This window comes from Ostrinia furnacalis, unplaced genomic scaffold (genome assembly GCF_004193835.3).
Source record: "Ostrinia furnacalis isolate ACB-3 unplaced genomic scaffold, ASM419383v2 OfSCF2804, whole genome shotgun sequence".
In the NCBI taxonomy this organism is placed as follows: Eukaryota; Metazoa; Arthropoda; class Insecta; order Lepidoptera; family Crambidae; genus Ostrinia; species Ostrinia furnacalis.
Window position 1 is genome coordinate 595,233 of NW_021133043.1, and position 71,036 is coordinate 666,268.

The 71,036-nt window shown below is 35.2% G+C and overlaps 7 protein-coding genes and 2 long non-coding RNA genes across 10 annotated transcripts in view; 3 read left to right on the forward strand and 6 right to left on the reverse strand.

Annotated features, from left to right (window-relative positions):
- Positions 1–8,601: 8,601 nt before the first annotated feature.
- LOC114356438 (uncharacterized) lies at positions 8,602–10,235 on the reverse strand. Its single transcript, XM_028309612.1, has 3 exons — positions 9,582–10,235; positions 9,262–9,354; positions 8,602–8,888 (listed from the first exon to the last, which is right to left on the reverse strand). Exons 1-3 carry the CDS (start codon positions 9,774–9,776, stop codon positions 8,667–8,669), a joined length of 510 nt encoding a protein of 169 aa, XP_028165413.1. The 5' UTR covers positions 9,777–10,235; the 3' UTR covers positions 8,602–8,666.
- A 322-nt stretch (positions 10,236–10,557) lies between these two features.
- On the reverse strand, positions 10,558–18,551 carry LOC114356437 (uncharacterized). Of its 2 annotated transcripts, none has more exons than XM_028309611.1 (3): positions 18,297–18,551; positions 17,659–17,751; positions 10,558–10,836 (listed from the first exon to the last, which is right to left on the reverse strand). In XM_028309611.1, exons 1-3 carry the CDS (start codon positions 18,492–18,494, stop codon positions 10,618–10,620), a joined length of 510 nt encoding a protein of 169 aa, XP_028165412.1. In that variant the 5' UTR covers positions 18,495–18,551; the 3' UTR covers positions 10,558–10,617. The 2 variants fall into 2 exon arrangements, with proteins under 2 accessions (XP_028165412.1, XP_028165410.1); XM_028309609.1 differs by lacking the exons at positions 17,659–17,751; positions 18,297–18,551 and adding exons at positions 12,714–12,806; positions 13,327–13,605.
- Positions 18,552–23,953: 5,402 nt separating this feature from the next.
- On the forward strand, positions 23,954–24,845 carry LOC114356429 (uncharacterized). Its single transcript, XM_028309594.1, has 2 exons — positions 23,954–24,256; positions 24,629–24,845. Exons 1-2 carry the CDS (start codon positions 24,038–24,040, stop codon positions 24,821–24,823), a joined length of 414 nt encoding a protein of 137 aa, XP_028165395.1. The 5' UTR covers positions 23,954–24,037; the 3' UTR covers positions 24,824–24,845.
- Positions 24,846–30,651: 5,806 nt separating this feature from the next.
- On the forward strand, positions 30,652–31,586 carry LOC114356423 (uncharacterized). Its single transcript, XM_028309588.1, has 2 exons — positions 30,652–30,870; positions 31,227–31,586. The coding sequence occupies exons 1-2, from the start codon at positions 30,652–30,654 to the stop codon at positions 31,419–31,421; spliced, it is 414 nt and encodes a 137-aa protein (XP_028165389.1). The 3' UTR covers positions 31,422–31,586.
- Positions 31,587–38,791: 7,205 nt separating this feature from the next.
- On the forward strand, positions 38,792–42,481 carry ppk9 (pickpocket 9). The gene is made up of 9 exons (XM_028309608.1): positions 38,792–39,268; positions 39,453–39,650; positions 39,956–40,222; positions 40,581–40,695; positions 40,829–40,953; positions 41,093–41,244; positions 41,337–41,390; positions 41,463–41,663; positions 42,185–42,481. The coding sequence occupies exons 1-9, from the start codon at positions 39,060–39,062 to the stop codon at positions 42,301–42,303; spliced, it is 1,440 nt and encodes a 479-aa protein (XP_028165409.1). The 5' UTR covers positions 38,792–39,059; the 3' UTR covers positions 42,304–42,481.
- A 6,097-nt stretch (positions 42,482–48,578) lies between these two features.
- Positions 48,579–49,760, reverse strand: LOC114356412 (uncharacterized). The gene is made up of 3 exons (XR_003656213.1): positions 49,725–49,760; positions 49,385–49,402; positions 48,579–48,645 (listed from the first exon to the last, which is right to left on the reverse strand). It is a non-coding gene; the product is annotated as an uncharacterized LOC114356412 (long non-coding RNA).
- A 488-nt stretch (positions 49,761–50,248) lies between these two features.
- LOC114356424 (homeobox protein ESX1-like) lies at positions 50,249–52,358 on the reverse strand. Its single transcript, XM_028309589.1, has 9 exons — positions 52,285–52,358; positions 52,001–52,030; positions 51,532–51,576; positions 51,089–51,142; positions 50,838–50,888; positions 50,689–50,739; positions 50,553–50,603; positions 50,422–50,472; positions 50,249–50,325 (listed from the first exon to the last, which is right to left on the reverse strand). The coding sequence occupies exons 1-9, from the start codon at positions 52,352–52,354 to the stop codon at positions 50,249–50,251; spliced, it is 480 nt and encodes a 159-aa protein (XP_028165390.1). The 5' UTR covers positions 52,355–52,358.
- A 14,354-nt stretch (positions 52,359–66,712) lies between these two features.
- Positions 66,713–67,334, reverse strand: LOC114356417 (uncharacterized). Its single transcript, XR_003656214.1, has 4 exons — positions 67,293–67,334; positions 67,192–67,209; positions 66,982–67,044; positions 66,713–66,748 (listed from the first exon to the last, which is right to left on the reverse strand). It is a non-coding gene; the product is annotated as an uncharacterized LOC114356417 (long non-coding RNA).
- Positions 67,335–67,861: 527 nt separating this feature from the next.
- The window catches only part of LOC114356425 (uncharacterized), a 4,407-nt gene continuing 1,232 nt past the window's right edge, over positions 67,862–71,036 (reverse strand). The window contains exons 6-16 of the mRNA XM_028309590.1: positions 70,754–70,780; positions 70,440–70,478; positions 70,329–70,340; positions 70,153–70,185; positions 69,930–69,956; positions 69,772–69,816; positions 69,626–69,670; positions 68,754–68,783; positions 68,445–68,507; positions 68,311–68,337; positions 67,862–67,930 (exon numbers count right to left, since the gene is read on the reverse strand). Of these exons, the coding sequence (XP_028165391.1) occupies positions 67,916–67,930; positions 68,311–68,337; positions 68,445–68,507; positions 68,754–68,783; positions 69,626–69,670; positions 69,772–69,816; positions 69,930–69,956; positions 70,153–70,185; positions 70,329–70,340; positions 70,440–70,478; positions 70,754–70,780 (363 nt within the window). The 3' untranslated portion in view covers positions 67,862–67,915. The remainder of the gene's footprint in view (positions 67,931–68,310; positions 68,338–68,444; positions 68,508–68,753; positions 68,784–69,625; positions 69,671–69,771; positions 69,817–69,929; positions 69,957–70,152; positions 70,186–70,328; positions 70,341–70,439; positions 70,479–70,753; positions 70,781–71,036) is intronic.

The window sequence follows — 71,036 nt, forward strand, 5'->3', positions numbered from 1 at the left end:
ATAATTTCATATTTCGCCCCATTGTCCACTCCGACGGCGCTTGACCCCACTTGCGCCAATTTGATTTGCTCCCTCCGTGGCTACGGAAAACGTTGGCGGAGCATGTTGGTCAAATATAAAAAGGTTGGCCGTATCAATTATCTAAATTAATTTATACAAATACCACCTTGTTGTGATGATCTATTTTATAGGTATTCAATTTTGTTAATTACTTAGGAAAAGAAACAACTTTCAAGCTAGATATGGCAAGTAGAATATAATGCATTTGAGTAAGGCCCAGAACAGACGGTGAAACGCAACTGCAACGAAACTGCCAGTTTCTGATGATTCTTATGAATGAAACTGAAACTGAAAGTTTCAAACTGGTCGCGTCATGTGTGGTCCCTCAACGGACGCTATGGCAGAAACCTAGATGCAACTCAAAAGTAACTAGCAGTTGCAGTTTCGTTTCACCGTCTGTTCTGGGCCTAAGCCTGAAAATACCTATGTGCTTAATTTTGTTGTAATTCGTATTCGTGGCTGCATAGCATTATTTTTGTCTTTTATAATTGAACACACACTAAAAGATGAGAGATTTTTTCCTGTTTTATCAATACACAAACTATGTCTAGCAAACATTGGAGCCAACATTGGCGTCCTACTGACGCTCTGTCCCTATCGTAACGCACTCTGACACAAGACGCAGGTAACCGTCGGGAATGTAATTTGGTAAATTGAATCACCGTCCAACGTCGGATATGTTTCTTGGCGCGTGTTTTTATGAAAACTCGAATTATTGTGATGGATCTCGAACAAGCTCGCCGTTGATATGGGGCAAAGTTTTGTTAGGACTCGAAATGGGGACGGAGTTTGCTTTTGTTATCAATTTTTGTAAGGTAAGAAAGATATTGGAACGAACGGAATTGGATAATTTTTTTGTTAAGTGCATTTCCGCATTGAATATAACTGAACCCGTAAGATCGTTCTTTATATCTGCCATAAAATATGTTACTAAAACTAATAACTAAAAATTTACGATAAACCGTCAATAACAACATTTTCATTTAATTTTAATGTCACAAACAATTTTAGAAAATGTGTGAAATTAAGGCTGAGTTGCACCACCTAACTTTAACGGTAACTATTATAACCATAGGAGTTTGACAGATTTTGACGTTAAGTACATGGTGCAACTCAGCGTAAGCATTTAGCCCCCCTAGACAAAACGCACTTTTTGATCGAATCGAAAATCGAATCCGTCAAATTCCATACAAAAAAGGGGCTTTTCGACCACTTTTCGACTGGTTTGCGATTATAATGGCACTTTGTCTAGACCCATAGGTAGGCCAACATTGAATTTTTTTTTTTTTTATCCACAACGAGGAAGCTCTTGGCCTGTATCTCACCTGATACATTATACTCCAGCAAGTACCTATTCAATCTACTCGTATAATAATTTCAAGCAATTGGTCAAAATTTTCAAATTCCAGCAATCACAGGCGTGAATTTAGTTGAGTTTACATGTAGTTTAAAAGATCAGTTCAGAATATATCCCAAAACATGGCGATACTCATAACAAAGAACATTTAACAGCGTGTCTACATCAGCGAGCCATCGGGGTGCGGTTACAGCAGTTAAAAGTAAGAGATGCCACGTGAGTTAGCTACAATTTATATGTAAATCAGGCCGGGGGACTGGCTAGGAACGGGGATAGGGTACATTTGACTATGTTTATGAAGGCTTGAATTCTATAATAATATTTAACACGTGTTAACTGTAATTAATACTTATCATGTCGTTAAAATTCTTGTTATTTATGACGGAATTCCTTTGAGCATTAATTAGTGTAATAAAATAAAATTCTTAGTATAAGTAGTTTGACACCACGCCATAATAGTTCCAAAGTAAGCAATGCTTGTACAATGATTAGGTACAAGCAAACGGAGTACCAGAATACTACACATAGTACATACTAATGCACACAAATGTTTGTATGAACTAGCCTAATAATGTAAGCAAACAAAAAGAAGACTCCTAGTTATTTAAATTTTAGTATTTAAAAAGTATTTTTTCTCACAGTTATCTGATGAGGTTTTTGATATTACATTTCAATTTAGTCCCCAGTCCCCTGGCCTAGGATGCTGCCCCGTCAGTCTCCCGAGACGTATCTAATTGCATTTTCGCTGAGGTGAGCTGCACACTTCACTTACTTTTTACTGCCGAAGATAATCAGGCGATCTGTATTGTTTCACAACGTTTTTATTTAAATTTCAACTGACTGCCACAGCCAATTGGGTGTATTTATTTTTGAACTAGCTTTCCGCCCGCGGCTTCGCCCGCGTGGAATTTTGTCTGTCACAGAAAAACTTTATCGCGCGCGTCCCTGTTTCAAAAACCGGGATAAAAACTATCCTATGTTCTTTCTCGGGACTCAAACTATCTCTATGCCAAATTTCATCAAAATCGGTTGCGAGGTTTAAGCGGGAAAGCGTAACAGACAGACAGACAGACAGACAGACAGACAGACAGACAGACAGACAGACAGAGTTACTTTCGCATTTATAATATTATATAGTTGGGATGGTAATGGCAAAGTTTTGAAAAATACCTATTACGTATACTCGTAGATTTGAAGAATTTTATTTTTTTATATTGTTTACACATTAAATCGAAATAATTTTGAGTTGGTGTCAGTGTCGAACTGGCCGTTTAGAGGGTCAGTAGTTCGTTCTTCGCTGGTCTTTGTGGTCCCACTGCTTTTCCCACAGATAGGTATATCTATATCTGTGGCTTTTCCGTTAAAAACGTTTTGAACTGTCATCTTTTGAATATTTCGTTAGTGGTTTCAAGAGTAAAACAAGATGATATATTATCCCATACCTGGCCTTATACAAAAGAAGAAGAGATATTGAAATCCCTCTGGACATAATGTTTTTATTTTTTCAGTGAATTTGCATATAAAATGTTGACGATTATCCGACTGCTATAAATACTTAATACTTGCAATTTCTCGACAAAGTTACATCACCACCATTCAGTATTAATTCAGCTGTCTATCTTGATTTAAACATAATGCAAGTTTACAATGTAACGTCCGTATCTCTGCGCTGTGAGCCGCCATTTTCAATTGCAGCGAATTGACCGATGAATACCCGCAATCTGCATTTCCGTTGGCTGTTATTGGAGCTTGATGTCACGACTTAGGACCCTTCCTAATGCGTAGTACACTCTGTACTTACAATGTTTTTCCGTTTGAGACTCCTTAAGTGTTCTTAACATACCTAAAGAAATCTAAGATATAGCAAACTCGTAAATCTGAAAAATACTGAAGACTTTACAATAATTACTTATTTAAATTACTTAGCAAAGGTATTGTGTAGGTACCGTATAACTGATATAAACATACTTGAGTAATACTTTTTTCTATTTACGAGTATTTGAGGGACCAAAACATTGACCTCTGGGGTGGGTTTAAATCGTTTGTTGGGACATTTATTTTTAGGATGATTTGATTTCTAATACTTATTAATTTGTATTCATGACTTTCTCACTAAAACTGAATACTGTTGAATTTATTGGATATTTTTTTATTCTTAACCTCATTTATTCATTATTCATTTATTTCACGACAATACTACCACAAATATACCCCACGTGCTTACACCACAGTATATAAATTCCTCTTACTGTCGCAGTCCTTGCAGATCTGCACCATCAGCGGCTGCGACAGGGCTCCGTCCCCGGCCCTGCTGAAGGCCTGCACCCGGACCTCGTACGGGGTCTCGGTCTCTATGCCCTCGCACATGGCGGTGGACTTGTCAGCTTCGTTAATATCAAGTCAGAAGGACTTGATATTTTCTTCTATTGTGTTTATTGAGTTAGTAGGAGATTTTTTAATTTCTTATGTTCTCATTAATATAGGTACTCGTATTTCTTTGTAAAAGAAAATACACATTTTTTGAACTTGCNCGGACTTGTCAGCTTCGTTTATATCAAATCAGAAGGACTTGATATTTTCTTCTATTGTTTTTATTGAATTAGTAGATCTTTTAATTTCCAATGTTCTCATTAATATAGGTATAGTCTGGTCCGGAAGCACGTAGAATTTTGTCCAATGACCCCAAGCTACCCATCCTTATCGCTCGCGCGTAATTATATTGCTGTTGCGACTGTGCGACGGGCGCCCGCAGTGAGTGTGCGAGCGCGCTATCAACATAATTACGCGCGAGCGATAAGGATGGGAAGCTTGGGGTCATTGGACAAAATTCTACGTGCTCCCGGACCAGACTATACTCGTATTTCTTTGTAAAAAAAATACGTATTTTCTGAAAACTCATTTATTTCACGATACACTTGAAACCATCAAAATACTACACCAAAACAACCACGCGCTTACACTACCGCATACAAGTTTCTCTTACTGNGCATCATCATTTTAGCCAATGGACGACCACTGCTGAACATAAACCTCCCCCAATGATTACTAGATTGGTGGATTAGAAGGAACCTGCATCTAGTGCCTTCTTTCAACCCTTATTAAGGTCATCTGTCCACCTTGTGGGTGGAATTCTTTTTAATTGCTAAGGGATCCTTAGGATTAAGGGCGCGTTTGTTCGATTTCTATGGTTACAGGGCAATTAATGACATTAAATGGCATTTACTTACGAGTACACTTAGTGACGGATTATTTTGTAGTAACCACTTTCCTAATCGTAAGTAATATTTTTTTTGTTTCTTAAAACAATTTGGAAAATAAGTATTCTAGTAAAAAATTAGAAAACTCTTAACATGCTTGATAACGTAATGTTTTAACATCTTATATTGTCTGATTACGTCACATTTTATCAACAAATATAAACCACCTGACAACTGAACCAATTTTGATAAGTTTCTACCTTCTCGTCTAACTATAAACGAGCATCCCACAAAGCGTATCCGTGTATTTTTGGTAAGCAAGCCAAAAATAATTTCATATTTCGCCCCATTGTCCACTCCGACGGCGCTTGACCCCACTTGCGCCAATTTGATTTGCTCCCTCCGTGGCTACGGCAAACGTTGGCAGAGCATGTTGGTCAAATATACAAACGTTGGCCGTATCAATTATCTATATTAATTTTTACAAATACCATCTCAAAATAAATAAAATAAATAAATCTTCTGATGTTCTGTTTTATGAAAAAGGTATTAAAAATTGATGTCGCATTATTTTTGTAGGCTCCTACGTAACTTACTCGTACTATTCTTTTTAACTACCTAGATATTTCTGTATTAGTTACTATTCGAGGGTGAATAGGCACTTACACGGTAGGTATGTACCATCCTAAACTGCATCTCACTTTTAACATCAGGTGCGATCGTTGCTGGCTTACTTATTGTGCATAAAAAAACCGTGTTTTTTTTTCAATTGGAGGGAATACAAAACAAATTGTTTAATCATACGTCATATCTCATTCATCGATCGAATCTAGCAAATCTGATAGTTAATTTAGTGATTTATTTATTTTATGAAACTTGTGCTTGAATAAACACATTACGCGACACGAAATATGAAGTAGCTAGGTACTTCTACGTAGTGTCTAATCAATACACAAACTATGGCTAGCAAACATTGGAGCCAACATTGGCGTCCTACTGACGCTGCTCTGTCCCCATCGTAACGCACTTTGACACAAGACGCAGCGCAGGTAACCGTCGGGAATGTAATTTGGCAAATTGAATCACCGTCCAACGTCGGATATGTTTCTTGGCGCGTGTTTTTATGAAAACTCGAATTATTGTGATGGATCTCGAACAAGCTCGCCGTTGATATGGGGCAAAGTTTTGTTAGGACTCGAAATGGGGACGGAGTTTGCTTTTGTTATCAATTTTTGTAAGGTAAGAAAGATATTGGAACGAACGGAATTGGATACATTTTTTGTTAAGTGCATTTCCGCATTGAATATAAACTGAACTCTTAAAAGATCGATCTTGTATCTGACAAAAAATATGAACCGTCAACTTTTCATTTAAAACAAAATGTTTGGAAAATGTGTGAGACTAAGGCTGGGTTGCACCATTTTACTTGAACTTTAGTAAACGTCAGGAATCTGTCCAACTCCATACAAAAACACCGGATAAAGTTATAGTTACGGTAAAAGTTAAGTCGATGGTGCCATTGAAACGATACTCGAGCAAGTACTTATTCAATCTACTCGTTAATAATTTCAAACAATTGGTCAAAATATTCAAATTCCAGCAATCACAGGCGTGAATTTAGTTGAGTTTACATGTAGTTTAAAAGATCAGTTCAGAATATATCCCAAAACATGACGATACTCGCAACAAAGAACATTTTAACAGCGTGTCTACATCAGCGAGCCATCGGGGTGCGGTTACAGCAGTTAAAAGTAAGAGATGCCACGTGAGTTAGCTACAATTTATATGTAAATCAGGCCGGGGGACCGGCTAGAAACGGGGATAGGGTACATTTGACTATGCTTATGAAGGCTTGAACTCTATACATATTATAATATTTAACACGTGTTAACTGTGATTAATACTTATCGTGTCGTTAAAATTTCTGTTATTTATGACGGAATTTCTTTGAGCATTTATTATTGTAATAACATAAAAGGCATACCTACTTACTCAGACGTAAATATACAATCCTTGGACATTTAACACTACGCCATAATAGCTACAAACTAAGCAATGCTTGAACTAACTTAGTTACTAAGTATGAGTATCAGAAAACGGTGTACACATACTTAGGTATATACTGGTAAATACAAACAGCCATGTTTGTATGGACTAGTGTAATAATCTAATAAAACAAATTATTATTAATTTTCGGTAAGTATTTTTTTTTCTCACAGTTATTTGATGAGGTTGTTGATATTACGTTACTATTTAGTCCCCGGTCCCCTGGCCTAGGATGCTGCCCCGTCAGTCTCCCGAGACGTATCTAATTGCATTTTCGCTGAGGTGAGCTGCACACTTCACTTACTTTTTACTGCCGAAGATAATCAGGCGATCTGTATTGTTTCACAACGTTTTTATTTAAATTTCAACTGACTACCACAGCCATTTGGGTGTATTTATTTTTGAATGGCAATGGCAAAGTTCTGAAAAATACCTATTACGTATACTCGTAGATTTGAAGAATTATTTTAGAATACACATTTAATTGAAATCATTTTGAGTTGGTGTCAGTGTCGGACTGGCCGTTTCGAGGGTCAGTAGTTCGTTCTTCGCTGGTCTTTGTGATCCCACTGCTTTTCCGTTAAAAACGTTTTGAACTGTCATCTTTTGACTATTTCGTTAGTGGTTTCAAGAGTAAAACAAGATGAGATATTATCCCATACCTGGCCTTATACAAAAGAAGAAGAGATATTGAAATCCCTCTGGACATAATGTTTTTATTTTTTTAGTGAATTTGCATATAAAAATCATAAATGTTGACGATTATCCGACTGCTATAAATACTTAATACTTGCAATTTCTCGACAAAGTTACATCACCACCATTCAGTATTAATTCAGCTGTCTATCTTGATTTAAACATAATGCAAGTGTTTACAATGTAACGTCCGTATCTCTGCCATATGAGCCGCCATTTTCAATTGCAGCGAATTGACCGATGAATGCCCGCAATCTGCATTTCCGTTGGCTGTTATTGGAGCTAGATGTCACGACTTAGGACCCTTCCTAATGCGTAGTACACTCTGTACTTACAATGTTTTTCCGTTTGAGACTCCTTAAGTGTTCTTAACATACCTAAAGAAATCTAAGATATAGCAAACTCGTAAATCTGAAAAATACTGAAGACTTTACAATAATTACTTATTTCAATTACTTAGCAAAGGTATTGTGTAGGTACCGTATAACTGATATAAACATACTTGAGTAATACTTTTTTCTATTAATTTGAGGGACCAAAACATTGACCTCTGGGGTGGGTTTAAATCGTTCGTTGGGACATTTATTTTTAGGATGATTTGATTTCTAATACTTATTAATTTGTATTCATGACTTTCTCACTAAAATTGAATACTGTTGAATTTATTGGATATTTTTTTATTCTTAACCTTCTCATACTCATTCTTACAAGTACCTACATTAGTACTTATATATTTTCTGAAAAATCATTTATTTCACGACAATCGACGACCTCGTACGGGGTCTCGGTCTCTATGCCCTCACACATGGCGGTGGACTTGTCAGCTTCGTTTATATCAAGTCAGAAGGACTTGATGTTTTCTTCTATTGTGTTTATTACTTTGTAAAAGCAAAATACATATTTTCTGAAAACTCATTTATTTCACGGAATGTACAGCCACGCGCTTACACCACAGTATACAGGTTCCTCTTACTGTCGCAGTCCTTGCAGATCTGCACCATCAGCGGCTGCGACAGGGCTCCGTCCCCGGCCCTGCTGAAGGCCTGCACCCGGACCTCGTACGGGGTCTCGGTCTCTATACCCTTGCACATGGCGGTGGACATGTCAGCTCTGTTTATGTCAAGTCAGAAGGACTTGATATTTTCTTCTATTGTGTTTATTGAATTAGTAAGAGATCTTTTCATTTCCAATGTTCTCATTAATATAGGTACTCGTATTTCTTTGTAAAAGAAAATACATATTTTCTGAAAACTCATTTATTTCACGATACACCTGAAACCACGAAAATACTACCAAATACAATCACGTTCTTACACAACCGTATACAAATTCCTCTTACTGTCGCAGTCCTTGCAGATCTGCACCATCAGCGGCTGCGACAGGGCTCCGTCCCCGGCCCTGCTGAAGGCCTGCACCCGGACCTCGTACGGGGTCTCGGTCTCAATGCCCTCGCACATGGCGGTGGACTTGTCAGCTCCGTTGACCACGATCTCCCTTGGCTTGAACTTGGGTTCTTGGCTCGAGTCTAACAACTGGGGACAAGTTTAAATTCATAATCCTACTAATATTATAAATGCGAAAGTTTGGATGTCTGGATGAATGTTTGTTACTCTTTCATGCAAAAACTACGGAACGGATTTTGATGAAACTTTACAGTATTATTGTTTATAGCCCAGAATAACATATAGGCTATAATTTATGACGATATGTGATTAACTAAATTTCACGCGAGTGAAGCCGAGGGAAAAAGCTAGTTGAAAATATAAATGAAAATATTTATTGCCAGATCAAATAGTACAATTTTTTTTTCATACAAAGAAAGGTCAAAGAGAAAATAAAATCACATATTACTAGTTCTCGTATCACAGGGTACCTTAAACCTGAGATTTATGTGTGAAGTCTCACCTTGACTGGAGCGAGTTTGTCTACCAAACTTTTGGCGCCCCTTAATGCTTCATACTCGAATGTTGAAACCTTTGGCTTTTCCCACACTTTTACCTGTAGTAAATAAAAATTTATTTACAAAACAGCTCTATTCTTACTTAGACTGGGTTGCACCAAAGTTACGTTCAACGTTAGATGGTGCAACTCAGCATTAGTATTTATTTTTGAATATTCCTTATTTAGCATTCGTTAAATTATTCCAAAATGAAACAAATACCCCGCGAAACCTAAGTTGAATTTTGACTTTTCTGACGTGCTAACAAAGCGCCTTTATTACATACCTTGTATCCCAGTATTGGGTCTGCACCGTCAGGGGATGCCACCGGAGTCCAGTGCACTATGAACGCTAACCCGGGATCGTCTATCAAATCGATGTGCGCCAGGGTCGGCGCTGGGATGTCTTTGACCTCTCTGGTTACCCTGGTCATGAAGCCCTGGGTTACCGCCACGGAAAAAAAGAAGTATAGGCACTTCATAGTGTTTAGGAGTAGCAGCGGTGGGAACCAGAGGTGGGAATAGTCCTGTATTGTTTTGTTAGTGTTTGGTCGGTGGTTTCTTCAGTCAATCGACCTGTACGAGGTCGAGAGATGCACTGAGTGGTCTGACAGTCGTGTATTCGTTGTGAGAGCTCTGATTGGCGAGTCAGAGAATTGATGGGTAATTGGATTAGGGCAAAAGGTTGATTGTCATGTCAATTTTGCCGTTCATATTCATGATTTGTTTTTGCGTCTTTGCTTTTACATCTTTCCTTTTTAAATATTATTTTATTGTAAAAGGACTTATCTATTGCTTTTGTTTGATATAAAATTTTCGAATCTCATTTTTCAAGTTGCTCATTAAAATGTGGCCGCTTGTGTTGGTTTATTAATTATTGAAATAATTAATGTTACAGAAGTTTGGGAGCAGATAATAGGAGGTAATAGTAAAATGGTTAAGGTAACCCGTAATTCAAGAGAAATTAAAAAATCGTTTAGGTTTAATACCATTTATTGTAGGTACTTACTCCAATATTAATATGTAGGTACTCTATTATTTTCTTACATGACCTATTAATGAAGCTGCTGATAATTTTACAGAACCAGTAATTTTGTTTAAGAAATAGCAAATAGGTTTTACTTTACACATTTTCATAACAAAACTATCGTTAATTTTTTTATCTTTAACAATCGAGTTTCTCAAGACTCCTGTATTTATTTACTACAATAACATTGGTATTACATTTTAAGTTGATATCAAAGTTTTTTAAACATACATAACTTACTTACTTATTTAATTTAAATACTAAACACCACCGTCGACAACCACCCTATCAAGAAATTAAGCTACGGTGTACACATCTTTTTTCCTGTCGTTGTCATTGTTAATCTCGACTCTCATGGGTTGAGATAAGGGTCCTTGTATGTTCTTGGTGAAGGCCTGGACCCTCACTTCGTATAAGACGCCGGTCTCGATGCCCTCAAACCTGGCGGAGGTCTTGTCTCCTTGGATGACGATTTCCCTAGGCTTGTTTGTGGGGACTTCGTTGTTGGCTGGGAACTGGAAACAAAATGGAATGTTTTGTTTATTTTGTGTTAAAAACAAACGGGATTTTTGTCAATCTAGGTATTATGTAATCTTCAGCAATTAAACTTGTTACGTTTTAAACTATCGATGACAGACATTATGCCCGTATTCACAAATATTACTATGAGGTCTCACAGTGCGCGTGGACGCACAGGATGACACACGAACCAATCACAAAGCTCTATTCAACGCTGTGCGTTCGATTTGCCGCTTCAATTAAGCAAGCATCGTTCGTTCGTTGTGCTTCAAAAAACTTAAACTGGGCCTAACACCCATGTGTTTTTTGATTCGTAGTTAAAACTAGCGGCCGCCCGCGACTTCGTACACGTGGATCCCGTTTTACCCCCTTCATCTATCTTACGCGGTTTAGATTTTTTCATACAAATGTTTTTTCCCGCTAACTCCGATTCCCGTGGGAATTTTGCAATATCCTGTTGTAACTAAGCTTTAAGTTTACTAAGGTACCTGCATGCCTTTCAAGCGTCTAACTTAAGCGGTTTAGATTTTTCATACAAAAGGATTTTCCCGCTAATTCCCGTTCCCGTGGAAATTCCTAAGTATACTATAACCTGCCCAGTAGTATGAAAAATAATTGTACCAAGTTTCATTAAAATCCGTCGAGCGGTTTTTGTTTCTATATGACAGACAGACAGACAAAAATTTTACTGATTGCATTTTTGGCATCAGTATCAATCACTAATCACCCCCTGATAGTTATTTTGAAAATGAAATATCATGTACAGAATTGACCTCTCTTCAGATTTATTATAAGTATAGATAAAAAACCAATAGTCAAATTTGACAGATATCACATGACAAGTGGTTAAATATCAGAAAAAAATGTTTTTCGAACAATGGTTAGCTTGACTTTTAGTACTCGTACATTTTTTAATTATTAGTTTACATTTTGTTAATATTTAATTTTAGCTATGAATAAAAAAAACTGGGTCTTAATATCAATATGTTTTCTCTACTAGTAGCCATCCATGGGGATGTTAAAGACACAGTACGTAATTACAGTTTACAAATTAAATAACAAAATATTGAATATGGCATTAACCTAATTGTTTCATTTAAAACCTAATCTTCTTATAAGTACCATCCTATCTTTTTATCATAATTATTGTTTAATATGGAAAGAACTATGATATACCTAATATCAGTAAGCAGAGTAGGTATTGGTAATGCATATTTATTGAGGATCTATGCTCATAGGTTTATTATGACATTAATATTGTTTATCGACGATTTAGTAGCATTAAACATGTTATATTGTATTACATTGTAAATCCGATTAGAATAATGTTTGTTGTTAATGAACTTTAGCTAATTATGTTAATTAGAATGTTTACATTGTAACGTGATATTATTGTGTTGATGCAGCGGGTTTAAGGTCATCTAAAGTAAACATACACACATAATAAATAGTTATTGTAAATTAAAAGTAAAATGCACAACAGCGCGTGTAGAATAAAATTATTATCTGGCATAATAATTTATCTTCTTTGAGAATGGAGAAAATCCTGTAAAACTTTAGTTCAACTATTTGCTCTCATTTGTATTTATATTTTGCAACTACAACCTGAAACATTATTCTAAAGGGAAGGCTTAAAACTGAATTTCAAAATTCAGTCATGTTCTGCAATAAAATACAGACGATCACAAAGTTCCTAAAAATAATTTCTACGTTTCTTTGTGGCAATGTGTATAATCATGGAGAACTATTATTGTACCTAATAAGACTTACTCAATGTAAATGTTAAAAACATATAGAATTCTCTGAACAATGCAGACTGATTTCGAGCACCTATGGACGATGGTTATTTTATCTCTAAAAATAATTATCTTACCTTGCCAGGAGCGTATTCCTCTACCAAAGTTTTGACACCGTTGATAGTTTCATATTTGTACGTCTTGATCTTAGGCTGCTCCCATACTTTCATCTGAAACAATTAATATATTTTTTGAAACCAAAGTATAACAGAGAAAATATGAACATGTAATTTATCTTCTTCGCCTAATATGTAGGTCAAAATTCTCAGAATTAAAATTCTTCTTTCCGTTAAGATAAGGCAAAGAAAAAGAATAACATACTTAGTAAACGTGTGACATAAGAAATTAAAAGAAATCATCTTAGGTGATTCATTAGATGTGACAGTCAGAAATATCACGTACAATTTTATGTTTACGGTACTTAGTCAGCAGATTTATCTCGCGCAATAAATGAAATATCTCAATGGGTCTCAATGTCTTCAATCATATGGGTTCAAATCAGTTTAAAAAATTTTTTTTTAGGAATTTGATGTGATATTAGCGTGTTTAAATGTCACTGTAAATTCCGTCTGATTATAATCTGACGTATTTAGATTACAATCTTACCTTACCTAACCCACTGTTAGTTTACAATCTCACGCGTTATATTATAAACTGACGGAGTTCACAATCACGTTGACATTTACATACCTTGTAACCAAGAATGGGGTCTGCAGCATCATTTGACGCCACGGGCGTCCAGTCGACAACGAATCCCATTTTGGGGTCATCCACCAAAGTGATGCGAAGCAGCGTCGGCGCTGGGACACCCTCGACCCCCCTCGCTACCCTGGTCACGAAGCCCTGGGCTACCGCCACGAAGAACAAAACGCATAAGCACTTCATCATGATGTTTAATATTTAATGTAGTTTTATCGATATGAACTGCTCGAGATCTAGTGATGCACTGAGCGGCCGGACGGTTGTTTGTAAATAAATAGCCGTTGGGCGATAAGCAGTCCTGATTGGTGAGTCAGTTGTGAGTCAATTGTTGGCTAATTAGATTAGGGCTAAAGGTTGAATGGCATGTCGATTTTGACGTTTACATTCATACGTCTGTGGGTATTTTCTCATTTAATGGGTCGTAGACCCGTATGGTAATCGTCGTCTCGTGTTATAGAGTTTGGGGCGACAGAAAATCATCATCATCACTCTATAATTAATACATATATTGTTTGCAATAAATTGGGAGATATTGATAGGTGATTTTTTACTAATGTGTTAATAATTATTATTGATGGGATTGCTACCATGTCATATCAAAATTAAGATACATGGTAGCAATCCCGTCAATAATAATAATTATGTTTGTGACCATGAATGTTTAATACAATACTTATACCAATTTGTGTTTTAATATAAAATAAAATATTACTATTAGGAGGCATGTAAAAATAATTACTACATAATTTATTTTAATAATATTGAAATAGTTATGCTCTTTGCATTTCTTTTAGTAGAAATCATACAAAATAAGATGTATCATTCTTGTGTAATACTAGCGGATAGTGACTAACATACCTTATCTTACCTTTGAACTTCGAGATAGCACACGCATACCTAATACATGCATCTTTGTAGTTTAAGACTATAAGATAAGAATAGCTTGCAATATCTTCAACAATGAACTCCAATACCTAGGCATAAAAACGAATTTTATGTATTTTCGCAATAATTTAGTAATCATGTAAAAAAATCACCATTAATGGTCTCAGTGCTAAGTAAAGTGCCTATTGTTAGAGTATAGTAGAATTCAAAATAGATAACAATAACGTAAGCATTGAGGTATTCATAGAAACCAAGTTAACGACAAACATTTTTCACCTAGTGACGTGTGACGTGTTTAGTTCTACTCGTAGTAATCCTTACGTATTATTTAAACAACAAATTCCGTCGAAGTTTGCTTGTTTCGCTTAAAAACTATTGTAGGATTTTTATACAATTTGAATAATTATTTCAGAGGTTAGCGAAAAATTTAAATTGCTCTGCTATCATTGTGTACGAAGTTGGGTTAGATCGTTAATTTATAGACAATAAATTCTAATAAGTAATTGGAAACTAAAATTATGCTATTATTTCAGATTTTGAGTAAAATAAAAGCTTGTAAGTAGCTGTAGGATAATAATACTCGTACCATTCACTGTAGGTAGACGATAAGAAAGTTTATTAAAATTTTGTAACTTGACCCAATAACGGCTGCTATTGATAAATCCATAGATAAAGTTAGTAAGTAAGTATTGTTGTTTTGTAGTTAGCTATTAATAGTTTTCCTTTTTTCAGCACTTTCTTAAGTGAATTGGTTGTCAAGTCCAGTTTTAGGTTTGCAGTAAGGTATTTATCATAATTTTCCCACGGCTCATAACAATTATTTAATATTTGTTTGATATTTTACTTTGTTTTTGATAAACTAAACAGTAATTATAATAGAGAGCAATAGCTTTCTTAAAAGAGCTAGTAGTTAAGTCCAGTTTTAGGTTTGCAGTAGGTAGTCATCATCATTTTCTCACGGCAATTAATGATAATAATTTAATTATATTAGTTTTATTAAAAGTAAATATACTATTAGAAGACAATAAATAGGCAAATAATCATTATTATCACCATCATAATGAGGTTATTTGGGCCCGTTTTTACCACAAATCCCTAATTTTTAAGTGACCCCTATGGTAACACATAATAGGAATTTTGTTTTCGTAGGGGTCACTTAAAAATTAGGGATTTTTGGTGAAAACGGGCATTAGTCCCCTGCCGCTGGAGGACGATCCTCTCTAATTTACCAGAGGGAATAGGGTAAATAAAATAATTATTCTAAATAAACACCTACGTAGCCCCAATCAAGCATACCTGCCTAATCTAGTACAATGGCAACACTAGATCACGGACTAACAAATTAAATGGATAAATTTGGTTAAACTTGAACTACAATCATCAAATTAATTCTCCCACATCTCACTCTAACATTATTTTGTCACCTGCGGGATTCAAATCCACAACTGTAGCGTTTAAGTCCTATCCTATCGACCAGAGCACACGGCCGTCAAATACAATAATAATATGTTTAACTATCCTGTTGGATTACGGATTGTTTTCTGTTCATCTGAGTCCCTTTTTGCTCCATCGGTGGGTCCACTTGAAGTGTCATTCACTGTCGTTCTATCCTATATCCCTAAGGCCAGGTGACGCGTGCCTTGTCATACTGAATCCTTGTAATCCAAGTGACGCGATAGACAAACTATTTTGTGTAGTTTTTGCTGAGGAAACTTAGCGTAACGCTGTAAGCGGCTTATGAAAATAAATTTATTGAAATGTAGGTACCAAAACCTGGTTATTCTCTCAGTCCAATGGGTTCAATTCTCGGGTTTGACACGGGGAAAGATCAGTTAGTTCAATCTTAGAGATTTTTTTTCAGGATGTAGGTATTCAGTATCCTATTTTCATTTGCCTTCTAAAATATGATTAGAGTTCGGAATAGGAAACGACTGAAAACTCATGTTGGTTCAAACTTTTAATTGGTTGAATTCGGTATGTCGGTATGTACCTATCAAAGGACGGTATCTATTCGTGATGTGAGTTTGAACGGAGTTTTGAGTGTCATATCGTAATTAAACACAGGTTGATTTATTTAGGGCGAACTAACTTAAAAATAATTATGGATTTATACAGATTATCTAACCTTGATTGGCATTAGATATGAGTATTAACGTAAGTGCGCCTATTAACGACCCCCCAAAATTTGTATTCTATTACCGCCCTATTTTTCTTTCTTTCATAAAAGACATAATAACAGGTTCCAGAAAACACGTTACCTAAAAAATATCTAGATATGTTTATTGACTATCAAATTGATTGAAGTTTGTGTTCGTAAATAACCAGTAAACGAAATTATTTGATATTAAATGGGACGCGCCCGCAACCGATGCACTTTTCANGATGGTGCAACCCAGCCTAAAGTTAGGTTTTAAAAATCGAAGACTTAATACCAAAATGCTTTCTCTACTAGTTGCCCTCCATGGGGACGTTAAAGACACAGTACGTAAAATTACAGTTTACAAATTAATTAACAAAATATTGAATATGGCATTAACCTAATTGTCCCATTTCAAACCTAATCTTCTTGTAAGTACCATCCTATCTTTTTGACCATATTGTTTAGAACTACGAGACAATATCAGTAAGCAGAGTAAAACCCCATAAAAAAACTCATAAAACTAATTTATTTTTGCAAATAAGCTTTTAAAAAGCACTTTTACACGTCCCAATATTAACCCTATCACTGCTTCGGGACAATAAATGGGCCAGTGGGTATTGGTACCTTGGTACTATAACTTTTTCTGTAGTATGGGTAATGAATATTGAGGATCTATGCTCATAGGTTTATTAAGACAGCAATATTGTTTATCGACGGTTTAGTAGCATGAAACATGTTATATTGTATTACATTGTAAATCCGATTAGAATAATGTTTGTTGTTAATGAACTTTAACTAATTATGTTAATTAGAATGTTTACATTGTAACGTGATATTATTGTGTTGATGCAGCGGGTTTAAGGTCATACAAACACACGCATATTTATATAGTTGTTGTAGATTAAAAGTGAAATGCACAACAGCGCGTGTGGAATAATTATTTAATAAATAATTTACTTATGTTTTTCGAGAATTGAAAAAATATTTAAATCTTCGACTTATTTTGCTCTCATTAATAATTGTATTTTTTATTTTTCAACTACAGCCTGAAACATTATTGTATGTATTAAGGGAAGCCCTAAAATTCTACTTCAAAAGTCCAGCCATGTACTAAAATAAAATACAGACCATCACAGAATTCCTAAAAATAAATTCTACGTTTCTTTCTGGCACAAATCTCTTATGGAAGACTTACTCAACGTAAATGTTAGAAACACATAGAATTCTCTGAACAACAGAATGATTACGAGAACGTAATGGACGATTATTATATCTCCAAAGATAATTTATCTTACCTTGCCAGGAGCGTATTCCTCTACCAAAGTTTTGACACCGTCGATAGTTTCATATTTGTATGTCTTGATCTTAGGCTGCTCCCATACTTTCATCTGAAACAATTAACATATGTTTTGAAACCAAAGTATACATAACAGAGAAAATATGAACATGTTATGTAAACTAATTTTTTTGGTTATCTATGTAGGTCAAAACTCTCAGAATTAAAATTCTTCTTTCCGTTAAGATAAGGCAAAGAAAAAGAATAACATACTTAGTAAACTGTGACATGAGAAATTAGAAGAAATTCGTCTTAGGTGATTCATTAGATGAGACAGTCAGAAATATCACGCACGATTTTATGTTTACGGTAGTCAGCAGATTTACCTCCAATAATAAATGAAATCTCTCAATGGATTTTAGTCTTTGTCTTCAGTAGGTAGCTAATAGTTTCCAATCAGTTTAAAAAAATCTTTTTCTGAGAGTTTGATGTGATTATAAAGTGTTTATGTCACCGTAAAATTGTGAATTCCGTCAAATTATAATCTGACGTAGTTACATTACAATCTAACTTTACTTAACCCATGGTTAGTTTACAATCTCACGTGTTATGTTATAAACTGACGGAGTTCACAGTCTCACGTTGGCATTTACATACCTTGTAACCAAGAATGGGGTCTGCAGCATCATTTGACGCCACGGGCGTCCAGTCGACAACGAATCCCATTTTGGGGTCATCCACCAAAGTGATGCGAAGCAGCGTCGGCGCTGGGACACCCTCGACCCCCCTCGCTACCCTGGTCACGAAGCCCTGGGCTACCGCCACGAAGAACAAAACGCATAGGCACTTCATCATGATGTTTAATAGTTACTGTAGTTTTTATCGATATGAACTGCTCGAGATCTAGTGATGCACTGAGCGGCCGGACGGGTGTTTGTAAATAAATAGCCGTTGGGCGATAAGCAGCCCTGATTGGTGAGTCACTCGTGAGTCAATTGTTGGCTAATTAGATTAGGGCTAAAGGTTGATTGGCATGTCGATTTTGACGTTTACATTCATACGTCTGTATCATAGACCCGTATGGTAATCGCAGTCTCGTTTTATAGAGTTTGGGGCGATAGGAAATCATGTTAAATAGTGTTGTATCTTATGTACTGAAATGAAATACGAGATAATGAAAAATTACAATATAAAAATTATTAGGGCGTTTAAAAATAGTTAGTAACGCTAGAAATCATACAAAATAAGATCATCATTAATCATTCTTGTGCAATATCTACTGCAGAATCTGCAGATAGTGTAGTGACTAACATACCTTATCTTACCTTTGAACTTCGAGATAGCACACGAATACCTAATACATACATCTTTCTAGTTAAGACTAATGATTATTAATATGAATAGCTTGCAATATCTTCAACAATGAACTCCAATACCTAGGCATAAAAACGAATTTTATGCATTTTCGCAATAATTTAGTAATCATGTAAAAAAATCACCATGAATGGTCTAAGTGCTAAGTAAAGTACCTATTGTTAGAGTATAGTAGAATTCAAAATAGATAACAATAACGTAAGCATTGAGGTATTCATAGAATTTAACCAAGTTAACGACAAACATATTCACCTAGTGACGTGTGACGTGTCTAGTTCTAGTAGTCCTTACGTATTATTAAAACAACAAAGTCCGTCGCAGTTTGCTTGTTTCTCCTATAAACTACTTATTGTTTTTATGGATTTTTATACAATTTGAATAATTATTTCAGAGGTCAGCGAAAAATTTAAATTGCTCTGCTATCATTGTGTACGAAGTTGGGTTAGATCGTTATTTTATAAACACTTCTAATAAGTATTTGGGAAATAAAATTATGCCATTATTTCAGATTTTGAGTAAAATAAAAGCTTGTAAGTAGCTGTAGGATAATACTCGTACCATTCACTGTAGGTAGACGATAAGAAAGTTTATTAAAATTTTGTAACTTGACCTAATTACGGCTGCTATTGATAAATCCATAGATAAAGTTAATAATACTTATTGTTGTTTTGTTATTCATAGTTTTCTTTTTCTCAGCACTTTCTAGTCATCATTTTCTCACGGCTGATAATAATTATTTAATATTTGTTTCATATTGTAATTTGTTTTTGATAAACTATAAAGTAATTATAATAGAAAGCAATATTAAGTCCAGTTTTAGATTGCAGTAGGTATTCATCGTCATTTTCTCACGGCAATTAATGATTTATTTATATTAATTTTTGATAAACTAAACAGTAATTATATAAGAAAACAATAAATAGGTAAATAATCATCATTATCACCATCATTATGAGGTTATTTAGTCCCCTGCTGGAGGACGATTCTCTTTAATTTACCAGAGGGAATAGGGTCAATAAGTTAATCTTTAAATACCTACGTAGCCCCAACCAAGCATAATCTAAGCAATTAGATCACGGACTAACATAATAAATTAAACGATACATTTGAGTACACTTCAACAAATTAATTCTCTCACATCTGACACTAATAATACTATTTTGTTACCTGCGGGGTTCAAATCCACAACTGTAGCGTTTAATTCCAATCCTATCGACCAGAGCACACGGCCGTCAAATACAAATGTTCAACTATCCTGTTGGATTATGGATTGTTTTCTGTTCATCTGAGTCCCTTTTTGCTCCATCGGTGGGTCCACTAGAAGTGTCATTCACTGTCGTTCTATCCTATATCCCTAAGGCCAGGTGACGCGTGCCTTGTCATACTGAATCCTTGTAATCCAAGTGACGCAATAGACAAACTATTTTGTGTAGTTTTTGCTGAGCAAGCTTAGCGTAACGCTATAAGCGGCTTATGAAAATAAATTATAATGAAATGTAGGTAGGTGGTGTGGTGTGGTACCAAAATCTGGTTAGTCTTTCGGGCGAATGGGTATGATTCTCGGGTTTGACACAGTGAAAAGATAATGAAAATACTTTCAGTTCGATTGAATTTAGAGAATTGTTTTCAGGATGTAGGTATTCAGTATCCCTTTTTATGAATATTATTCGAGTTCGGAATAGGAAACGACTGAAAACTCATAATCAAACTTTTAATTGGGTGAATTCCAGTAGGACGATATGTACTTACCTTATCATATTATAGTATTAGGACATATTCTATCCGTGATGTGAGTTTGAATGAAGTTTTCAGTGTCATAGAGTAATATTAAGCACAGGTTAATTTATTCAGACCATAAGGGCGAACTAACTTAAAAATATGGATTTATACAGATTATATCTAACCTTGATTGGCATTGGATACGAGTAAGTATTATTGTTTTTTTTGTGCTTACGGAATATTTCAGTTGATGGTATTTCTTAATAATAAGCAATGCAGTTTTTACTAAAACTTTTTCCCTTAATCATTTTTCTACGGAAAATATATGGGAATCCAAACAATTCAGTTGATTCGAGTACAATTTAAGCCAGCTTCCTTTCCACTTCCAAAGCGACATTATTGATGTCACCAGCAAGATTTACTTACGTACAAATGGTCAATAGCTAACCGTTTTGCATTAACATTTGAATACAAAGTCGGCCATTTAATTCGGTCGTATAAATCACGGGACCTTCGGGACAAATTAAACGTTATTCTTTCGTGCCGAATTCCTTTTGGAGTTTTATTGGAATTTTTGCCGAGTGTACGTGCCAATAAACAGTGTTTAACGTTTGGAACGGGCGCCCCAGCATTTAGCGCTTGTCAATCGCACACACACGCGCGCGCACGGTATGCAAACGAGGATAGTACAGGATCCAACGTGTTTACGGGTGCTTTTGTAGGGAGATGGGATGGTTTTGATACTTGCAACCATCGCCATAGCTAAATAAAACAATTAAGCATCGTATTTATGTCTAATTACATAGGTAACTACGAGTACTTATCTACCTGTTGATCTCCTCTGCTTGTTAATTTAAAAATTGATTCTTTTGGTCCATTTATACATCTAGTCTATCAGTGGTGATATTTTACTCAAAAGAAGATTCTGGCGTCTAAAATGCTACTTCATATTATACTGCTACTATATTTGTAAGTTTCTCATACAAAATGGTCACAGAGCAAATTTCAAAATAAATGCTGACTAGCCATTACTTTAAACCTTCAAAAAGGGCAACATAAAACCCATGACGAATAGTTATCTCTAACAAATGCATTGTTAAGGTAGTGACCTACATTTTGTGTATTTGTAACGAATATGACTCACATCCTTGAAACGCTTAGCTGTTTACAAAAATGTAGTAAACAACTAATACCGAGATTATTTGTTGTGAAATACGTCTATGTTGCTATGGAAGTTTTTGTCTTATCTATGGAGATAATCCATTTTTATTTCCCAAACTTTGGACCACACAAGGTTGATAATGTTCACAATTAGGTTCTCTTGAAGGTATAATAGATAATTTAAAGTCAATATAAAAAATATGATTTATTTCAGTGCATAATTTTTTTATAACAAAGTTGTTGGGGTTGTCCCAAAAAGTAAACTAAAGATAGGTACTTGTGTTGGAATGGAGCGTAAGATACTAATATAACATTTTATGTATTAAGCTGTCTAAAATATATTAACACATGATATTATACTCAAAAAACAAGCAAAAGTACTTTGATAATTTGGTACAAACTAAGTATCTAATAATTCAGTTACTACATAATTAAATTTTGCAAAAAGTATCAAGCAATATAATCATGCTACAACCTCTAGATCCCAGAATTGTCCCTTTAACACGAGGCGGAGGCGAATAACAAAATAAAATACAATACAAAAAGCGTAAAAGAGAACGTATTGATTTGAAGGAATTTTTATTAGTAGGTGTTACCTACGGGGACGATTTGCCTGCGTTTTATTGTTTCCTCTGTCGCAGTGGTTGGGGCGGAAAGCATGCAGGAAAAAGTCAAATTGTAAAGGGGTTTCCAATTTTCTTTTGCTAAGTATTTAGCTGGTAAATTTTCTGAATTTATTTATACTGTATTTTTTTTACGAACTGTGCATTTTACAATACATTTTCATTTTAATTTCCTACAATTTCTAAGTTCTTTTTTAATTCATTTAGTCATAAAATTAAAATCATAAACGTTTTGAGGTACTTCAAAATCTTACCTACTAACTCTAATTATACATTTAATTTTCTGCAATTACTTTGTATGAACCTACTGATTTATTTAACCTGGTCTAGGGAGGCTGTAGTGTGTCTCAGCCTTGTGTAGAGTTTAGAATTTAATGCTTCGTGGAAGCTTTATTTATAGCGCACATCCTATGTAATAAAACATTCTGTTTTGACTTACAAAATGGGCAGTCTATTTACTTCGGTTCTTTAGAGAAATATATCTCCTATCAGTTTGCAGTTAGCAAACTTACGGCTCTTCCATTATTTGCATTTATTTAAAAGAGGCGTAGACCTAAACAGAAAACAAGTTATTGTGCTCATGTTTTTAGTCACTTGTTTGCAGTTCATTTACTATGAAAAACATGGGAAAATCGAAAGTTTTCACATCAGTATCGTAAAATTTCCTCTGGTTTCCAGCTCAGAGGCATAATTTGATCTTATTTAAGTTTTGTCAGCTTATCCTGTCCAATATCCCTCTTTCTTTATTTCTTGTCTTGCCTTGTCTCTATTTCTTTAAGGAGGTTTACGATGTATGGGATTGTACTCTACTGGTCGTCCTTTTCCTACTACAGCACGTCACATGGACATAGCATGAGGTTTTATCTCAGGTACAATAAATTGGTATTAGCGTATTTATCACTCGCAACGAGGCGTAGGTTTTTATCATCTGCAGATCCGTGTAACTTAAATTGTATTAAAGAGTCTTAAATTGTATAAAAGCTGATACGAAATACTAGACTAATGGTTTTCTGTGGCTTCTTTCAAGTGGGTACCTAAATAAAATAAAGACTAAATAAGATAAACTGCTGTCTTACGTGGGTGTCCTTTTTGGCACTAATTCTATTCTTATTATTTAAGTAGGTACCAGATCTAATGTAAAAATAAGTAAAGATACCTTTCTTTTTTTCTTCATTATTGTGTGCTTTAATCATCCCTGACTTCGAATATCGTCACATCACGCTAAAATTCGCTAGGAAGATTCGAATCTGTCAAAAAGGTAAGTAAAAATCACACTTATTTTAACTTATTACAGAATTATTTTCAAAGATAAAATAAACAAACATATTTTTTTTATATTAATCACTAACATAAAGATTGCTAAAAACTTAACAATAGATATCTGAATCCTAATCACGTTTTGCCATTTTATAACAATTATCAAAAGTTAATGAATCGTAACCGTTAATAGTATTTATTGGCCGCCGACCACTTGCAAGTCAGCCACACCTGGATTTGTTCTGAGGCAGCACACATAGAACCATGATGCTTAAGTGCTTCACCTTCCTGCTACTCGTGGCTGCGGCCCAAGCTCTGACCTACGTCATCAAGGAAGAGCCCAAGGCAAGCGAAACTGGTGCCCGTGCCAGTACTATACCAGCTCCGACTTTGGAACATCTTAACACGTTTCTGGAGCCTTTCATGGGCACCGCCATTACATGGAGCCCCGGCGAGGGATCCAATAATATTCTTGGGTACAAGGTATGTGCTATAATTTTTTAAAATTATTTTTTTAAGTTGTTTATTCCCCTCTGTGTAAGTGATATTATTTAAACAACAACCCTCTTTATTTTAAAAGAAAATACATTTAATAATGCTATTTGTTTTGTGCAAAATATCTGTGAATAATAAAATTATCTGAAACCAAAAAAAAAAAACATCATTCATTCGAACTTGTAAGATTTTCTTTTCGGTTACTTCTTGTCTAAACAAGTACTCCATATTAGCTGAAGAAGCTCATCTACCACTCAATCTTTCCAAAGAATGTCATCAAGAGACAAACCTAATCATTTCCTTTCCCTTACCAATAAAGTTTTTGTGATAAAATATCATCAAAAAAATGTATCTTCGCAGGTGACGTCATGGATACAAACCGGTTCCAACAACATGTTCTCCCGGTACCAAGACGTGTACGCGTACGGACCCGGCCAGACCATGGCGGTGGTCGCGCCCCTGTACAAGTACACCTGGTTCCGTTTCGTGGTACAGGCCTTCAATAGCGAGGGGTACAGCGTGGAGTCCAACGCCTGGCGGGCAATCATCATTTAAGAAGAAAGATACAGAATAAAGAGACAGAAGAAAGAAGAAAATTAGGACAATATACATATTTTTTTTAACTTTCATGGTCACTAACATAATTATTATTACAGACGGGATTGCTACCATGTACCTTAATTTTGAGTTTCCGATATTTTCAGTACTGTTGTAAGCGCCATGGTCACCGAGTAACTGAAATTAAGGTAAGTATCCTGTCAGTAATAATAATTAAATTAGGAATTTAGAATAAGAATAAGAATAAGAAATTTATTCATAATGTTCATTACATGTCAAATTTTCAATATATTTTCTTATTAATAATAAACAATTGCATTAATAATATTGATTTAATTTATTAATAGTACAATATTGTGGCTATATGTTTATGACTTTCGTGTCTCCAATAAGCATTGATTGTCGTCTTTGTCTAATAAAAAAAATATTTTATTTTAATTAAATGCAAATCAATACGCACGCACCGTTTCGATGTTTTCTTGTATGATGCATGTCATACTTTTTACTGCTTGTAGATAATTTTCAGTTACGAATATAACTATGGTCATAATCTTTGAATGTGAAAAGTCGACTCATGAATAAATCAAAACGGATTTTTCTGAGTATGAACTAGTTTGCGGTACCCACCTATACCCTCAGGTATGGCCTCAGCCTAGGGGGCCTTACTTACGTTGAAAATACTAGTAATGTCAAAGAAGTGTAAAGCTTTTTTGTGTCTTTCTTTTCCATCGTTTTTTTTTAATTCAGAGGTCTCAAAACTTTTTATTCTTACTAGAAAGTTTCTGTATTCTGTTTATGCTATTTACTGTTTCTTGGTTTTCAAAGGGTTTCATTGAAACAGTGCATGATTCAACACCTCACATCACCTGGTGCTGTAAGGACCCATTGTAGATCGCAATCGGCCCCTGGGTGTCGGATTAAATTAATTTAATCTATCAATGTCATTACACGATAATAATATGATTTTATCTATTCGATAGAACTATTTATTACCAAATACAACAGTAGCTTATCACGCTATAACTACAAAAATGTAGGTATCAGTAATATTCAGCGAATGAATAATTAAAATGTACTCAAATGAAGCCATCGCCATTTAACTTTTACAGGCTATTTAATTTACTTCAGACGAATCTGTAGATCTGAAACATACGACAAAAATATCAAACAACTCACTTGGATCATAAACCTTTTCTGAACAATATTTTGTAGCAGAAATAGCTAATGAGCCTCTTTTGTGAATTTTAGAATAACATCTCGTGCTCATCATCAATGAGACCATTTTGGCTTACTCCTTAGATCACAATGTAAATAAATTTTGCATTAATAACTGACGTATTCCACTTTGGGCACCCGCCCTAATAGCACCTGCACGAATAGCATCTGTCCTTTTCCACTTCTATTGATATTATGGACCGGTGATTTTCGTGGAATTTTTATATTGATAGGTGCTCTAAGTGGAACAGGCCATGTGCTATTCGTGCGGGTGCTATTTGGGCGGGTGCTCAAAATGGAATACGTCTAATAACAGTAATAACTGTATTCAGTGTCTTCTAATTACCATGATTATTATCTTCAGAATTTTTTCACAAAGGTGCCTAAACCCATTTCTTGACTGCAGTCATCTTTCAATTATGATCTGCTGCACTTGCGATCACCAAGTCCAGACAAGTTTCGCCAGTCAATGTTTTGGCTGTTCTTTCTGCACTACAGAGATTCAAAATTACGTAATCATGAATAAAATTGTAAATGTTCGCGAGCGGAGGTGAACGCGTGTTTACGAACAAAGGGAAAGGTGCAGATTTGGAACGACGTAAATCAAAAGGATGTTTTATTAAACACTCTTGCGCCGGGAATTCAAATTAAGTGGCGGTGTCGATGTTAAGTTAATGTGGAATTAGAATTGGGTATTAATTAACTAAGTTTGTTCGAAGGAAGTTAATATTAGCATCATCGTGGTTAGTTGTGTTCTGCTGTTTTTGACGTTTTCCTTTTTTCTGTCGAGGATACAAACAATATTTTTAAGAATTGATTTTTAACGATTTTATAAGTTTAAAAAAGCTTGCAGAAAGTAGCAACTAGCTTAATAGGTACTACATCTTTTGTCATGGATAACTGAAAGAATAAGCATAAAATAATATAGACATATAACGCAATAATTATGTGTGTCAATATTACAAGAAGGCGCTGGAAGGCACTGGATGCAGGCCGCTACCAACCGTGCGATGCGGAAGTCATTGGGGGAGGCCTATGTTCAGCAGTGGACGTCCTGTGGCTGAAAATTAAATGATGATGATGATTGCAAGAAGTGTCAGGCATTTGTTTGTCCTCCTAACACCTGTCAAAAGTAAGGTTTATTACGTTATGGACAGTTGTATTCGAAATTTTAACGGCATGACAAAAACAGTCACCATTTTTACTAAAGGTCTAGTCACCTAGATGAAAATTGTATAGTGCTATTATTTAAAGNTTGTTTTTTGTGCTTACGAAATATTTCAGTTGATGGTATTTCTTAATAATAAGCGTTGCAGTTTTTACTAAAACTTTTACCCTTAATTATTTTTCTACGGAAAATATATGGGTATCCAAACAATTCAGTTGATTCGAGTACAATTTAAGCCAGCTTCCTTTCCACTTCCCAAGCGACATTATTGATGTCACCAGCAAGATTTACTTACGTACAAATGGTCAATAGCTGACCGTTTTGCATTAACATTTGAATACAAAGTCGGCCATTTAATTCGGTCGTATAAATCACGGGACCTTCGGGACAAATTAAACGTTATTCTTTCGTGCCGAATTCCTTTTGGAGTTTTATTGGAATTTTTGCCGAGTGTACGTGCCAATAAACAGTGTTTAACGTTTGGAACGGGCGCCCCAGCATTTAGCGCTTGTCAATCGCACACACACGCGCGCGCACGGTATGCAAACGAGGATAGTACAGGATCCAACGTGTTTACGGGTGCTTTTGTAGGGGGATGGGATGGTTTTGATACTTGCAACCATCACCATAGCTAAAAAAATAATCAAGCATCGGTGTTTGGTAGGAACGTTTAGTTGCTTAAGTACCTACGAGGACTTACCTACCTAGTGCATGAACTCCTCTGCTTGTTAATTTAAAAATTGTTTCCTTTGGACAATCTAGTTTATCAATGCTAATAAGTTAGTAGTACGGAACGGTTGATGGATTGTATTTTATACTAAAAAGAAGATTCAGGCGTCTAAATTGATTATTATACGCTATATTTGTATGTTTCCCATACAAATTGGTCACAGAGCATATTTGAAACTAAATGCTGACTAGCCATTATTATTTTAAACCTTCGAAAAGGGCAACATAAAAACCCATGACGAATAGTTTATCTCTAACAAAAGCATTGTTAAGGTGACCTACATTTTGTGTATTTGTAACGAATATGACTCATATCCTTGAAACGCTTAGCTGTTTACAAAAATGTAGTAAACAACTAATGCCGAGATTATTTGTTGTGAAATACGTTTATGTTGCTATGGAAGTTTTTGTCTTATCTATGGCGATAATCCATTATTGTTTCTCAAACTTTGGAGCACACAAGGTTAATAATGTTCACAATTAGGTTCTCTTGAAGGTAGGTATCGTAGATAATTTTAAAGTCAATATAAAAATATGATTTATTTCAGTGCATACATTTTTTATAACAAAGTCGCCGGGGTCTCCTAAAAAGTAAACTAAAGAAGGTACTTATGATGGAATGGATCGTAAGATACTAATATAAAATTTTATGTATTAAGCTGTCTAAAATATATTGACAGATGATATTATACTCAATTAATAACAAGCAAAAGTACTTTGATAATTTGGTACAAACTATCTAATAATTCAGTTTCTACATAATTAAATTTTGCAAAAAGTATCAAGCAATATAATCACGCTACAACCTCTAGATCCCAGAATTGTCCCTTTAACACGAGGCGGAGGCGAATAACAAAATAAAATACAATACAAAAAGCGTAAAAGAGAACGTATTGATTTGGAGGAATTTTTATTAGTAGGTGTTACCTACGGGGACGATTTGCCTGCGTTTTATTGTTTCCTTTGTCGCAGTGGTTGGGGCGGAAAGCATGCAGGAAAAAGTCAAGTTGCAAAGGGGTTTCTAATTTTCTTTTGCTAAGCATTTTGCTGAATTTATCGATACTGACATTTTCGCCGGTATAGTAGTTACTTGCAATTTCTAAATCCACTTTCAAAGTTATCAATAAATACAAGTACATTGTTATCCACTTTACAAATTTTAATTTTTCGTTCATTAAGTCATAATACTCCAGGGCTGTTACAATGGAGAGTTATAAGGATAAGTGATGCCTAATGTTCACCATAGGACTTCGGAAAGCTAGACATTTTGGGAAAATTTCGTTTTCCTTGCACTTCGAGTGATACAATACTACATTTTGAAGTGTACTTACTTTTACTATACATTTCTACACTAAAATTACTTTGTTTAAAAATAAAAATCTACCTACTGATTATTTGAAACTGCTCTGTGTGTCTCAGCCTTATTGCTCTTTGTGTAGAGTTTAGAATTTAAAGCTTCGTGGAAGCTTTATTTATAGCTCACATCCTATGTAATAAAACATGCTGTTTTGACTTACAAAATGGGCAGTCTATTTACTTTGGTACCTACTAAAGAAATATATCTCCTATCAGTTTGCAGTTAGCAAACTTACGGCTCTTCCATTATTTGCATTTATTTAAAAGAGGCGCTTACTGAAAAAAAAAAAACAATGTAACTAAACAGAAAACAAGTTATTATTTTCATGTTTTTAGTCACTTGTTTGCAGTTCATTTATTATCAAAAACATGGGAAAATCTAAAGTTTTTAAATTGGTATCGTAAACTTTCCTCTGGTTTCCAGCTCAGAGGCATAATTTGATCTTATTTATTAAATTTTGTCAACATGTACAATATAAGATTTTAAACTTTCGCGTTCCATTTCAACTAAAATAGCTTAATTAAATGCTTGTGACCACGGCTGGTCAAGCCATAAGTGAGTACATAATGTTCCCATTCACAAATGTCGCGTTAAGACTCGTGTCTTTCTAAAGGTCTCTATTTATTTATGGAGTTTTACGATGTACCTATGGTATTGTACCCCCTACTGGTCGTCCTCTTCCTACTACAGTACGCCACATGGCCATAGCATGGGTTTTATCAAAGGTACAATAAATTGGTATTAGCGTATTTATCACTCGCAACGAGGCGTAGGTTTTTATCATCTGCAGATCCGTGTAACTTAAATTGTATTATAGTCTTAAAAGCTGATACGAAATACTAGACTAGTGGTTTTCTGTGGCTTCTTTCAAGTGGGTACCTAAATAAAATAAAGAGTATAAACTGCTGTCTTACGTGGGTGTTCTTTTTGGCACTAATTCTATGCTTACTATTTATGTACCAGATCTAATGTGAATTAAGTAAAGATGCCTTTCTTTTTTTCTTCATAATTTGTGTGCTTTAATCATTCCTGACTTCGGATAACGTCACATAACGCTAAAATTCGCTAGGAAGATTCGAATCTGTCAAAAAGCTAAGTAAGAATCACACTTATTTTAACTTATTTCAGAATTATTTTCATAGATAAAATAAACAAACATACATTTTTTATATTAATCACTAATATAAAGATTGCCAAAAACTTAATAATATAGATATCTGAATCCTAATCACGTTTTGCCATTTATAACAATTATCAAAAGTAAATGAATCGTAACCGTTAATAGTATTTATTGGCCGCCGACCACTTGCAAGTCGGCCACACCTGGATTTGTTCTGAGGCAGCACACATAGAACCATGATGCTTAAGTGCTTCACCTTCCTGCTACTCGTGGCTGCGGCCCAAGCTCTGACCTACGTCATCAAGGAAGAGCCCAAGGCAAGCGAAACTGGTGCCCGTGCCAGTACTGTACCAGCTCCGACCCTGGAACACCTTAACACGTTCCTGGAGCCTTTCATGGGCACCGCCATTACATGGAGCCCCGGCGAGGGATCCAATAATATTCTTGGATACAAGGTATGTGCTATAATTTTTTTTAATTATTTTTTTAAGTTGTTTATTCCCCTCTGTGTAAATGATATATTTAAACCACAACCCTCTTTATTTTAAAAGAAAATACATTTAATAATGCTGTTTGTTTTGTGCAAAATAGCTGTGAATAATAAAATTATCTAAAACCAAAAAAAAAACATCATTCATTCGAACTTGTAAGATTTTCTTTCCGGTTACTTGTCTAACCAAGTACTCCATATTATCTGAAGAAGCTCATCTACCATTCGAATCTTTCCAAATAATGTCATCAAGAGACAAACCTAATCATTTCCATTTCATAAAGTTTTTACGGTAAAATATCATCCACACTTCTTCTCCAGGTGACGTCATGGATACAATCCGGTTCGAACAACATGTTCTCCCGGTACCAAGACGTGTACGCGTACGGACCCGGCCAGACCATGGCGGTGGTCGCGCCCCTGTACCAGTACACCTGGTTCCGTTTCGTGGTACAGGCCTTCAATAGCGAGGGGTACAGCGTGGAGTCCAACGCCTGGCGGGCAATCATCATTTAAGGAGAAAGATACAGTAGAAAGAGACAGAAGAAAGAAGAAAATTAGGACAATATGTATACATATTTTTTTAAACTTTCATGGTCACTAACATAATTATTATTACAGACGGGATTGCTACCAGGTACCATAATTTTGAGTTTCCGATATTTTCAGCACTGTTGCAAGCGCCATGGTCACGCAGTAACTGAAATTAAGGTACATGGTAGCAATCCCGTCAGAAAAAATTATTAAATTAGGACAATATTGTGGCTATTATATGGCTTTCGTCTCTCAAATAAACATTGATTGTCGTATTTGTCTAATAATTTTAAAGTATTTTATTTTAATTAAACGCAAATCCATACGCACCGTTTCGATGTTTTCTTGTATGATGCATGTCATACTTTTTACTGCTTTAGATAATTTTCAGTTACGAGTATAACTATGGTCATAATCGTTGAATGTGAAAGCACAGAATAATAATAAGTACTACGTAAGTCATAAATAAATTATTCAATTTATCGGGATCCCTAAAATCAAAAGGGATTTTTCTAAGTATGAACCAAAGTTAACAGGACCTACCTACCTTACTCATTGATGAGACAGGCAGATAACAGAGGCCTAGGGGGCTTTACATAGGTGCATACAGGATGATAATTAAGTCTAAAATTCCATCGGTTTTTTTAATTCAGAGATCTCCAAGCTTTCTATTCTTATCATTATGTTACTACCATTTACTGTTTCTTGGTTTTCAAGGGGTTTTATTGAAACAGTGCATAAATCGTATCACCTGGTGTTGTAAGGACCCCTTGTAGATCGCAATCGGCCCCTGGGTGTCGATCTTAACTAATTTAATCTATCAATGTCATTACACGATATGATTTTATCTATCGATAGAATAACTATTTATTACTCAATACAACAGTAGCTTATCACGCTATAACTACAAAAATGTAGGTATCAGTAATATTCAGCGGATGAATAATTAAAATGTACTCAAATGAAGCCATCGCCATTTAACTTTTACAGGCTATTTAATTTACTTCAGACGAATCTGTAGATCTGAAACATAGGACAAAAATAACCAACAGCTCACTAGAACGAAACTTTTTCCTAACAGTTTTTAGTGCAGGCTTAGCTAAAATACCTACTTTACTACCCTCTGTATTGCATGAATCAAAGATTTTCAAAGAGTAAATCTGCTTTTAATGTGTTGTGTCTCCCGTGATTATCATTATTATCTTGTCTCTACTCTACTCATATCATCAGACATTCTTCAGCTAATCCATTTCTTGACCGTAGCCATCTTTCAAATACGATCTGCTGCACTTGCCATCTAAGTTCCACAACGTCAGTCAATGTTTTGGCTGTTCTATCTACACTATAACAATTCAAAATTACGTAATCATGAATAAAATTGTAAATGTTCGCGAGCGGAGGTGAACGCGTGTTTGCGAACAAAGGGAAAGGTGCAGATTTGGAACGATGTAAATCAAAAGGATGTTTTATTAAACACTCTTGCGCCGGGAATTCAAATTAAGTGGCGGTGTCGATGTTAAGTTAATGTGGAATTAGAATTGGGTATTAATTAACTAAGTTTGTACGAGGAAAGTTAATATTAGCATCGTGGTTAGTTGTGTTCTGCTGTTTTTGACGTTTTCCTTTTTTCTGTTGAGGATACAAACAATATTTTTAGGAATTGATTTGTAACGATTTTATAAGTTTAAAAAGCTTGTAGAAAGTGGCGATTAGCTTAATAGGTGCTACATCTTTTGTCAAAGATAACTGAAAGAATAAGCATAAAATAATATAGACATATTATAATGCAACAGGTATGTGTGTCAATATTGCAAGAAGTGTCAGGCATTTGTATAGGTCCTCCTGACACTTGTTCAATGTAAGGTTTAATTACGTTATGCACAATAAGTATTGTCTCGATGTGGCATCGTCTGTACAATTTAATATTGCATGCTCAATATGAGCAATCTGTTGTAACGAATTTTATGCCCAAACAACTGCAAACTGTACACAGAAAAAGCAATAAATAAACTCTATTCTATTCTATTCACATTTGTAAGAGAAATTTTATCAGCACGACAAAGACACCAGTCTCCATTTTACTAAAGGTCTAGTCACCTAGGTGAAAATTTTATATGGATCTTCTTTATTTAAAGCCCGTTCCACACTAGCAACCCATAAGATTTCCACCTCAGCGTTCCCGTTCGAAATATTTACTTGTACTTTCGGCAAATACACTCGGCGTCTTGGTGTAACTCGTACAAGAAAATTAAGCTTGTTTAATCATGTTCGTGTGTACACAGCCTTTTGCGACGCACCGGGCTTTTTGTTTCGGTGTGTAAACATTCATTTAATTAATGAGATACGGTTTTAATCTTTTTAGAGATGTTGAGGGCTTGGGAAGGTAAATAACTATTTTAGATGCTTCTGCAGTCGGCTCTGCGATTGAGTGCTCTGTGTGAGGTAAATAGTCATTGATAAGGCATAGTTACCTATTCAAAATGAGAATTGTGAATTGCACCCACTAAAATTAATACTGCGCCATTCTCTGCGCAAGACTTCTTTGTACATATCGGACAAATAATAAATGTTAATTTTTTAATTAGGTAGGTACTTTATTATTTTGTTTACCTATCCGGAAGCTTAAAATACATCGATCACTGTGCATAAAGTCGTCTTAAATTCCAGATAAACAAAACACCGTCGCGAACTAATTATTCACGGTCATTAATAAGAAGTACCAGGAGAACAGAACTCTACTGGAGCGAACTTCGTATCTCCTAACTACTAAAAGATGGTAATGAAGCAAACTCACCTTTATCTATTCGTCCCTTTTACACGTATTGGAAAGTCCTACGGTTGTCTCCCTCGCCGGCTGTCATACCCACGACGGCGATCCGGACGGTGACAAGAAATTAATTAGGGGAGCCCCGAGGAAAATAATGGTGTGCCTTGATTTTTAAATGAAATTTATTTTCTCCACTTCATTTATTCTGGCGACATGACACTTCGGAAATTATTAGACTTTACAAGGGATTTCGTTCGTAAGGTTTCAGTGTTTACCTTCCTCGCGGTGTAATTTGATTTTTTCCTTGTTGCGTTTCCAGTGGAAGGTGTTTTTGATAAGATATTTTAATTGGATTTCTTTTGATTCCATTCAAAAATTTTTGTGTGAAGGAAAAGTTGCTTTAATTTTTATGCTCTGCTCAAAATCCATCAAGAAGCACTAGGATCGAATGTAAGACAGCAGCCAACTCATTTTCCGTAAAGAAATCTGGTCCAAATTCCAATGCTCGAAGGGAAAGGTCAGTTAGAGGAAGTTAGGCTAGAGTTAGGTAATCAGAGACGGTGTTTGGTATGAAGTAACTATTGGTGTTGTTTATCCAATATTTAGTACATATTTCCACATTGTTGCCAAAACTTCCTAAACCATTTCTTCAGTTCAAATTTAATGTTGATCGTTTTACAAACATAGCTCCTCTATTTCAACACACCCAATATCAAAACCCACGTCGACTGATGTCCAACATCAACACATCACGCCACTCATTCATTTTTCACGCGAAAATAGCGTTTGTTTTAAAGATCTGAAGTGTCAAAAAGGCACGATTTATCTTCGGCAGTTTACACGTGCTAAGCGTCGAATAATGCTTAAAATTTTTCCATCCACCCGTCAAACTGTTGACGGGACTCAATTTTTCTACCATCTCTCACCAATACAGCTTCAGATATTAAAGACTCTGTTGGTTCCAGAATAAGATTCATTATGCACAAATATTGCTATAGAGCTTCGAAACGTGCATGGAAAAGTTTCTTTACCTACCTATTTAAGTTGACAGAGAGCTATTATTTTTTTGAAAATTGATATTGTTGGGCTTTCCAATTATTTATCAACATCTTCCACTTTGGTTTTTCCCTTTGAAGCTGCACTCCGGAGAATATTGTCTATTTCTTTTCATTTAAAAAAATCCATACAGTTTTTGAATAGTTTACATATTTTATTCTTCTTTTGTATTATTAGTTGGTGAAAGTTTGATTTGCTTTGCGTGTTAAGCACGTTTTCGTGCAGCAAATTTTTATTTAATTATTTATTGAGTAATTTCCATGGTTTGCTATCGATAGTTGAAAACAACAATAATGTTACACCTAATAGCACCCATTATGTGCTTTGTTAATAATTTTGTTATGGTCAGCTACATGATGTTTTTATTTCTAAAATATAATATCTCTCCAGTTTGACACTCAAATAGTTATTTTTAAGCATACGTACACGTCCTATCTATGATTTATTAATAATCTTTCCTTGGAGCTCTCCTTCACTCAACCAAATATGATAAAAAACGTACGATTACAATCATGGAGTAAATCATTCTTTAATCAATAAATTAGTCAGCATGTTTGTCAGATACGCATAATTAATAAGTTTGTACGGACAATTGAAGATACTGACAACGTTATAATTATCGTTGGGGTAATCCTCTTATCGTTAGAGCTATTAACCAATTTAAGCTATCATTGTTTTGCAGTTAAAATTATCATTTAAGTAGTAACCAGATACTTTGGTCCAACATGCTAAAGGTAGAGCAAACCCTCTGTAAATCCCAATACCAAATTGAACTTAATGAAAAGTCCGACACTCCACTAGATGGAAAATCATTACCTCATATTGACAACGTTCCGCCACTATCAGATCACGATTACCACGTAATCAACCCTTAACACGAACGCCACTAATTGCACGGCCTGATTTCACAAGGATTTAGCTTCATTTGACACGACCGCGGGCTTTGTACGGTTGTTAAGTGAACAGTTTGCTTTTAATAAGTTGATGATAGCAAGTTTTTTTCTCGTACAATGAACGATAATAATTTTAAAAGATAGACATTTAATTTCCCATCCACGTATCTTGTGTGGGTGGTAAAAAAATGTCACTCAGATTGAATTGAAACCAAATCCCGGAGTTTTTCATCCATATTTCATACAACTGACGATGCAGACGGTGTTTTAAGTCTTAAAAATTCGGCGTTCTAAAATCTTTTGAAGAACAATGTTTTTCGAACGCACTTTCCAATCTCAAATCATCCAAGATGAGCTCTACGGGTCGAAAACAAGTAAAAGTAAGCCATCAAGCAAGAGGAGGACCGCGTTTCATGTCGTCAAGGACAAAGNGGTACTTTATTATTTTGTTTACCTATCCGGAAGCTTAAAATACATCGATCACTGTGCATAAAGTCGTCTTAAATTTCAGATAAACAAAACACCGTCGCGAACTAATTATTCACGGTCATTAATAAGAAGTACCAGGAGAACAGAACTCTACTGGAGCGAACTTCGTATCTCCTAACTACTAAAAGATGGTAATGAAGCAAACTCACCTTTATCTATTCGTCCCTTTTACACGTATTGAAAAGTCCTACGGTTGTCTCCCTCTCCCCGGCTGTCATACCCACGACGGCGATCCGGACGGTGACAAGAAATTAATTAGGGGAGCCCCGAGGAAAATAATGGTGTGCCTTGATTTTTAAATGAAATTTATTTTCTCCACTTCATTTATTCTGGCGACATGACACTTCGGAAATTATTAGACTTTACAAGGGATTTCGTTCGTAAGGTCTCAGTGTTTACCTTCCTCGCGGTGTAATTTGATTTTTTCCTTGTTGCGTTTCCAGTGGAAGGTGTTTTTGATAAGATATTTTAATTGGATTTCTTTTGATTCCATTCAGAAATATTTGTGTGAATGAAAAGTTGCCTTAATTTTTTATGCTCTGTTCAAAATCCAGTCAGAACCACTAGTATCGAATGTAAGACAGCAGCTTTCTTAAGAAATTGTATCTTAAGTAATATAAATCTGGTCCAATGCTCAAAGGGAAAGGTCAAGATTAAGTTAGGCTAGAGTTAATCACAGACTGGAACACTGACAGAGTATGAAATAACTATCATGCATGGTGTTATCCAATATTTAGTGCTTCCACATTCCTGTCAAAACTTCCTAAACCATTTCTTCAGTTCAATTAATGTTGATCGTTTTACAAACATAGCTCCTCTATTTCAACACACCCAATATCAAAACCCACGTCGACTGATGTCCAACATCAACACATCACGCCACTCATTCATTTTTCACACGAAAATAGCGTTTGTTTTAAAGATCTGAAGTGTCAAAAAGGCACGATTTATCTTCGGCAGTTTACACATGCTAAGCGTCGAATAATGCTTAAAATTTTTCCATCCACCCGTCAAACTGTTGACGGGACTCAATTTTTCTACCATCTCTCACCAATACAGCTTCAGATATTAAAGACTCTGTTGGTTCCAGAATAAGATTCATTATGCACAAATATTGTTATAGAGCTTTGAAACGAGCATGGAAAAGTTTGTTTACCTACCTATTTAAGTTGACAGAGAGATATTAATTTTTTGAAAATGGATTTTGTTAGGCTTTCCAATTATTTACCATTATTTTCCACCTTGGTTCCCTTTGAAGCTGTAGGAGAATATTGTCTATTCCTTTCGTTTAAAATCCATTAAATGTTTGGGTAGGCAATAAAGTACTTATATAATATTCTTCTTTGCATTTATTAGTTGGTGAAAGTTTGATTTGATTTGCGTGTCGAGCATGTTTTCGTGCTGTAAATTTTTATTAAATTATTTATTGAGTAATTTCCATGGTTTGCTATCGATGGTTGAAAACAACAGTAATGTTACATCTAATAGCACCCATTATGTGCTTTGTTAATAATTTTGTTATGGTTAGCTACATGATGTTTTTATTTCTAAAATATATCTCTCCAGTTTGATACTCAAATAGTTATTTTTAAGCATGTCCTATCTATGATTAATCTTTCCTTAAGAGCTCTCTTTCTCTTAACCAAATATGATAAAAAACGTACGATTACAATCATGAAGTAAATCATTCTTTAATCAATAAATTAGTCAGCATGTTTGTTAGATACGCATAATTAACAATATTGTACGGACAATTTCAGATACTGATTACCTACCTACGTTAATCTTTGGGATAATCCTCTTATCGAGTGAGCTATTCAACAGTTATTATAAGTTGATTAAGCTATCATTGTTTTGTAGTTAAAATATTTTGGTACAACAACTAAAGGTTGAGAAAACCCTCGGTAAATACCAATACCAAATTGAACCTAATGAAAAGTCCGACACTCCACTCGATGGAAACTCATTACCTCATATTGACATCGTTCCGCCTCTATCAGATCACGATTACCACGTAATCAACCCTTAACACGAACGCCACTAATTGCACTGCCTGATTTCACAAGGATTTAGCTTCATTTGACACGACCACGGGCTTTGTACGGTTGTTAAGTGAACAGTTTGGTTTTAATAAGTTGATGATAGCAAGTTGGTTTTTCACTCTTGCAATGGACGATACTTTACGTTACTTACTTTATAAGATAGCCATTTAGTTTCACAACCACTCATCTTGTGTGTTTAAAGAAATCTCAGATTGAATTTAAGTCAGATCCCGGAGTTTGAGTGGGTTTTCACCCATATTTCAAACAACTGACGATGCAGGCGGAAGGTGGCAAACTTTAAGACTTGTTTAAACGTAAACGTAACGTGTTTTAAGTCTTAAAAATTCGGCGTTTTAAAGTCTTTTGAAGAACAATGTTTTTCGAACGCACATTTCAATCTCAAATCATCCAAGATGAGCTCTACGGCTCGAAAACAAGTAAAAGTAAACCATCAAGCAAGAGGAGGACCGCTTTTCATGTCGTCAAAGACAAAGCGAAGAGCTATTTGGTGTTGTTCCTTGAAACGTCTTCGATTCATGGGTTGAACCACATGGTGGCCATTGGAAGGCATCCTTTGGAAGTGTAAGTACCTACTCTTTCATTGTATCTAGTCACTTTCTTCTGAATTTATTTACACTTTTTGTTAAGTTTAGACTGTACTTAAAATATTCGTGTCTGAAAAAGACTAGATCTTCATAGAAAACCTAATTTTCAACACGATTGCCGAGTATCCAGTGCAGAATTAGCAACATTTCTGTTTTTGTAGCGTCCTCTGGCTCACTATGGTCGGCCTCTCCGTATTCGGCTCGGTATACCTCTCCCGGACCACCTGGACCCGCTACCAGTCCTCGCCTACTGTTGTGTCCATGGATCGAGACATGTTTGCATGGAATACCACCTTCCCATGCGTCACCATATGCCCCAACAATAACCTGGATCTGAAGAAGCTTGAAGTATATGTAAAGTAAGAAAATTGATTAAATGGTATCTTAAAATAGGCATCATCTTTGAAAATATTTCATATTGCTTTGCTTATGGCTGATATTTCAAAAACTGAGTTTTATCGTTGCTGTAATACGGTACCTTCGACTAAACCTGCATGGTTTCAAAATTACCACCACTTTTCGCGTGAGTAAAATTAAATATTGTCAAACTAAAGTCGAAATAAGTGTAGTTAATCTACATTTACCAATAGCGTAATTGCTCTACATCATTTGATCATTAACGACGATGAAGTTCCAGTGGATGACTGATTTGTCCACATTACAGAAACTCCAAGGAAAAAGATAAAGCCAAGCTAGAAGCGTTTATCAAGGCTCTCGCAAATGCCACCTTCGACAATTTCAACCTGATCCCGGACTACGATGGTATACCTTCAGACAAATACATGGAGCTAATCCTGAATCTGACGGCGAGCTTCAAGCCCACCCTCACTATTGGTGCCTCGGGTATCATGCTGGATATTGTTCCTACCATCACTGAGATGGGGCTCTGCTATGCCGTCAATTCTCAGGTGGCAGTTTATAATTCACCAGCGTAAGTTTCTACTGTTGTTGTCAAGCGAATTCTATGTTTAAGATTGTTATTCAAGTCAAGTCAAAATTTCTTTATTTGTTTAGACTAATAAATAGTTCTTACAAATCGTCATTTTGCTCTTAAGGAGCCTCTACATGTCTCATAATCTTTTTACCCTACCAGCGCTTCGAGACCAACATTTGGCAAGTGCTGAGAAGAAGCGCCGCAACAAACTCAGTCACCACTGTCTGCCGGTTAATATAAATAAATAGAAATAGTAGTAGTAGGTACATTCGATTCAGGAGCAGTTCACTGAATTTACCATGCATATTGTATAGAATATGTTCAGAACCCAAAGCATATAAGTTCACCATTACAGATACAGAGTAGCCAATAGATGGGATGAGGTGTCCACCCAAAACAGCACATTCTTCGTGCACCCACTTGATGGAGAAGTGTTTGCGCAAGTTATCAATATATCGGCATCCTATGACGTAAGTTTGTCTCTGATTTCTATTGCCTTAATAACAATGTAAATAAATATGTATCAATTTTTGTCGCAAGCTAAAGTGCTTTTTTGAGCCATTGATGCCTTAAAATGTTTCAAATCTCTGCTACTATTTCCAGGTCTACGTTCACGGTCCGTCAGAAGTACCTGATATATCAACAAAGCGTCAGCATTCAGACGAGGACTTTTACATGAAGCTGTATGTGACCGCACTTACTGTGTATACGACGCCTGATGCCGCTAGGTGAGCAATGTTTTATCGTGATGAATAAATACTACTTTTTGTAGTGAAGGCGCGTGCGCATGTTTGTTAAACTACTTCAATCAATCAAATAAAACGTCTGTATTAAATGAAATACTTTTTTTTTCTAATCTTTTCACAGACTAAGCGTTGCCCAAAGACGTTGTCGGTTTCTCAATGAGAACATCTTGAAGCACAGTTCTGTGTATACTTACACTATGTGCCGCATGGAGTGTCGCATTCGACTCTGTCTCAAGTATTGTAACTGCATTCCTCACTTCTACCGAAAAATTGGTAAACTAATCTTGTATCAAGTGAGAGGCTGATATTGATTAACGTTTTTTTCTCAGTAAGTAAGGTAAGTTAAGTAACCATCTACTTTACAGGTGATGAGAAAATATGCAACGTAAAAGACCTGCAATGTTTGTACAAGTATAAAGGTAAAGAAACTCATCATGTTTTCCGTTTAACAATAGTATTAATTAAACTAATCTTGCATCTCTTTCGTATAGATGAGCTCTACAAACTGCAAGAGAAGGACGGCAAGAAGATCAACTGCGGCTGCCTCCCGATTTGCGATGATGTGAACTACGTGATCCAGTCCAACGCCCTCCAGGAGTGGTTTCTAGGAACGAACTTGCAGTGGGGAATCGTGACGTACCCCAGGATGAGATACAAGAGGGATATTATCTTTGGCTTCACCGATGTCTTGGGTATGTTGGCAACTCTGACTAGCTTCTGTAAGACCCAGAACAGACGGTGAAACGCAACTGCAACGAACTGCAACTGCTAGTTACTTTTGAGTTGCATCTAAGTTGCTGCCATAGCGTCCGTTGAGAGACCACACATGACGCGACCAGTTTAAAACTTTCAGTTTCAGTTTCATTTATCAGAATCATCACAAAGTTGCAGTTTCGTTGCAGTTGCGTTTCACCGCCTGTTCTGGGCCTAAGTAGGTACGAGGCTTGCCCATTTATTTCCATACGAAATTATAAAACTAACGGAGGCAATACAGACGCTATATCGCTGCCATTATGTACCTAATCGTATGAAAATAAATAATTATGAATGAATATTCCTCTCTTATGTAACTACAGCAGATAAGTCACTCGAATGTTTTTTGGGTAAGGGGACAAGCCTCCTTAACATATTTTTTTAATCATGGCAAGTTCACCCAACTTCAGCTATGTTATCCTCATTCTTCACATGAATGATAATGTGATTAAAATTGCAGTGGCAGTCGGCGGCATGGCCGGCTTGTTTCTCGGCTGCAGCGTCCTCAGCTTCATGGAGATCGTCTACTTCTTGACTCTTCGCCTCATCTGCTACACCCATGCTGCTGTCACCAAGTAGAATTGATCTGCTTCTCAGTTATGATAAATGTATTTTTTGATTTTTAATGAATGTTCTTAGACCAAGCACTGTCCGACGAATAGTTGCAACGTAATTTGAACTTATTGATAAAGTAGCCTACAAGGAGAGGGCTTAGTGGCGTCCCTCCCTATCCTACAAGTTTGAGTTGATGACGAAATTTCACGTGTGTTTGATTGAATATAATTTTTTCTCATTTTTCTTGCCTTTTATTTAAAACAATCATCCATTACCTATCATACTGAATATTTATTCGTGTTCCTGAAAATACTTAAGTGTTTTCAAAAAATGTATGTTTTAATGTGAAATAGATACGTTTTTGCACTTTAATACCTATAGGTGTACCAGAATCTCATGGCAAACAAAAATATTGGAAAAGCGTGTTTTTCATATGGCAATTGTCTATGGTTTAACTGTCATCTGTCAAAGAAAATTATGAAATCTGTCAGCCGCTGAAAAATTTCTGTAATCTCTTCTTGACTATTTGTTATTTTTCTGAAAAAGTCGAAAAAGTTCAGGCAAAGCATATTGTTTTCAATGTGAATTGTAAAATAAGGCATAATTCAAAGTCAATCTTTGATTCTAAAGCGCGTCGTCGAGTTGACAGTAAGTTGGACTGAAATGTTTTGATACATTTAGTTACCCAANATGTAATTATGAATGAATATTCCTCTCTTTTGTAACTAAAGCAGATATGTCACTCGAATGTCTTTTGGGTAAGGGGACAAGCCTCCTTAACATATTTTTTTAAACATGGCAAGTTCACCCAACTTCAGCTATGTTATCCTCATTATTGATATGGTGATTAAAATTGCAGTGGCAGTCGGCGGCATGGCCGGCTTGTTTCTCGGCTGCAGCGTCCTCAGCTTCATGGAGATCGTCTACTTTTTGACCCTTCGCCTCATCTGCTACACCCATGCTGTAGTCACCAAGTAGAATTGATCTGCTTTTCAGTTCTGATAAATGTGTTGTTTGTTTTTTAATGAATGTTTTAGACCAAGCACAGTCCGACGAATAGTTGCATCGTAACTTATTGATAAAGTAGCCAACAAGGAGAGGGCTTAGTGGCGTCCCTTGAGAGAGGCCTTTATATCCTACAAGTTTGAGTTGAAGACGAAGCTTCACGTGTGTTTGATTGAATATAATTATTTGCTCATTTTTCTTGCCTTTTATTTAACAATCATCCATTACCTATCATACTGAATATTAATTTCGTGTTTGCATTTGCTGAAATAATACTGAAGTAGATTCAAAAATTTTATGTTGGAATATGAAATAGATACGTTTTTGCAATTTAATATACCCATTAGTAAGGTTATTTATATCCAATATAAAGTGTAATAATCACTAATCGGCCCCATTAACACGTCTCAACTTTCAATAACTGAACTAGTTTGGGTCTAAACGACCCCATAGTTCAGGTAAATTTAATTCCGGGCGAACATAATTGCAGGCGACACACGTCGGCCGGTATTAACGCGTCATAAATTCAACCCTTAACCACCTTGCTAATAATTAAGATCGTACAGACCCTTCTGAATTGTTTGCCCAATCGGACACCTTTGTAGGGATGTTTTGACCCCGGCCGTTTAGTGTTAAGTGATTAGTTGATACAAAGGTTGTAATCGTGGTGGTCTTTTGGACCGATGTTAATTGAGGTCTCATTAAACTGAAATAGGACGCTACACCCTATAAATTTAGCGCGTCTTGATCGAAGAAAACGTGTTATATGCGAGTAGGTAGAACTCTTACTGATTAGTAAAGGTAGTACAGTCAAATCAAAATCAAATCAAATCAATTTTCTTTATTTACAGTTTATTTTGTTTGATATTTTGGCATAACTTTATTGTACTAATTGCAGTTAGACCTAGCTAGACTCTTTACAGTGACACAAAGTAGGCAATTACAGAATTTAGCAACAATGTGTTTTTGTTCTCTATTCTTGAACTCTATTTATTTTAAACTTGGTCAAATGGACTAAGTTATTCATCAATTTTCTTTCTATACAGGCTTCTAACTTCATAATACTCACTATTTCCTATATAGGGTCCAAACAAAAATCCTCCATTAACTCCAAGGTCCCACATCACCTTAACCCCCATTTATTTACCTTCGCGATGGGCAGATAAAAAAGCTTGATTTATGAAAGCATGAGATAAATAGTTGTTTTTAGGGCGCGGGGCGCGGCACTCATTTTTAGAGGTGGATATTGCCGTTTTTGCTGATAAAGATTTGACGGATGGACTAGGTGGTCTCTGGTTTATGGAACACCTTATTTATGGCCCGGTCCTCATGGGAGGGTTATGAGTAGGCACTATTGTGATGGAGATAGGGGCTAAGATTGTTGGGTATCAATTTAATTGAACGCTTCGTGTGTTAGCTTTTTATCAAATGCTTGGCATCATAAGAAAACGATTTTAATGTCATACTTAAATAATATTTATATTCTGCAAATAGGCTTTCAAAAAGCTCTATTGACACGTCCCATTATTACTTTAACCCTACCACTGCTTCGGGACAGTAAAAGGGCCAGGATAAGAAGAAGAATAATGTGACCTATTTGTGAAATCTTTATTTTTTGTTAAATTTTATACATTTATTTTACTATACCCATTTTATTGGTCTTTCACATACCAAAACAAGTAATTAAACAAAACGTAACCGCATAAAATTAACAAAGCAAATTGCCTGCGTGGCGCCTCGTAAGATAAACCGGGAACGAACCCGGGACCGCACAAAGGTTCTTGATGCCCGCAATTAAAATCTTAACGTATAGGATTAATAAACACCACCTTGATAGGGATGGGGGATGGGTCGATGTTTATTTGTATCGATAAATGAGTTTTTGCTAAGCCACACAATCTGTTCATAGAGAAATTACCCCTCTTACCTATCATTATTGTGTTGATGTAGGCAACTGTTTTTAAATATTTTATTCAAAAGATCTTCTATTAAAGAATCAAGTAATACTTAACTAGAACAATTTCGTTCTAAACAATTGGGCAATGAGAATGACTAAATAGTGTCGATTTTTTTATTTAAAAAATACAAACGTTATAAGTCATAAATAACTAAGCCTATTATTACCTACGTTACGCGTTATGTAAGTGACATTATGTAACTTATTTAAGTATCTTACTCAAAACCTGAAAAGGATAATAATGTTTGTATAATTATAATGTATTATGATAGCACCGAAGAAATCGTTTCCACTTCAAGTGATGTTAGGACGAGGTTAGATTTTTAGTTAGATAAATATCGATATCGACACACTCCCTGCACCATCACATATCGTTAACAGAGAGGTAGAGGCTTGAATTAAATTACACCTCGCCTCCGCAAACTCGAAACAATAATCTTTAGCACTTGCCCCCTCCGCACTCCATCAAACGCGGCTAAGTCTTTATGACGACGTGTCGCCGTCTTGGCGGCGAGATAAGCTCGATAATGAGTTTTATCGACTAATAGCTGCACTATTTTGTGTCAGTTATGAAAAATTTAGTTTTAAGAATGTTTTTGGTAAAAAAATAAATAAAGATAATTTTGATTTTTGGATTTTGGTAACTGAATGAGGTTTTTGATTTTAAGTATAAGTCCAGCTGATGTCAATAATGAATTATTTAATGTCTTTATTTTTCGAAGTAAAAAACATTCTTGCATAGATTGAAATATGATTATGACTTTTAGAATAAAGGCCGACTTTAGAATAATCTAAAAATATACGCGGGTAAATTATTTTTACCTATCCTTTTTAAATATTTTTATGTTCGGGTATTACTGCCATCAGTCAAACAAGCGACTGCGGTATGCACTCGCAATTTTTTTTGTGTGGATTTGAATCTCAGATCATAGAAAGGGATCATAGTGATGATGATTTGTATTATTGAGTTGTGTATAGGTACCTGAATATCTTGTGATCCTTTGATGATATCCTGTATTTTATTTGTTAGTGAGTTATGTCAACTGCACCATTTGAACAATTTCATAATTATTCTGGTGTAAGTAAGCGAATAATTTTAATTGGTTTCCATTTCCTATCAACTACTATCGTGTAAAATTATTCTGCAGGAATAAAAATAGGCTTCAAAAACAATGTAACAGATCTCGTTAAAACTTGTAAATATTCGATTTTGAGCCCGTAAACAAAATTACCAAATCCGACATTCCCAGTCATTAAGCTAACCAAAACTTAACAATGGCCTCCCCCTTTGATGTCGCAAGTGACAGGAAGGGGGCGCCACTTCTGAGGATCACCGCGAACAAAGATTTAACTAAGAGACAAAACATGCTTACTTAAGGTTGTTACCTATCTCCACATACAGGGTGTTAGTTGTACGAATGTTCATTTTCATAGCGATTCCTAGTTTGTGTTTAGTTGGTCATGATAGTGGATGGTTGACATGGAAGTCCTGGGTTCAAATGAATATTTATTTGTGGTCATTATGGCTGTGCTAGTGGTCTAATATTTATAATCTAGTCTTAAGTAAAATTGATTCTTTGTTGGCGTATAACGTAGAACGTCGGCGTAAGCTTGGAAAGCTTTTAAACTCAATTTTCATTCTGATTACATAATTTTTCTCAATTTATCAGTTAAGAATATAATTCCAAATGGCTCATGTGTAGCATATATAAACGACTATTTATTTCTTATTACCTACATAATATTATTAGGTACGTTAGAAACTCAATCATATTTATTTAATCACTACCGAAAAGACGGACTGAATTGTTATAACTGCTATTCCCCGCAGCAGAGTCACAATCAATGTTTTTTTTATCATAACCTAATGATCGTACAGCGATAACGGCACACGTACATTATGTTCGTTTACCGTACATAAGTACATTAAATCATCGACATTTAAGGTAGTGGCTCTATGGTAGAGTATCACACTAATTACTTACTTCAAATGATATAACAAAAATGCACCTATACAGTCATCTCTAATACGAAACATTGCGTCGTTTGCAACAAATTGAAATATTTTCACCAAACACCCTTTATAAGCGCCTCACCTCGCCCATTGTGCGCCTCGCGCAGCGCAACTTTTTAACGAGCCCTCCACATAATCCGTATTGTAATGACAGCTAATTTCAATTATCTATTAATTCTCGGCTTCACAACTTTTAGAGCTTTTTATATCAATGCCCACATAGGGCTCTTTTCCACGGCAATACAGTTTTGCGGAATCTTGCATTACTGGATCCCGCAAATAGACTTGTGTGTTACAATATCTTGGTAAAACATGTTGTATCACCTGTTAAAACTGTGAGACCAAATCATGTTGCTCTGTAATATGTTTTCACACGTCATGTTTATGTAAATAAATATCTTTATCTTTACAACACTGACTGCCCTGTGCAAAGAGTCCTAGCACTTTGACTGCCCAGTGCAAAGAGTCCTAAACTGACTGCCCAGTGCAAAGAGTCCTAACACTGACTGCCCAGTGCAAAGAGTCCTAACACTGACTGCCCAGTGCAAAGAGTCCTAACACTGACTGCCCAGTGCAAAGAGTCCTAACACTGACTGCCCAGTGCAAAGAGCCCTAACACTGACTGCCCAGTGCAAAGAGTCCTAACACTGACTGCCCAGTGCAAAGAGTCCTAACACTGACTGTCCAGTGCAAAGAGTCCTAACACTGACTGCCCAGTGCAAAGAGTCCCAACACTGACTGTCCAGTGCAAAGAGCCCTAACACTGACTGCCCAGTGCAAAGAGCCCTAACACTGACTGCCCAGTGCAAAGAGTCCTAACACTTTGACTGCACAGTAGTGTCCAGTGCATATTAATTAGGCACGTGTATTCTGGTGGAAAATAATGATTTATGTACTTAGTGCATCTCTGTAAGCCTACACCGAAAGATAGGGTTGACAGCTCTGCAGACTTATGAAGATTGTAAAGTATGTAAGATAGCCCTGACCTATTTTTTTCTGTAAGAATTAAATAATTTCACTTTTATCAAATTACTCATAATATAATGCGTCAAAACTTACGCCCTTAAAAGGCTGATGCAAGATAGGAAGAGGATTAAATAAAACTGCTTGTAAATTTTTAATTTGAAATTTTATCTGGAACTTTAAATCAGTTTCTAGTTACACCCCAGGTTTCAGGAATCAATATTATTAATGCTTTATTTCAAAAACCCCAACCAAAGTTAGACAAAAATGAGAGATATCTAGTACGTTGATTAACCTTGCGGGTAAAAGTGTCGGTAGGCGTAGTTCGGAATGCAATAGCAATAGCTGTTTATGCATTGTTCAATAGTCTCGTTGCAATGCTTCCGACAATGACGGCTACAGTCAGAATCGGTATTGCATGGGTACGCTGCAACAAAATCAATTCATTTAGCAATCATGGCGTAATAGGTATCTATAGATAGGGTGGGCCAAAAATTGTACAAATAACAACGATTCATTTCTTGAAAACGGTGACGGGACTCTATGCATCGCTTCATGGATGGAGCGCTTCGCGGGACAACAGCGTGCTTTTTGTCTTAATTTTTTTTACCAAAGAAACGATGCCTATTTGATTGTAAGATGCCTGTTTAATTTAATTAGAACTAAATACGGATTACGGTGCGCGTCCCATCACCTATGAGTCCCTACCTCGAACTGCTTTCAAGAAATCAATCGTGCTATTTGAAAAAATGTTTGGCCCACCCTACCTATACCATAAAGAAAAGAAACATACTTTTAATACGTTAAGCAGTGATATCACTATACGTTACAGTCAAAACTCATAATCGGTCAAAACTACTTTTGAGTGCAAAAATCAGTCAAAAATGGTCTTAGCTGATGTCCTTGGTCAATATCACTTTGGACTGATTTTTCTAGAAAGATTTGACTAGTCAATGTGGTTTTGACCAAGGGCCTTAGTCAAAACCACTTTTGCCTGATTAAAAATCTTATCAATCAATCGAAATAATAGAGAATACCAAAAATTTAGGCAGCCACGATGCGTAGCTTCTAGAAATCAAAGAAAACGTCATGCGTGGGGCCGCACGGCTCCCACAATACCAGTTAAGGGTTAATATTGATATTATAATGCTGTTAAAACTACTTACGATTACGTAGGTTGGGACCTGAATTAAAAAAAAGAGAAAATTTATATCGTAATAAAAAATACGAGTCGGTATGAGCCTCAATAAACAAAAGGAATATTTAAAAAATGTTATCCTGTAGGTGCAATACCAAAAAATAATAAAAATCACGGTTTTGGACGTACTTAATCATGTTTAATCTTTCCACCACGTGTCGAATTTTCTCAATTAGTTTTGAAAGGAATTGGTAAGTACTATAAAAATTGTATTAGTTGGTAACACATACAGGTAGGTACGCCTATCTTTTGATTGGATATAAAATAAAAAGAAATCATAATACCTATTATTAGTAATTAATACTTACGGTTCGGTACTGGAATCACTATTGGAGCTGGGTATGCTAAAAATGATATTTTTCAATTAGTTTATCTCATTATTTAATCTATGGATCTAATCCCGCATTATCTTCATCACACTGGTTACCAAAAAGGAAATATTTAACTTAAAGTAACTAGGACTTAAACCAGGGACTGGTGATTCAAGAAAATCTAGTTTTCAAAGCACTTTGAATAATTAAATCGAATACATAATAGTCATCAAAACGAATAATAGCTCTATAAAATTATGTTGCTGTATTAACAGCATCAAATAAAATTCATCCACAGCTAGACAAAACTGCTAATTCTTATGGTGTCCCCCATATTAAGGGATGTTAGGACTTGCCTCGCATCAATAAGTATTACATAATATACATTTTGTTCAAACCTTTCAATAACAGGCTAACAGTAGTGTATTTTTCTTCTTAGTAATAGTCTACCGACACTATTATTTTGAAGCAGAGATAGGGTTAGAATTGTACAAGGACGCATAAAAGCTCTTTTTAAAAGTTTAAAATAATTTTGATATTTCATGAGGATGAAACTTACGGTTGGGTACCGGATACACGTCTGGTCGTGGTGGGAACGCTGAAAAATAAAATAGCTTTAATAGGACTGTTAAGAGGAAAAACTTTCCAGTGAGCTTTTTTCATATTTAATCAAAATAATTGTAGTAGGACTTACGTATGACATTCACATCGGGTACCGGGAATACATCCGGTCGTGGTGGGAACGCTGAAAAAATATAGCTTTAAAGAAGAGAAACTTTCCAATGAGCTTTCTTTCATAATCAAAATAATTGTAGTAGGACTTACGTATGACATTCACATCAGGTACCGGGAATACATCTGGTCGTGGTGGGAACGCTGAAAAAAAATATACCTTTAACAGGACTGTTAAAGAAGAGAAAGTTCTTTCATATTTAATCAAAATAATTGTAGTAGGACTTACGTATGACATTCACATCAGGTACCGGGAATACATCCGGTCGTGGTGGGAACGCTGAAAAAAAAAATAGCTTTAACAGGACTGTTAAAAAAGAAAAACTTTCCAGTGAGCTTTCTTTCATATTTAATTAAAATAATTGTAGTAGGACTTACGTATGACATTCACATCAGGTACCGGGAATACATCCGGTCGTGGTGGGAACGCTGAAAAAAATATTTTTCATTTGATATTTAATCCTTCAAGGCCCGCGAATCTAGACACAATAGATAATCAATTGTTATGGCATTAATGAATGCCGTCTGGGACTCAAGCGGTTAATAACATATAACCAAGATTGAAAAACATAAAGCTTCTAAGGGAGTTTTCTTTAATATTTAAACAAAATAATTGTAGTAGGACTTACGTATGACATTTACATCAGGTACCGGGAATACGTCCGGTGATGGTGGTGGGTACGCTAAAAATTATTTTTATTAAAAAATAATTTAACAAAGATTGAAAAACATAAAGCTTTTGAGAGATTATTATCCCAACTAATATTATAAATGCGAAAGTAACTCTGTCTGTCTGTCTGTCTGTCTGTCTGTCTGTCTGTCTGTTACGCTTTCCCGCTTAAACCTCGCAACCGATTTTGATGAAATTTGGCATAGAGATAGTTTGAGTCCCGAGAAAGAACATAGGATAGTTTTTATCCCGGTTTTTGAAACAGGGACGCGCGCGATAAAGTTTTTCTGTGACAGACAAAATTCCACGCGGGCGAAGCCGCGGGCGGAAAGCTAGTGTATTAATATGTGAAAGTGATATGATTAACTTTAAATTCACTTAAATTAAGGAAATGTAACTTACGGACGACATTAGGTACTGGGAACACCGATGGCGATGGAAAGAAAGCTTGAAAGAAAAAATAAATTAATGTTTTATTTTATATTTTAGTTGTGGTTAACAAGTATATGTGGGTTCTTCTCTAAGAAAGGAATCAACAATTAGCAACCCGTCATACTAGTTTATCAGGTATTTAAAATATGATATTGCTTAAACTGAATACCTACCAGTAGGTACTACAGCATTTGTAAAAAGTTACGCAGTGAAAATAACTTTATGGGAAATAAAGACATGTTCCGATTGACAACAGGTGAAGGTCCAACTGAAGGCTTAGTACGTAAAGGATTCCTTAAAAAATCATCCACATTTTACCCCTTTAAGATTTATTTTTACCCGTCCCATTATCGACAACGTACAATATTTTTATTTGTGGTTTAATAAAATAAAATTTGATAAAACTGCAAACTTTAGGTACTGAATGTTTTGTACTTACATCTACCCTCAGCACCCTCTGCGTTTCCATCTGCATCATAAAAAGAATGTATATTTTACTGATAGTCTTAGTCATATTCAAAATTAAGAATTTATTATTTCTTGAACAAAAGTATTGACATGGAAGACTTTTGGATGTTGCTGCTAACTTATTCTAAAGCCTAAAAACATTTATAGATTATCATCTAAAAAGGTACCTACGCTATAGTGTAGTGATTATTGATCTTTGGCAGATGATAATCTGACTTCGGAATCTCACACAGAATCTCTTTTAAATATCATTACCTTCAGCACTTTGGCTTCCAAGGGCCAATGGAAGGGCCAAGCCCAAAACGAAACACACAAGGAACTTCATCTCTTCCCAACCACTAAACACAGGCCCCAAATACCTCAACCATTTATATTTATTCACACCAAACTACTTACTTGGATTAAATCCTTGCATGATTTATGATTAATTATTTACATTTATGTTAGAGAGGCAGGCATAATTGTAACAAAACGTGTCGAATGCGTAACAAACACGGTTTAAATTTTATATTTATTGAAGCAATCACATTTTAATCTGTTAACAGTCGCGGTATTGTACTTAATTCACCTTCATATCTTGCTCCGTGGATGCAAGTGTACAAAATAAGCTAATAAAAATTGGTCAAGTGCGTGTCGTGGCACGCGCAGTGTAGGGTTGGGTAGTTGTCCGTCGTTACCACAATATATTTCAGAAGCAAGCAATTTCTTCATCTAAAGTTACCTTTAATATTTTCATGTAATGATTTTTGATGATCTTACCTAATAAGGTAAGAAATTTTATAATACACTAGCTGACCCGGCGAACTTTGTTCCGCCTTAATGGCAATAAATAAGCAGACTTTTTTTTTGTTTCGAACGGGATAAAAAGTATCCTATGTCCTTCTCCTGGCTCTAAACTACCTCCCTGACAATTTTCAGCTAAATCAGTTCAGCCGTTCTTGAGTTATAAGCGAAGTAACTAACACGACTTTCTTTTATATACGGGGTGTCCCGTAATGTAACGTCAAGCCGGAACTGGGTGTTGAGGCAAGTTGTGCTGGTTATCAGAAAAATATAAAAAAAAATTATCTGGCATATTTTAAAAATAATAGGCATTTAAAAAAAATCAAAAAATTCTACTCCAGGTGACGGTCCTTTTACTCGTGTTGCCACAAATATTCACTTTTTCCAAATTTTTTTTTTGTTATGTAACCCTGAATAATGCTTCTCTAAATTGTTATCAAAATTACAAAACCAGCTGCTCCAACTTGGATGAAAAAAATACATTATTCCCAAAAAAAAATATCAAAATAAAAATTTTGCCTAGTTTAAACTGACTGTACTGAAAAAAAATTGTACCACGCGAGTGTGGCAAGTGACGTCATAATTTGGCGCATTTAGTAAGGATTCCAAAATGGTATAACACTTTGTAAAATCTTGCTGTAATTGTCGACAATTTTTGTTTATTGGAAATAATCCCGTCTTTAACTTTATCTACCTTGGTTAAAAATACTATTCTAATGTGCCCAAAATGTAAGTTTCTGGCTTAAGTGAGGTGGAGAAGCCATTTTAAAAGGTATGAGCGGGACGGAGAGGGCCATCTTACCAAGCAGGGATGTTATACCAAACTTTGTTTTTTGATTACAAAACAGTGTAATGAACCAAACTTACTATGGCATGTATACCTCTAAACTCAGTCTGAACTGAGTTACGAGCATTAGAAGTTTAATGATTTTCATACTAGATTTGCTTTTTGCGCGCAAGTTTTCCAAGAAATTGTAACAAAATATTGCGTTATTTTTTTATTTGCTCTGATTCTGCTGCATACTGATGTCTGGAGCCTTTAATGGATGGTATTGTTTGTTTACACATACAATGTCATTATTTTGTTGCAATTTCTTACAAAACTTGCGCGCAAACAGCAAATCTAGTATGAAAATCATCAAACTTCTGATGCTCGTAACTCAGTTCAGACTGAGTTTAGAGGTATACATGTCATAGTAAGTTTGGTTTATTACACTATTTTGTAATCAAAAAACAAGGTTTAGTCGATGGCCGCGCGAAAAAAAAAAGACGCCAATTTCCGGCATTGTCTTTTACATACGTAAGCCCCGAGGTAGGTGTAATAGGTGAAGTTAGTGGTCTGATCGTTTGAACCAGATATTTTCTTCATTTTCTCTTTAGGCGGATTTTAGTGTCCGACCGAAACTAGTTTTACGACCGAAACCGAAACCGAAAACGAATTTCGGCAACGGTGTCTATTTCGGCCGAAACCGAAACCGAAACTTCCTTAAAAGGTTCATATTTTGAGGGAAAAATAAAGAAAACGTTAGGTATTATAATCTGTCAGTCTTTATTGCTTTCTCTTTAAATTGCATTAAAATTGAACTTATAAAGCGCCTTTTCACTGTAAAAGGTATCAAATTATGTATTAAAAAAGAAAAAGAAGGATTTATAGTCTAGATTTTTTTCAATTACTCGCAATATTCAGGACATCTACATAACCTGTCCCATGGTGGGGTCTTTTACCTTAATAATTTCTCAAAACAGAATTAGTAGTACCTACCTAAGTTAGTATCTACTGTACCTACTTGCCACTTGGATACCTTGGTGATAAATACTAAAATGAACTTTGAAACTCTGAATCCATAATATTATCACCATGAAATGCACTATAGTCATTACTAACTACCTAACTAATATTTGTTTACGTATAGCTTTTGCGAACCAAAAAAAATAATAGGTTAGATTAAACTTGATTATACTTTTATCAGTCATATCGATTATTTTTTTATGTTTACTATCCGCTCTTATGTTATAACGACATAAAACGAGATAAAACTTACCAAATTCAAAATAAATCACTCGAGAAAACTCGCCACCACAACAAAACAAAAAAAAGTAACAGCAAACAAACAAGCGAGCGAATCATGACATTGGATCTGATCGGATTCATTCACTCATTCAACGCGCTGAACATGACCGATAACAGCGCGGAAACTCCCGAATGCACATTCGGTTTCGGTCGTAGTTTCGGCAAGTTTGCCGCCGAAAACGAAACTAAACCGAAACTCGTGTTTTTACCGAAACTTAACCGAAAACGAAACCGAAACCGAACATTCGGTCGGACACTAGCGGATTTACACGCATTAATTAGTTAAGTAGGTATTACCTTTAGCTACTGAGGTGGATTTAATTTCACGTAAACACTGACCTGGGGGCCTGAGAGGCCATTATGTGTGCTTATATTTAAAAATATATAATCGTTTTAGGGTTTTATGTTTAATAATTATTAATAGTGGTTATATTTAAATACAATAAAACGATTTTTATGTAAATTATTTGTAAATAAATACGTATTATTTCAATATTTAGAAAACATGTAGCATTTTTGGCAAAAATCTCATGAAATCATGATTCACAATGTTATCTTGAAAAATATTCATAAATTCAACAAATCAACTTAGAATCTTAATTTTCAATAATCTTTTTAGCTAATGATAAATCAGTAATCCTAATATGAAATAGGGGGAAAAAAATTACACTCATCAAAATAGTGCGAATAAACTTGTCTGGATAAACTTGCTTTGCTTAGTAAATGTAGATTTCATTTGAATCTTCAAAATACATGGATGACACATGGTTCCATCGTTTAAATCTTGATAGACAGGTACAGGCTTATCATTTCCTAGCATACGTGCCAAAAACTACTGTTCTTCTATTTTTCGTTAAATGCTGGTTATTTTTACTTCCGAGATACCGCTTTCTCTTGAACGACGTATTGAGGGCTCCATATTATAGATTTTTTCAAATTATTTCAAGAAAAGACGACAACTAAATAAAAACTATAGACAAAAAAAGTTACGCCAATACTGAGGTGGGGGCCTGAGAGGCCCACAAGAAACTTTAAAATTAATTTACCTACTGAAATTGCGCATGCCATCACGTGCACCGTTGTTGACAGCCTCGACGCAATGAAACTCGAAGGTACTAAAAGATTCGGGTGCGTCGTGCACGTGGGAAAGGAGAAATTCAACAATTTGACTTTTGCAAGGCCTGAGAGGCCCCCACGTCAGTAGTTAAAGGTTAACTTAATTTTAAATTGCATCGTAACTAAATTTTAACTTAATTCCAAACGTCAAGCTCTTGTTTAGGTACTATGAAACTGCTTGTCAAAACGTGTCAAGTGACAAGCCCCACCCACCAACTTGACAGAATTATCAACTTAAAAAGTTACCTACTTATCTACTTACTTATTAGGTACGTGTAAATCAGCCTTTGGCTTTAGCCATTAGGGGTCAGACTTATCATAGAATTCCCTGCAAGTTTAATAAAAAATCAGACGCATTTTTTGTGCATTAAATTTGCATGATGTTTAAGGGTAGAAATCCCTCGAAATGCCTGCGCCAGCCTGGTTGGTGGTAGAGGTAAGATAGCCAGTTCCTCCGTGGTTGAGGATTCCGGGTGAAGCTCGCTTCCACCTTCGGCCTGATCATCACTTTATCACTTACCATCAGGTGAGATACAGGCCAAGAGCTTCCTCGTTGTGGAAAAAAAACCTGCTGGCTATGCCATTAAACAATATAATCATACTTACTAGCTACTATCTCTGATCTAGACTTATATTTATTGCATCATGAAAACATATTTTGTCATTATTATTATTCCACTAAGTATAGTGCTCTTGATTCCACCGCTGCACCTTCTGTAGGTATGTATGTATAGCCAGAATCCACAGTAGCAAAGGTTGCATAGTCCCGGGGAGATAACAAACTGTCTTGGAACCAGTGTCAAAAATTACAAACAGAATTCTAGATTTCCCTCTGTTGCCAACCCAGGGATAGAACCTTTTCTATCAACGTGTCACTGTTCTAAAGTAATGTTTGACGTATCGAAATCGTTTATCGAACGACTTGACGTAACCTCTGAAGCATGGGACTTTATTTCGTAAGGTAGGTATTTATAAATGAAGTTGGTTAAAACTCATAAAACTCATTTTATTTTTGCACTTTTACAAATCCCAATATTAACCCTACCACTGCTTCGGGACAATAAATGGGATTACTAATGTTTGGCNCAAGCTGGAGCAGCTGGTTTTGTAATTTTGATAACAATTTAGAGAAGCATTATTCAGGGTTACATAACAAAAAAAAATTTGGAAAAACTGAAGATTTGTGGCAACACGAGCAAAAGGACCGTCACCCGGAGTAGAATTTTTTCATTTTTTTTAAATGCCTATTATTTTTAAAATATGCCACATAGATTTTTTTTTATATTTTTCTGATAACCAGCACAACTTGCCTCAACACCCAGTTCCGGCTTGACGTTACATTACGGGACACCATGTATATAGATGAGTTAAACGACTATTACTCTTAAACCAACTGATCTATTTTAACCGTTATAGTTTTCTTTAAAAGTTCATAAAAAGCACTAATTATCATGAATTTTTCCTGATTTTTAAGCCAACAGTTTAGTTTTGGGGGGGGGGGGGGGTAGTTTCCAAGCGAAACCTCGGACAGACAGACAGACATATCGAAACTATAAGGGTTCCTTGTCAGGACTACGGAACCCTAAAAACTTTAATGGCGATTAGGTTTTGTATCTTCTACTAATTTGGTTTCCGATAACTTATTAACCATGATGCCAAATATACTGTATAATACTGATACAACTTAATTATAACTTAATACTAGAAATGGTCGGGACCGACGAGTTAACATGCCCTCTGTTGAACATNCTGAATATACAACTTGATCGAGCTACACGTAACTGCGTACCTTCCTACTTACCCGCATTCGTCCCGTTCGTACCAGAGAGTCGATGTGACGTCTCGGCTGCCAGGTGCGCAGTTAACAGTTTTTTTTATTCATAGCCTAACATTTTTTAACTTGATTCTTGTCTAATACAGCATTTGTTGCACATACATAGGCAGTTGGCAGTGCTATGTCAGGAGGGCGCTACTATCAACACCGGATTATTAGGTCCGAATTGCCACGTTGGATAACTACACTCATCATCAAATAAATCGCACCTTCCGTGACGCGAACTTTAAAGATTTTCTTCGTACACAAATGGTGCCCCAACAATATTGGTGTTATTTGAAAGCCCAATAAATATCCTTAAAGAAAAATACATTTAATTTCTTAATAAATGAATACCATTATACCATAAATGTGACTTGAAAAAAGGACCTCAGTTTGGGCTCTCCTTTGGGATCAATTATACCAATTTTTATGTTTATGAAACCAAATAATGATCTCACGTGTCAGGGTGTCAGATGATTAGTAGTTAATCCCAACTAAACAGTTTCATAGCCATAAAAGTTGGCTCAACTTATAAACTATAAGCTTAACTACCTATTTTTTGAAGAAGGACTCTGGATCCTTCTAAAGACACATTTTTGGGGTAAAATACTTTCCTTTAATGACATTAAGTTTAAAACTAGGCTTTTAAATGGTGCCAATATAGGTGGGAAGTGGGAATGCATACGTTTGAAAATGCTTGTAGCAGGAGTTGCGATTTATTTGATGTCGAGTGTATTATAATTATGACATTTTACTGGAGGGCGCTACTATCTATACTGGGTTGTTAGTTTTTCATTTTGTCACTGGACGTTTCAAAATCGTTGGACTATAAGCCTGCAGGACTGGAAAATAGTATTTTATTGAACAACCAGTGGTTTATAAGTTGCGACTGTTTTTTTTAAAAACCACTGACTAAGTGGAACGCTGCTTGTCTAGGTCTAGAGTAAATCTTTTTGGCATACGTAGGTAAGCCCCGAGGTAGTTGTAATGGGTGAAGTTAGTGGTCTGATCTTTTGAACCAGATCTTTTCTTCATTTTCTCTTTAGGCGGATTTACACGCATTAATTAGTTAAGTATTTAACTAAATTTTAACTTTTAAGTGATCAAATTACATCGTAACTAAATTTACATACGTAAGCCCCGAGGTAGGTGTACTAGGTGAAGTTAGTGGTCTGATCGTTTGAACCAGACATTTTCCTTATTTTCTCTTTAGGCGGATTTACACGCATTAATTAGCTAAGTAGGTTTAACTTAATTTTAAATTGCATCGTAACTAAATTTTAACTTAATTCCAAACGTCAAGCTCTTGTTTACTATGAAACTGCTTGTCAAAACGTGTCAAGTGACAAGCCCCACCCACCAACTTGACAGAATTATCAACTTAAAAAGTTACCTACTTATCTACTTACTTATTAGGTAGTATAAAGATTGAATTTACTTATTAACCACATTTATTAGCAAACTTGAACATTAAAACATTTAGCATTAATATACGCGCGAAAATACCGAAAAGTCAAGTGACAGATCGTAGTGAAGTGCACGAGTCATCGATTGAATAGTGATGGAATGCGTAGATTCGATTTAACCCGCTAACAGTAGGTACGTGTAAATCAGCCTTTAGCCATTAGAGGTCAGACTTATCATAGAATTCCCTGCAAGTTTAATAAAAAATCAGACACATTTTTTGTGCATACAATTTGCATGATGTTTAAGGGTAGAAATCCCTCGAAATGCCTGCGCCAGCCTGGTTGGTGGTAGGGCTTGTTCTAAGTCCGCCTGGCTAGCTACCACCATCTGACCTAAGTCTGTCGCCTTAACAACAATGTTATCAGCATTGTTGTGTTCCGGCAGTTAGAGGTAAGAGCCAGTTCCTCCGTGGTTGAGGATTCCGGGTGAAGCTCGCTTCCACCTTCGGCCTGATCATCACTTTATCACTTACCATCAGGTGAGATACAGGCCAAGAGCTTCCTCGTTGTGGAAAAAAAAACCTGCTGGCTATGCCATTAAACAATATAATCATACTAGCTACTATCTCTGATTTAAACTTATATTTATTGCATCATGAAAACATATTTTGTCATTATTATTATTCCACTAAGTACAGTGCTCTTGATTCCACCGCTGCACCTCCAGTAGGTATGTATAGCCAGAATCTACAGTAGCAAAATGAAAATGAAAATGAAAATGAAAATGAAATTTATTCGTCATTATCATAGGTACAAAGTTGTTAGGGGTTAGTAGGTTCCACTATGATCTGCCGTATAGGCATACGAATTCTTAATAAATTTGAATAATTATATTATAAGTAATCCAAATCAATTGGTATTACAAAATTATCTATGTCAATGCAGTCAGTCAATCATTCTAATTATTAAATACAACAGAATAATAGCTAATGTCATAAAGTATACAATTTCAAATTATGTCAAAACTTAACCTAAAGAATCATTACAAAATTCATCAATGGTATAATACATTTTATTTAATAGTAGTAAGATCAGTTCCTTTTTAAACATTTTGTCATCACACTCTAGCAAGGCCTTAGGAAGCTTGTTAAACAGTTTTGGTGCCATATCTAAGAAACTCTTTTTCATTAATGCAGTCTTACACATATTTCTTTCCACCATAGGTTTCCTAGGTCGTAGGCGATGAGCTATTGTCAACTCCACTCTTTTAAATTCATCTGGATGATATTTGACAAAAGGTTGCATAGTCCCGGGGAAAACAAACTGTCTTGGAACCAGTCTCAAAAATTACAAACAGAATTCTAGATTTCCCTCTGTTGCAAACCTAAACTAGACCTAAGAACTAGAACCTTTTGTATCAACGTGTCACTGTTCTAAAGTAATGTTTGACGTATTGAAATCGTTTATCGAACGACTTGACGTAATATAACCTCTGAAGCATGGGACCTTATTTCGTGAGGTATTTATAAATGAAGTTGGTTAAAACTCATTAAACTCATTTTATTTTTACAAGCTTTATTGCACTTTTACACATCCCAGTATTAACCCTAACACTGCCTCGGGACAATAAATGGGCTAGTTCTGAGAAGAAGCAGCGCAAGAAACTCAGTCACTACTTATTGTCAGCCTCTTTTTCAAGGGTTTACAAAGTTTTAAAAATATACATAGTTGTAAATATTGAGGTTCATGACAATATAGAGCAATAGTATTTATCAACTTGTCTCTGAAAATCAATTTAATGGTTGAAAGAGTAACACGATCCATCCATCTACCTATACATCCTCGAACTTTTTCACATGTAGGTATAATAATATTGTTAGTGTAGTTATAACGGATTATCTTCTAGTCTTCTATCCGGATCTACTTAAATCCATGATACGACGTCGCACCGTGAAACAATACCGCGTCGTGACACAGCGTGCACTAAAAAAAATGTTTGGTTACTGCTTACACAACAAAAGTGACCACCGAACTAAGTGTTAAGTATAACCAAACTAAGTTTAGCTCACTACAAAATGATTTGTTTAATTTACACAACCTTTTTTTCCTCATAACCAAAGTGTTCGGTGGTCACTTTTGTTGTGTAAGCAGTAACCAAACATTTTTTTTAGTGTGACGTCATAATTATGGTGTTTATGTGTAAGAGCCCTTTCCCTGACGGTTTGATACAACACTCATTTTCCGTAGGTAACCTTGGCTAGCGGGTAATTGAAGAAGTACCTAAAAACTATAAAATGTTATACTGCTGTAGGTAACAAATAGGCTTTATTTTGTGGCTTTTACTACTCTGTTAATGAATATCATTCTGACAATTTATAATTATTTGTGTAACAGTTATTGAGTACCTAAGTATTTATTAATGAAATGTTTTTTTTTTTCCGATTGTAAACGTATTCTGCTAACATTTTCTGTACGACTTTAACTTTTATTAATCATTGACTAAGAATGGTAATATCATTTATTGTGTTTTATAAATTGTACTACCTATTAATTTCTTAAAAATGTAATCTTTCCATTATTGTATGCCCATGCGGCGGAACACAGCTGATCTCTTATAACAATTTTATGACCTGACTTATTATATGTACCTACATGTGATTTCACAAAAACACAATTTGAATTTGAATTTGCAATATTTAAACGTGTAGTCTGAAGTGTGCGATTGTACATCATCTTAGAAATTAGGTATATGAATTTAGAGATTAATAGTTTTTTTTTTCATAAAACAAGTAAACGGCATTATTTCATGACTTATAGGGATCTCAAGTATACTTATTGTTTTTGTCTCAACTTTGAAAGGTCTTCGCCAACTAAACTATCACATGGAAATAAATCTGTGAATTAGTTGATCATCTGTGTACTTACTATAAAGTAAAAAAAACATCTAAATATTATATAACTCAAAGGTGACTGACTGACTGACTGAATGACTGACTGACTGAATGACTGGCTGACTGACTGACTGACTGACTGACTGACTGACTGACTGACTGACTGACTGACTGCCTGACTGACTGATTGACTGACTGACTGACTGACTGACTGACTGACATAGTGATCTATCAACGCACAGCCCAAAGCACTGGACGGCTCGGGCTGAAATTTGGCATAGGCATCAGCTAAGAAAGATTTTACGAAACTCCACCCTTAAGGGGGTAAAACAGAATCCACGTGTACGAAGTCGCGGGCGGCCGCTAGTCTTGTATAGTTTTGAAATAATCGAGCGAGAGCACTTATCGTTTACAGCNTTACAGCCTGTAGTTAGGTATCAGAAAATACATAATATTAATAACCTATTGAATTTAGTAATAGTGTTTTAAGTTGGAGATACCTCCATCCTATACTAATGGGTAAGGAAAGTAAAAACACATTTCATATAAATAAACTTTATTAACAAGAATACATAATGAATCGCAATACATACACGTATATAAGTATATATGTATAAGATAAAATAGCCCTTTGCCCAGGATATTTTTCAAAGATACAATGGATATCAAGTCTAATTGCAAAAAAAAAATGCTGGTATTTACTGAGATTTTAGCAGTCATAGAATAATCGAGTAGTTGAAAAGACTTCCAGTGGTCGAAAGATTCTTATCGTGATGTGGAGGCAGAGGTACTGTTTCTGAAACGTCAATACATGTAAGGCATGCACATGCAGTAGCCTTGTTGGCCTGGGTTAGTATAACAGAAATATGAACTGTCATTACAACTTGAGCAGGGATATTGGCAATCTGCGTCTGTCCAACAAGACACCTTTCCACCTGAAAACGAGACAATTTGTTAGTCACGCCTTCACCCGTGCCTTCACTGTGATTATAATAATATAGTTATTGAATTTTTAGCGTTAAGAGTTGCATCTCAAACTCATTTAAAAATTATAAACAACTTGAAAAAATCGAACTGCCTAAGGCGGGAATTGAACCTACTTAGGCCCAGAACAGACGGTAAAACGCAACGAAACTGCAACTTTCTGATGATTCTGATGAATGAAACTGAAACTGAAAGTTTCAAACTGGTCGCTTCATGTGTGGTCTCTCAACAGACGCTATGGCAGAAACTTAGATGCAACTCAAAAGTAACTAGCAGTTTCAGTTTCGTTGCAGTTGCGTTTCACCGTCTATTCTGGCCCTTATACACTGGATGAACCCGTCGAAATTTTCAAGTTCAAGCTGTTACGGCTAGCGTTTGTTCCAACAATGTTGGGTATTTTTTCAAGATTTTTCAAGTTATTTATAATTTACTGTGATTGCTTAAAATGGAACGTAAAATATTGAGCATTCTCTGTTTTGTTGAATTTTACATAGAAGTTTATTTTTGTAGAAAATTACCACATCAAAGCGGACAAATTTCGTACTTTAGGGATTGTATTTTGAGGCTAACTTTACCTAGGTACATAAGTATGTATCATGCTGGGTATTTTAAATTTTCGCGTTCCATGTCCTAAATATACATAGCTTGGCTTACCAATTGGTTTTCAATATCATTTAATAAGAAATATTATGAACAATAAAACTAATAAACTCACCTAATCCAGGCTGAAATGGTGAATAACCGGCTGGAAAAGTTTAATTCATTTTATTAGAAATATGTTTATTAAAGTAAATAATTTACAGATTTTATTTATTTATCTAATACTGTTATCAATAAATTTACTGTACTTTAGTCAGATACTTAGCAATAAAAGAACATTAATATTTTTTGTAAATTTACCTCTAGAAGCAGCCTCTCCTCCTGAAATAGGAAATAAAACGTCAGCAATACTCTTTCACTCAGGTGTAACTTCTATTTCTTCCAAAAATCAAATAATAAAATGAATTAATAAAGCCGATGGTTGCAGGGCATTATGGAAATCATTGGGGTAGGCCTATGTTCAGCAGTGGATGTCTTATGGCTGTAATGATGATGATGAATAAAGCCGATGGCACATCGTAACATTTTGTTGTAAAATTGGCACTATTAGGTACAGCTGTATAAGATGCACAGTTTTTTGGTTGATGTGCCGTCGCCTGAACAACAATACATTCAAAAACGCACCTGCAGCATTATTTGGATCGGCCGATCTTTGAGAACCTGTCAAAAAATGTCAAGTGTTTAATTACATTTCTACTAAAACATATTTTTTTACTCATTTTATTTCTCAGAATACAATAATTTAAACTTTGTTGATCTAGAAATCGCCGTGTATTTTCATATACCTGTCTAAAATTTAGAGACATACATATAAACTATACGAAAAACTATATATTTCTATCTCTATAGTCTTCTGTTTGATCAATTTATCAATTATTTATTTTAATATTTTTATATTATTGATAAAGATACCAACAAAACATCTTTACACAAACAAACAATGCATGCAATGATGACAAGAATTAGGTTCATAAAATTCAAAAGTTCAATCAGATCTATTACGTATTTATAAAGTTGGAAGGTAGGTATTATGACTTTTAAGTGATACTAGCGGCCGCCCGTGACTTCGTACGCGTGGCACCCGTTTTACCATCTTAGGGGTGAAGTTTCGTAAAATCCGTTCTTAGTGAGCAGTTCTAAAAGGAACTCCCATGCAAAATTCGAGACTCTTAGCNCGGAGGCGAAAGCAGGATAATATTTCTCAGAATACAATAATTTAAACTTTGTTGATCTAGAAATCTCCGTGTATTTTCATATAGGTACCTGTTTAAAATAGAGAGATAAATATAAATTTCTATACGAAAAACTATAAGTATATCTATCTCTAAAGTCTTCTGTTTGATCAATTTATCAATTATTTATTTTAATATTTTTATATTATTGATTAAGATCTAACAAAACATCTTTACACAAACAAATAATGTATGCAATGATGACAAGAATTAGGTTCAAAAAATTCAAAAGTTCAATTACATCTATTACGTATAAAGTTGTAAATTGATTACGTTATAAAGTTGGAAGGTAGGTATTATGACTTTTAAGTGATACTAGCGGCCGCCCGTGACTTCGTACGCGTGGCACCCGTTTTACCATCTTAGGGGTGAAGTTTTGTAAAATCCGTTCTTAGTGAGCAGTTCTAAAAGGAACCCCCATGCAAAATTCGAGACTCTTAGCACTTGTAGTTTCTGAGATTTCGTGATGAGTGAGTGAGTCAGTCAATCAGTGACCTTTCGCTTTTATAAATATAGATTATACTGACTTGAATTAAACATTGAAGAAAAAACATATTTACCTGCAGAAGCTTGAGCTTGTGACTGGGCTTGGGCGTGAGCATAGGCTTAAAATATTATAAAAATTTAGCAGTATTTGTTGTATAATATATAAATATTAATTTATATTACTGAAGGGATTGTTTATTGAACTGAGCTCTACTGGTGACCTTTTGCTTTGTGCACGTGGACTCTACCTTGTTTGGCCGCTGCTTCTTCTGTCACAACAAGAAAAACATTTTATATTATTCATTGTTCTTCAATAATACTTCTTTAATAGTAAGTTTGTCTTGTTGTTTACATTTTTTCGGTGCTTTGTTAAAAGCATGTTTCTGAAACTATAAGTCACTGTGTACCTTTTAAATTTTAAGTCGTTTTACAATATTTACCGTCATCATCACCGTATCCCTGGCTTCCATAGCTAGAGCCGCTAGCGCCGCTGACGCCATCTATATTAAAGGAATGTTCTCTCAATCTATATCAATAAAAGCGAAAGGTCACTGACTGACTCACTCACTCATCACGAAATCTCAGAAACTACAAGTGCAAGGAGTCTCAAATTTTGCATGGGGATTCCTTTTAGAATTTAGGTGCTCACTAAGACGGGATTTTGCAAAATTCAACACCTAAGGGGTTAACACGGGATCCACGCGTACGAAGTCACGGGTGGCCGCTAGTAATAAATATGAACGACATTATAATTATCAAATTATTTGACTTACGATGGTGTTTGCTGCTTCTGCCCTTGCTCCTGCTTGAGCCTCCATGGTGTTGGTGCCCTCTTGACGATGCAGAGCCAGACTCTATGTCCAAAGAATAAATTATATTATTTCCTCACTATCAACGAAGTATTAGACTAAGAGCTAGAAAACGCCAGACCTACGTCATTTTATAAAAGCTGAAAGTTTGTTTGTTACATAAAAATCCGATTTTATGGTATGACATTAGTAGAATACAGTCTATTGAATATACAGAAAAAGCCATCGTAAAAGTTAGACTTTCGTTATACTACAAAATCTGATTTTTATGTATAATATTTGGGCAAAAATTTGAAGTATTTTCCCCAACAGCCAGACAGTTTTTTTAGGGTAGCTCCCAAAGCCACCATGACCCAAACTCCATAATTCACCAACATTATATCCTATATTGGGAGCATACGCTGACAAACTTTCAGCTTTTATAAAATTACGTAGGTCGTGCGTTCACTAGCTCTTAGTCTATATTGATTCAAAGTTATTAAAAAGTACCTGAATCGTATCCTTCGTAGCCTTCGTTGCTGTCATCTGCAGAAAAAATAAAAAATTAACAACAATAGCAAGAACAAGGCAGATATTTGACCGCAATCGCACTTGTGTTAAGTGAGATGCAGTCTATCTGCCTTGTAAGTGCCTATTCACTCTAGCCTTGAAAAGGCCCGGATTATAGTATTCGGGAGAGACTTTCTAAACAGATGTGAATATAAATGAAATTTTGAAAAACTACATGGTCGCTATCTTGTTGTCAAAAGTTTAATTACATTTATTTTTGCTGCTGCCACTTCTGCCCTTTCCTTTGCTCCTTGAAGAAGCTCCGTATTGACCTGATGAAAATAATAAACATAAATATTTATAGAACGAACTCGAATAATTTCAAAAGTTATAAAAAAAAAATGAAAATTAACACAAATAATTTTTGATTTACTAGTTCTAGACTATTTTCTTCTTTCTTTCTTAGACTATTTACTCACTTCCAGCAGCTCCATATTCTGAAATAGAAATGGTAAATAAATTAAGTTTGGACAAAATTACCATAAATATTCCAATATTTAAAACGTAACAAACTAAATACCTGAACCTTCATAGCCTTCACCATCATCGTCACTATCGGCATCTGTAGAAAACAAATTAATTTAATGTCATGAAACCTTCCAAGAGTTCCTCAGAGTATTTAATTTTATTTGGGTTTAATTATAAAGGTCATAGCAGTCTTATCAACTCGGAAAGGGATCAACACGAGCTTGCATCGCCTTTCGTGCGCTGTCAACCGCGAGGCGAGGCGTTTACGTTACGGTGCGGATAAGTGTGCGTTGCATTATGGAGTTTCATACAGAGAATACTGATCGCCTCGAGTTGATACGGTTACGATCCCTTTCCGGGTTGATAAGTGTGCTACGTCCTTTAACTTAAAAAAATACCTTTCTGCGTTCAGCGTGTTAGTAAATGTTTATTAGCTTTCTCTTTAAACTTTGTAAATAATCTCCTTACTGGAGCTCTGTATTATGCCCGTTTTAACCATCAATCCCTAATGTTTATGTGATCACTATGGTAACACATAACAGGAATTTTGTTTTCAAAGGGGTCGCTTTAAAATTATGGTGAAAACGGACATTAGACTCAGATCTTTAGGTCGTAACTTACATTGGTTCTTGTAGCCACTGCTTCGTCCCTTCCCTTTGCCATAACCAGACACTCCTACGCCTTCTGAGTCTAAGATAAAAATAAATTAATGTTATTTCATATATTGATTTAACTTTTAGATACCAAGGCTGGGTTGCACCATCTTACTTTAACTTTGACAAACGTCAAAAATCTGTCAAATTCCATACAAAAACACTGGTTATCGTTAAAGTTACGGTCAAAATTAGGTGGTGCAACTCAGCCTTAGTCTGGGTTGCACCATTTTACTTTAACTTTGACAAACGTCAAAAATCTGTCAAACTCCATACAAAAACGTCCGGTTATCGTATCTTTATCAACTCAGCCTTAGTATCTTTCTGTCAGTGTTGATCTCAATCAAATTAAAATAGAGCTTTAAGTCCGAAGTTCGAAGCGCGCGAGGGCGCAAAAAAAATAGAAAAAAGTCTAACCTGAATCGTAATCGTCGCTTCCAGCATCTGAAAAGTTATTATCAAATTCAGTTTCCTTTACAAAGTGTTATTTTTAAGGTCTTTGACGTTACATTTAAAGTGTTAATTTTGATAAATAAATGAATGAATCTTACAATGATTCTTGCTGCTGCTAGACCTTCCTTTTCCTCTTCCATGGCTTGACGAACTCCCATAAACTGACGGAAGATAAAATCATAGTAAGATAAACTCATAGTTGAATAATATTCATAAAGTAGCTAAGTAAGTAGTATTTACTAGGGTATTGCAGTCAATTATAGAACCTTGCAATGAGATGAGATATTTTTTTATTTATATGTATAAAGAATATTAGTAATTTGTAAATACAAGTTTCTAAAAATGCAATTCACCCCTCGTGGTAAGCTAAATGTATTTGTATTACAAAGAAGTTGAATGTTACTTACCTGAACTTTCATAGCTGTCATCGTCGGCATCTGTGAATGAAATATTTAAAATATAGCAAATTAAATTGAATAAGTGGAGCGAATGTCGGTTTTACAAAATTATTATTATTATTAATAAAAAAAAAATATTTTAGGTACATATCTTTTTCCAAGTAAATATTTTGTTTTTTATTGTTTTACCTAAATATCCGTACATTTTAGTTTGTTATCAACTAAATAAAGTTCAATTATTGGGTAGGTACCTAAGTTATCGGTGTTGTCGCGTCTACGAGATAAGTAGGAGGCTGGCCTTAGATTATCATAGTAGTACGCTGAAAAATTAATTTACTTTTAGAGAAAATTCAATATTGCTGATTGCTAGTTAATTGAATAAAAAGTACCCACTTTAATTGAGACACATAACAGAAAAAAAATACCGACCAACTCTTTCAGCAATATCTGAAATATAATATTGATAAATAAATATTTTCATTCTAAGATAACCTTATTTATTGCTTTATGAGACATTGAAACAAAGACCAGCCTACCTGGGTGCATCTCGTTGATAAGATTAGTTAAATATGCAGCATATTCTGGATTGTAGCTAATGGCTGCCCGAATTGCTATATTGAAATATTTTTTGTTAAAGTATTTAGCAAACTTTCAAAGATGTTTTGTAAATATTTAATTCGGAATTTATAAAATCTTGCTGTCGTATACCAACCGTCGTCTTGCGGTGCACTGAATGCTAAAATGAAACATTTTAAGTTGCCTTTATTGTAAGGTTAAAAATTAATTACTATTGGTAACTTACTAATTCCTAATAGTCTAGGTACCTACCCACATAGTTCTATAAAGTTTATATTAAAGTCTTTTGGCAAATATCTACTTACCACGGTATGCTCCTTGGCCTTGTCCATAAGCGCCTGATTCGTATCCTAAATAACATTAAATGGAATAAATTAAAGTTTCTAATTTAATTTCCAATATTCTTGGGCAAAAGTTTTGTATAGGTATTCAATACTAAATTAATAAATACCTTCACTGCTATCCGAACTGTATCCGTATCGACCTTCGGAAACTCCTGTAAAAGAAATTTATTCATTTATTTACTATCACCCAAGTAAAATAAAATTAAACAAAGCTTTGACGCATTTTACCATGTTGTGATGGTACTAGTACAAAAAAAAATCAAACCTGAATTGCTCGATGATCCAGAACCATCTAGAAAATAAATATTGTATTTTATTGTAAGAGCATGATTTTGACTACAGATATGTAAAGTTAAATAAGTTTCTATAGCGTGATAGCGGTTGCAAGGGAATATGTTCAAAATACATTATAGTGGGAACTATTTTCCCAGCAGTATAAAGGGTTAAAACAATCTACTATGGTTACTTATTTTCTTAAAGTTACTTACAGCCGCTAGCGGAACTGGCTCCTCTGCCTCGACCTGGAAAACAGTTCATAGATTTATGATATCAACATTTTGTCCTTTTTCTTATAGCAGACTCAATATTTTGACAAAGTTTGATTTAGTATGATACTTGTGTACTGCGTCCTCCCATGACTTAGATTATTCAACTTTATATTTACCCTTTCCGTGTCCTGAAACAATATTTAAATACTTTGTAAAAAACTAAAACTTTGTGTAATTTTTAATTCAGTATAAATGTATAGCAATACAATAAATGTTCAGGGACGTACTTGATTTGCTCCTTCCACGCGCAGCTTGGGCTCCGTATCCTAAAACCATACCACAATCTGTTATTCTTATTTCTATCTAAATATCTAACTATTTTTCCTTCACATTTATATTATTTTTTCTTTATAAACCTGTTGCGCCAATTTTGTAAAAGGAGCTCTAAAAGGATGATTTTGAAATATTATCAGGAAAAACAATAAGATGACTTTCGCCAATAAAAATTGCGAAACTTTACATCATTTAATTATAAGATTTAAAATCAATAGCGAAAATGTTATATTTATTAAAATATGTTGAAGCTGTCTGTGAAACTTACCAGAGTCGTCGTCGTCGCTGCCATATCCTACAAAGAAATATATTTTTAGTTAACTTATTAATTAAATACACATGTATTGTGTTACTCTGAAAAGGGCTGTAATACGTACCTATAGTGAATCCGAATTTGAATTTAAAAGTGGCTGTAATTATAGGTCAATGAAGTTGACTACACTCGCGAGAAAAAATATGGAATTACCTTATATCTTTCGAGCGATCTAAAGAAATAAATAAATGACTGAAAGAAGATATTTTTATGATGTAAGAGGCAAACGAGCAAACGG

Excerpts from the sequence above, each read along its gene's own strand:
- LOC114356438 (XM_028309612.1), bottom strand. The coding sequence starts at position 9,776 with ATGAAGTGCCTATACTTCTTTTTTTCCGTGGCGGTAACCCAGGGCTTC. Across the intron at positions 9,355-9,581 it reads ACCCAATACTGGGATACAAG|GTAAAAGTGTGGGAAAAGCC; the intron begins GTATGTAATAAA and ends TATTTACTACAG. Across the intron at positions 8,889-9,261 it reads ACAAACTCGCTCCAGTCAAG|TTGTTAGACTCGAGCCAAGA; the intron begins GTGAGACTTCAC and ends ACTTGTCCCCAG.
- LOC114356423 (XM_028309588.1), top strand. The coding sequence starts at position 30,652 with ATGATGCTTAAGTGCTTCACCTTCCTGCTACTCGTGGCTGCGGCCCAA. Across the intron at positions 30,871-31,226 it reads ATAATATTCTTGGATACAAG|GTGACGTCATGGATACAATC; the intron begins GTATGTGCTATA and ends CTTCTTCTCCAG.
- LOC114356424 (XM_028309589.1), bottom strand. The coding sequence starts at position 52,354 with ATGAAGTTCCTTGTGTGTTTCGTTTTGGGCTTGGCCCTTCCATTGGCC. Across the intron at positions 51,577-52,000 it reads AGAGGGTGCTGAGGGTAGAT|CTTTCTTTCCATCGCCATCG; the intron begins GTAAGTACAAAA and ends TTTTCTTTCAAG. Across the intron at positions 51,143-51,531 it reads CCCAGTACCTAATGTCGTCC|CGTACCCACCACCATCACCG; the intron begins GTAAGTTACATT and ends AATAATTTTTAG.
- ppk9 (XM_028309608.1), top strand. The coding sequence starts at position 39,060 with ATGTTTTTCGAACGCACATTTCAATCTCAAATCATCCAAGATGAGCTC. Across the intron at positions 40,223-40,580 it reads GCAGTTTATAATTCACCAGC|ATACAGAGTAGCCAATAGAT; the intron begins GTAAGTTTCTAC and ends TCACCATTACAG. Across the intron at positions 41,391-41,462 it reads ATGTTTGTACAAGTATAAAG|ATGAGCTCTACAAACTGCAA; the intron begins GTAAAGAAACTC and ends TCTTTCGTATAG.
- LOC114356429 (XM_028309594.1), top strand. The coding sequence starts at position 24,038 with ATGATGCTTAAGTGCTTCACCTTCCTGCTACTCGTGGCTGCGGCCCAA. Across the intron at positions 24,257-24,628 it reads ATAATATTCTTGGGTACAAG|GTGACGTCATGGATACAAAC; the intron begins GTATGTGCTATA and ends GTATCTTCGCAG.
- LOC114356437 (XM_028309611.1), bottom strand. The coding sequence starts at position 18,494 with ATGATGAAGTGCCTATGCGTTTTGTTCTTCGTGGCGGTAGCCCAGGGC. Across the intron at positions 17,752-18,296 it reads ACCCCATTCTTGGTTACAAG|ATGAAAGTATGGGAGCAGCC; the intron begins GTATGTAAATGC and ends TAATTGTTTCAG. Across the intron at positions 10,837-17,658 it reads AGGAATACGCTCCTGGCAAG|TTCCCAGCCAACAACGAAGT; the intron begins GTAAGATAAATT and ends TTTTGTTTCCAG.